The sequence below is a fragment of the Anas platyrhynchos genome, chromosome 11, assembly GCF_047663525.1.
Source record: "Anas platyrhynchos isolate ZD024472 breed Pekin duck chromosome 11, IASCAAS_PekinDuck_T2T, whole genome shotgun sequence".
Classification (NCBI taxonomy): Eukaryota; Metazoa; Chordata; class Aves; order Anseriformes; family Anatidae; genus Anas; species Anas platyrhynchos.
Window position 1 is genome coordinate 18796603 of NC_092597.1, and position 71104 is coordinate 18867706.

The 71104-nt window shown below is 46.0% G+C and overlaps 1 protein-coding gene and 2 long non-coding RNA genes across 3 annotated transcripts; 2 read left to right on the forward strand and 1 right to left on the reverse strand.

Moving 5' to 3' along the window:
* Nucleotides 1-4201: 4201 nt before the first annotated feature.
* LOC110351238 (uncharacterized) lies at nt 4202-22046 on the forward strand. The gene is made up of 2 exons (XR_005268469.2): nt 4202-4668; nt 14129-22046. It is a non-coding gene; the product is annotated as an uncharacterized lncRNA (long non-coding RNA).
* FAM174B (family with sequence similarity 174 member B) lies at nt 12831-28752 on the reverse strand. Its single transcript, XM_013091762.5, has 3 exons — nt 28244-28752; nt 20052-20183; nt 12831-13482 (listed from the first exon to the last, which is right to left on the reverse strand). The coding sequence occupies exons 1-3, from the start codon at nt 28735-28737 to the stop codon at nt 13479-13481; spliced, it is 630 nt and encodes a 209-aa protein (XP_012947216.4). The 5' UTR covers nt 28738-28752; the 3' UTR covers nt 12831-13478.
* A 56-nt stretch (nt 28753-28808) lies between these two features.
* Nucleotides 28809-38857, forward strand: LOC140003451 (uncharacterized). The gene is made up of 3 exons (XR_011812160.1): nt 28809-29243; nt 34685-34793; nt 36123-38857. It is a non-coding gene; the product is annotated as an uncharacterized lncRNA (long non-coding RNA).
* The last annotated feature ends 32247 nt before the right edge of the window (nt 38858-71104 follow it).

Genomic DNA, 71104 nt, shown 5'->3' on the forward strand with positions numbered 1-71104 from the left:
GGAAAAACTAAACCGGTATCTCAGGCAGGGGGGCAGGTTAATCCCCAGCAGGGTCCGTTTGCTCGGGTGGGTTTTTAACAAAACAACTGGGCTAGACTTTGCAGGTGTTAACATAAAATATAAGTCTTTGAGGTAGGCACTGAGATGTCCCTGCTCTGGGACTTTCCTCCTGCAGGTGACCCTGCTCTTTGCATGGGATATCCCATTGCATACAGGCTGCAGGCAGAGTTACGAGCCCCACCAGGTGGTTTCCGTGGCCGTGTTGTGTTAACACAAACGCCTGCAGAATGCGCAGGGCAGAGGAGACTCAGCCCAGCACTCACCGAACATTTTGCAAAGAGGATTAGGAGCTGTGGGGGGATGATTGTTATCATTAACGACATCGGGAGGGAGGCGAGCGGGAACTCGGCATTCGGTACTTTGACAAAAGCCACAGGGTCCAGATTTGCACTCGAGCTCTGCAAAACGTTCTGCGCTGAGGCTTAGAGAGAAAGCAAGGTAAAATGTTTATTATACTAATAATTCTTTAGTTAATGTCAAGACAGGTGAAGAGGGTGCCTAACGCTTGCTCCCCTGCTAATGCTTTGCCAATTCCACACGCCAAAAAGACTGATGAGAAGATGCAGGTTGCACAGAGGAAGCAGCAGGCTCTGTACTGCTGAACAGAAAGGGCTAAAACTGCACAAAGCTGCCGCCGAAGTGTTTGTGCAGTTAGCACATATCCTCCTCAGCCTGGAATGCAGTGCTCAGCCTCTCCGGCAGCAAAGGCACCCGGGAGGACATGAGCAGGCAGCTCTGGGTGCTCGAGAGCCTCCTCGTGTGCCTCCGAGGGTCTCAGCCGCAGCTCCTGGGTCTGAGCCCGTGCCCAGGTCTCATTTGAAGGCTGTAAGATGTGGAGGTATAAGAGGTGCAAGGAGGTGCCCACTGAAACATGCACATTAACTAGAGGATGACCTTATATGAAACATAAAGAACCAACAAAGAGGCAAGCAAGCTGAATTTGGGGTCTTTCCAAACCCTTTTATGACCAGGTTTGGGTCTCTGGGTGCGTGGGAGCTGGCTCAGGCCATCTCCATCCCCACCCCGCACCCTCCGGGCTGGTTCCCCAATCTCAGGGGCGCTCACAGGGCTTGACGACTCCGACTTCAGCCTGCAGTTCTGAACCTGGAAATGTAGGTCACTAATCTTCGGCGTGACCCAGATTCACAGCTCCAAGCAAGCCCCCTTTGCTGGTGCTGATGTTTCCTAGCTTCAGGTTGAATCGAGAATACACACAGGCGGATGGGTGCCCTGCTTTGCTGGGCTCTTTGGGGAGGGAGGGCACGGCCGTGCACAGGCAGGTGCTGCACGGAGAAGGATAGATAACAAAAGGAATTTTAACATTTCTGCTATCTTTCTATTCTTTCTATCTTTCTAGTATGTTGAACAGGGTGGGGAAAGAAAAAAAAAAAACCCTCTGGCAGGTGCTTTTCGTGAATAAAGGAATATGCAGTGTTTCATATGCTTTATCCTTTTTTTTTTTTTTTTATCAAAGTGCCAATTCCACTGATCCCTTCAGTCTTTATCTTCGCTCCATCCATCATGTTACCTCAATACCCAGAATATCTTTAGTCTTGAGAAAATATGAATAATAGCAGCTGGATTTTGCCCATAGGGAAAAGGGAAAAGCCTTCACACGCCTGCTATGTTCCCCAGGCTTGGGAGGACATTTAAAAACACTGCTAGACAATTGATAAGTAACCCCTTCTAGAAGCAAAACAAGAGCAAAAAGATAAAATAAGAGGAATAAGAGGAATAAGGTGAAAATATGGGGAAAAAAGGAAAGGGAAATTTTTGTATGGACAAGATATGGGAAAGCCACCACTCCTGGTGACACTTCCCATCACCAGATTGCAGGGGCTGCCCAGGGGGAGCTGTATTTTTGGCTGTTTTCCTCTCATTATCAGCTGGTGAGGGACAGGTCAGGCACCTCGGTTTGATTCAGGACCAGCACCCATCGTGCAGGACTGATCCAGCACCGAGGGCCAGGCTCAGACCTGGCTGCAGAACCCGGCTGGGCACCACGCACCTCTTCTGCTCCATCACACCTTGTTTAATTTTGGGTACCATGCCTCATGTATGAATGTAGGTCATCGCTTACACTGTGTCTCGGTGAACTGTGAATCTCAGCCGAGCCTCTTGTCTTACGTGTGAGAGGATTTTCTCACCTCCCATCGCTCCAGGCTGCTGCTGCTTTGAGTTCCTCCACTGCAGCGAGCCTGTGCTCCCAGCAAGTGTCAGCAAAACTCACAGCAGCAGTGACTGTGGGCTGCGGACATCCCCAGGGAGAAAGGGGAGTCACAAACCTTGTGTCAGCACCCCCATGGCATCTCCCATCCGCCATCCCTGATGCCATTTGAGCACCTCTTTAGTGGGTCTCCCTTTGGTGCACTGGGGTGACAAGAAAATCGATGTCTTGTGTACACAAGGCATCAATATTCTTAAAATCAGTGGAATAACTGCACACGGTATTGGTGGAGATCCAATCTTTCTGGCCTTTTATTACAGCAGGAGGGCAAAAAAGAAGCAAAACAAAGCATCCATGTAGCGAGAACAAAACAAGGGCTCAATGCCCAGGCGCTGGCATCGCAGTAAATCCGCTCCTGCCTCCCCTGGCCTCCAGCAGCACCTCGGCTAAGCCAGATGAATTTTTGGCAGGAACCCTTCCTCCTCCCTTCGCTAGCGGTCAGCACACACTTCGCTGAAGCCTAATGCAGGCTGCTCGACACGGGGCTAGAAACCCCCTGGGTGCTCAGAAGTGCCACGCCACATTTCCCAGCGCCTAATGATGAGAGCTGGCCAACAAAACACGACAAAGAGCTGGCTGGATCCATAGGGTGAGGATATTTAATGTATTGCCCGCGCTAAATGCCTAGCGGCAGGGTCTGAGCTGACCTCTGCAATGGCCAGAGCTGCAGAAATGAGCTTGTTCCCTCCACTTTCCTGCCTCCATCCCAACGGGATGCCTAGGATGTGCTTTGCTCAGTTTTAAATAAGGGTAGTGCAAAGCAGGGCTCTTGGTCTCTGACCTCGCATTTTTTGGAGGGGTTGGAGAAATGGGGTGAAAAATTTCAGTGCTGCAAAGCCCCACCTGCTAAAACCTCATTATTTGTATTCTGTGTGTATTCTGCGTGTACTCTGCATTTTCTCTGTTTGCACACATTTATATTAGGCTTTAATAGGCTTCACTGAAGTATTTTCAGGTTCTACAGGAAAACAAAATGCCAAAGGAAGCCTAAAATGCTGGGTTCCTAATGTTCTTGTTCAGATTTCAGCTTTTTAGATAGCACATCAAAAAGGAACATAATGAAGCTGCTATTATTACTAATGTCTTCCACATTATCTGAGTTGCAGGGAACAATTAAATGACATAAATGACGCGCTGCTACACTTGGGTACACCGCCAAACTGCGGCTCGATTCACCTTCTCTCCTCTCCTTCTGCTCTTCCCGTCAGCAGGCAAGGCACAGCCAGTTTGCTCGGCTTCCTGTGAAATTCAAATCAAAGAAAACTCCAAATGTTCCAAGCTCCTTTCAGAAAAATAAAATAAAACGAGTGCCAAAAACGACAGCTTCCAGAGGCTTTTGCCCCTTAGCAGCAGCAGCCCCTTGATGCCTCCGGTGCAGGGCAAACTGCACAGCATCTCCCTGGGCTAGGAAGGACTCACCCCGCACCCAGCTGCCTGCCGGCTGCAGAAGAGCCCAGTAGGTCGCCTCAGTTCTCTGTCCCAGCCTTTGTGAGCCACACTCTTCAATCACCTCCCCCTTACCAAGATAGCCCTCGCTCCACACCCCCCGCTTGCCAGACTTCTATCAAAAAGAGCCGTGTGTGGTTCCCGAGCTTCCGACCCAAGGTTTTGCAGCCCTCTGGATTGGCACTGGATGGTGCTGTCCTGCTCTGTGAGGCACTGGTTATGTGCTCCATGAGGACTTTGTGGGGCTTGGGCTGCACGGCTTGGCACAAGCAGCAGGCTCAGCCTTGCCGAAAGCTGTGCAGCACGCAGGGATGCTGAGCCCAAACACACAGTGAAATGTCCAGGTAATGCTGCCCTGGCACCAGGATTAGCAAGTGGCACTCGTGTTGTGGCTGGAACAGCCAGGAGAAAGCATCTGCTTGAGCTAGGAAAGACACACAATGCCTCTGAAGCTGTCAAATGGTTTTTGCCATGTATTGTGAAGTTCTAGACGTGCTATTTCAAAAAAAAAACATGTTCTACCTGCACACCAGGGCAAGCAGTGTGAGCATGGGCATAGCTTCAGCAGCCTTGCACTTAAAGGGTCTGTGATTTGGTGAATCTGCAAAACTTGGAAACCCTCAGCCTGCAACCCCATCTTTGTGCAAGCTGCCAGCGCTGTTTTGGGTCTATAACCTTGTGTCTTCTTCACTGAGCTTCCTCCTCCACCTGCCTCTGAACGAGGAGGACTGGGGTGGGAGGAGGGTCCTGAGCAAGGAAAGCAGCTGGCAGGCGTTGGGTTGATGCTGCTCAGAAAATTATAAAGGGCACAAGTGGAGTAATCACTGCAGGTGGTGTGAGGTGGTTGGGAGATGTTTTGGTGGTAAAGAGCTTGTGGGGCTCAGAGAAACAGCACTCACAGTGAGGATGGATCTCCAGGGGCTTCATAGAGACAGGTAAGGTAAAAAAAGAGCTTATAGTTGTTTTTTTCTAAGTGCCTGGATAGTGGGGAATGTCTGACAGATTCAGCTTTGGTATGATAATGGGTGAGTGGTTTGTGCCTTCCAGTGCCAGCAGAGCAGGATGTGAGGGGGCAACAGGAGCTCTGTGCCTGGTCTTTGGTTTTGTATCTGCTGTCAGGGGCATCAGTGTTCCCTTTGAACTCCCTAAGTTTGAAATACTTGGGTATTGTGTGGCTGAGTGCAGTGATGGCAATTTAGGGAGTGAGCACAGGGTGTGTTGGGCCAGTCTTCATGTGGATATGGACCTGCATTACCTTGTTATGGGTGTTATTGCAAGTGGAGCAGGGAATTGATATGTCTTGAGCGCTGTGCTCTGTATTTGACATCTAACATGTTTTTTTGAGCTGTCTTGTGTGCGTGTGGGCATTCAGTCTCACAAAAGGCTCTTGCCTGTTTGCTTTCTCGCTAATGAGATATTCTCACTCATTTCTTTGTTACGCCAGCTCTAATTTCAAACTCTTTGACATGAGCAACCATTTTTCTATGAAAGGCTGAGATCATGTGGCAGGATTATAAATTTACTCCTGAAATGTCCCATTAATAAATGATAAAGTGTTTATAAATATGCAAAATAGATTATTAGTCAATTCTACAAAATCTTGGCTACAGGAGCATAAAAGTGTGCCCTGCAGCTTGTATATCTATTATAAAAAAGAAAGAAACTGTAAAGAAATTCAGGCTTCCTTTTTAACTTCTAAGCAGCGAGTGCTGAATAATTTACTTCTGATAGCGATTATGTTAAAAGCAAATCATTTGTTTCCTTGAACAGTAGCAAACAATGTGCTGTAAATATGTGATTTTAAAAATATTACATATACACAGAGGGACAAAGCAAGCTGTACGTTTGAACAGCTCATTAAATAGCAGCTCTTCAGCACAAGCCTCACCCAGGTCCATAGGTACCCTGGGCAGTACTATCATTTTATTTAAGCTTAGCAGGCTTCGGAAATGTTAATCCTGCATAAATAGACTTGACTTTTAACTACAGGAGCTCAGGCTGGAGGGTTGGTTTAAGTCCGTTTTGATTTTGCTCATTATTGAGGCAAAGAGTGATCCAGGAGCGTGTGTTGGTGACGTGGCTGTGCAATGCAGGCCAGAAACATGGAGGGCACAGGTTGTGATGAGTCTGGGCCTCTTGGCTTAGCACAGCCTCTGCACCCCGGGCCTGCCAGCTCTGTACCCAAATCCTGTGGCAGTTTGGGGCTGGGTTATTAAATGGCTGGCCTACGTCGTGGGTTGGATGTTTGCTGTCTCCTGTTGTACAGGCCAGGCTTGCGGATTTTGTTGGCTGCTGGGTTTGTGCCCTTGGGCTAGCCCTGGGCCTTAGATGGTCCTGAGGGCCTCAGGAGCTTTCCCGTTGCACCCCAGCCTTGTCATTTGGTTGTTGCAGCTGGATTTTGGCTTCCTACTCCAAAAGAACCAGCCTGGTCTCTCTTTTGCTGTTGCTTTATCCAGTAGGGCCTTGCTAGCATGGTCTGATCCCCTCCTCCCCTGAAAAAATCTACCAGATCAAGAATTGAAAAGGAGAAATTGCTGAAGTAGCCTATTTTTCCTATGTACCTGAGAAACTACTTAACACCCCCGGGATCTGCACCTCAGAAGTCCTTAAGCAAGGAGAGGGATGGAGCTGGGTGATTTCAGACGCTGTCCAGAAGGCACTGCTGAGACAGCTGCTGACAGCCAGACAGAAATGAAGTGGGGAAATGTCAAATGTTCTTGACCTGAGCTAAACCTTTATGAATTGAGGGCAGGAGAAGAGAAAAGTGTCTGTAAAGAGCTTCTTTTCAGCTAAATATATTTGTACCAGGGCAGAGGTAGTCTGGAAACTGATGGCAGCAGGGGAGGGGAACAGCTTGAGGGTGAAAGCTTTAGAAGTGATGCCTCAAGGAACTGAAGACGATTTGAAGCATTTTATTTATCTCAGCTTATCAGCAGCACTGTGATTATTCTGGGCTGGCATCAGGGCTGATGAGGAACAGCTACATCAACCCAGGCCCCCTCGTATCTCTTCTAACAGACTCAGGGCAGCAAAAACACACATTACCTGGCGAGAAACACAGCCCTGAAATTCCCAGCTGAGCACATAATGTGAGCAGGGCCAGCAAGTCTGGAGGAGAGAGTCCCACTTCTGCCCTCTTATAGCCCAGAGCGAGTTGCTCTCCCATCTGTATGTAAATGGCAATGCTGCCCCAGTTGTTTCACTGGTTTTCGGCTGTGGTGGAGTCCCCAGAGATGCTCTGTGCTGCCTGATGCAGGTCAGAGCAGGCGGATGGACTGGCTCATTTGGCTTCTGGAATTTATAAAGGGGGAAATGGTGCTGAGCAGGTACCTGCTGAACTGTGGCTAGGCCAGAATAACAATGTGGACCTCGCCTTGAATTATTTAGGAAGAGCCAGTGTAAGAAACCCAGAGGAGCTGGGATGAGCTTTAAGTAGATGATATGCATTACCCTTCATATAACAGCTTTAAAATGAATCGTACTGGCTGGAATGCTGCAGTAGGTTATCTAATCTTTATCCCTCCTCATCTTTCAAATCCACAATCCCCCTTCTGCATGCTGCAGAGCTCAAACTCTGGCCAGGGGAACCTTGTTCTTGCTTCACATGCACACCCACAGGATCCCTCCATCACAGGGAAGGATGGAGTAAGCGGAAGGGAATGCTCAGGGCAGCCTTTGAAGGCTGGTGTTTCAGGCTGAGGGCTGTTCCAGACTAGAGGTTAAGCATGCAGGTAGAAGCTGGGGAGCAAAGGCTCCTGCTCCAGGGCTGGGAGCTTGCCCTGCTTTGCAAGCTGCCCATGCACCACCTCCAGCACCCTTGCCCAAGCCCCAGGACCTGCCTTCTCACAGCCAAAGCACGTTCACCCCAGTGCTGTCTAAAGGCTCTCTGCACCAAAGGCTGTGGGCACTCAGCAAGCAGAGGAACAAGTGAACACTATCCCTTATGAGAAGGAAGCAGGAGGGGAGCGAAAAGCCTCAAAACCAACTTTATGCCTCATAAGACATCAAGAAATACATCTGGATTTTTAAGGCTGTTTGCTTTTTAGCTATAAAAGCAATGGTCACTCCTTCCATACTGTTTCCTTAATTGGAAGAGTTGTTTTTCATGAGATGGAAGTGCTGCTTTGAATTAAACTCAGCTCATTGAACATGCCCTGAGCAAACAGTCGCTAGAAAAGCAACCCAAGTAGGAACTTGGTTGGTTGAGCTCAGAGGAGCGAATGTCTGCTAGAAACCAGAGCTAGTTTCTGGTCTCTTAGAAATTGGTAATTGCCAGGTGATAGGGAGATGAACTGTCTTCAGCGATGTTTTTGTGCAGCCTAGTTACAGACTACTTGGTCTTAAGCAATTAGAGCTATTCCTGTTTCCTTCTCTAATAGAGCTCATTGTCAGGCATAATTCAGCTCGTCTCAGAGCTAAGCTAATGTCTCTTTGATAGCACTTGCCAAACATCACTGACAATTTTGTAGTTATCGGTATCAAGGCATCCAAAGATCACTGCCACTAACAGACATGAGAGAGGCAACCCCTCCCTTTTCCAGAGTTAAAGCACGTATTTGACAGATTTATTTGGTTAACCTCTCACTGCCCTTACTAGCAACCCCTGTCTACAGCAAAAGCTTGTAGGAAGGTGGCAACAGCCACGTACACAAGAGGGAAGGTCATGTTATATCCTGGCCCATGCAGACTCTTGTAGAAATCAAAGAAATAACCCTGCAATATGACTCATTAAAAAAAGTAGTATCTGAGGACTTGTCTGAGATGATCTTTGTTGTGCAAGGACTTAAGTTACAGCTCCCAGTTTCTCCTGCCTCAGAATTCAGAGGGGTTAAAATCAGTCCTCCCTTTCTTCCCAGAGCCCCAGCTGCAATCGTCTTCATCAAGCTCCAGCTTTTCAGCTCTTATCTAATAAATTATACCAGAATTTTGGTCATTTGCTCATCTTCCACTTGAGTTCTCATCAGAAAGGCAAGCACACACAGACTGCAGCTGCTGCTTTTCAGTCCGTGGTATCTTCACTGCTGCAGCCTCCCCTAAGGAAGGGCTCTGGTCCTATTCAGCCACAGCTGGCTTAGGTTGGTGCTGTCTTGGTGGGTCTTGAACTTCCTACGAAGACCCGCGATGCTGTACAACAGCTGGCTCGTGGCTGAGGCCCAACTGCATTTTGAGATGTTCAATTTAGCTTTGCTTTGGCAGTACGTAACTGAGAAGGCACTGGCTGGACAGCTGCTGCCCTTTGTCTGCTGAAAAGGCGCTGACTTACTCTCTCTTCTCAAAAGAGACACGAGGACACCACGGCAGGAGCACTCATGGGGGAGAGGAGAGAGGCAGAGCTGACTGATGCAGGGGGCACTGGATCAGTCTGTCCTGTCTCATGTCACCTAAAACAGGGCAGGAGAAAAATGGTCTTCAGAGGACTCAGGCATAGCGCTGTGAGTGTAACACCCCTGCCGTTCCTCACTTTGCCCTAATCATTCCCTAGCTCTTCAGCTTACCATGCCCTGAGAGCCCCAAGGCAGGGCTGTTTCAGAGCCTGGGAACTCAGGCACGTGATGGAGCTGGAGGAACTCTGCTCACTGCTGTGGTTAGGTCTGGCCACCCCAGCGAGGTGACACTCAGTTCACTCTGCCTGGCTTGTGGTCTGGGACAGCAGGGCTGCGGTTTGTGGGCTAGATGGCCCTTAATTTGGCTGTAACTGGCAGTATGGATAGGCGTCCTAGTGCAGAGGCTTTGTCTTTTGAATCTCGTGTGTCAGCCTAGCTTACTGATGAGGACTTTGCAGGACTGAACATACATGTAGTTCTCTTCCATGCTACCAAAACCAATTTCTCTTGTCATGGCCTGGTTCAGGGTCACTGGCCTCTCAGCTCTTCGCAACAAGGCATCATGCATCCCTTAAAATCACCAAACAAGCCCTTTCCTATTCCCCCCCTGAAAGTAACACACAGCACAAGGAGGGTTTTCAAGAACATGTTTAATGATGGCAGTTTCTACTGAAACGTGAGATGTCCATTCAAACTTGTCCTACCATTTTTCTTATAAAAAAAAAAGCTTTGGTCACAATGACAAATTATCTTATACATATTTTAAAACAAAGTTCAAGCGATTACACAAAACACATGGTCCTGATAACTCCTCACACAAAACCTGCAGCAGCAGAAACTCATTGAACAAAAGAAATACAATCTTAACAACTACAACATGCTGCCCTGCAGAGATTATACCATGTACAGTGATTTAGAGGGAACAGTTAACAAAGTGTTCAAATGCATTAGCTCTTGTGTGTTCATTAGACTTCCACAAGTCATTTTGGGCTTATGATAAGCATTGACCTCTGCACAAGTCAGTGTGCTGAACAAGTGCTTGCAGCCATCTCTACACCATCGAGGGGGGGGGGAAAAAACCACAAACCTACTTGTGCACTTCTGCCTTAATTCTGCAGGCAAGCATGGCATGCAACTTCTGGCTTCTCAAATGTAACCTGCACTGCCAGGGCTGCTGGAGTAAAGAAGCTGCAGTTCTGCACAGGGCTTTTCTCCACAGCACAGCATGCACAAAGAGGAAAGCTTCTAATTTGCGTGCTCTGTTTGCCTCTGCTACTAGTCAGTGGATTTTGTAAGCAGCGAGCGAGCTGCAGGCAGACATCTATAATAATGTTTCTCTTTTCATTTTCTGTAACAAAAAAAATGCCTTTAAAAATGCTCTTGAACAAAGAAAGCTTGGCTAAGCAACACAAAATAGCAGCAAATACTAAGACATTACAATCACAATCAGATTAAATCTGCAGTGTAAAATACACAAACGTTAAGGTAAAACATTCATGTAGTGGTTAATGGCTAATTCTTCTCTGATGAACTCCTAGACCTACCCGAACAAAACAGTCCAAATTATTAAAATTATGTTTTAAACGAATTCCTAGCATTAAAAAAATATTCATATATATACTATTAGATGAGTCACATCAAGTGCTCTTAAAATCTTAACTAAATATAACTATAGAATATTTAACTAGACACTTTAAATCACATACAGCAACTTCTGTAGAGGTAAACATTGCCTCACATTTGCAACAGCAACTGAGTATCAAACAAAGCATTCAGGTTATGTTCATGACCATGAGCAACCGGTGAGGCTGGCCTTTTATTTCCACCAGGCAGCTGCTGCTTCCTCCCAAGCACTCAATAGCTCATGGCACAGGGGTTGGGACCCCCGAGGAGCCAGCTGGGCAGCTCCATCCCCCAGCATCTTACGTACTTGATCCCCATCCACCAGCAAGACTCGGCCCCGTTACAGAATAAGGGATTTTCAGCCACAAGCAAGCAGAGCAGATGTTCTTTGCCAGAGTAACTCAGCAAATGACCTAAAGTTGGTGGAAAATCTCATTTTAAGAACTGGCTTACCCTTGGAAGTACCCTTCCGTGCATCTTTACCTCTCAGTTCTCTCCTAGGTAACTTGGTCTTGCCTCTCATGCTAAGAGGATTTATTCCCTCTCTCCCCACCTCTTCTGGAATGCCTGGTGCTCAGCTGGATGCCTTTGGCAGAACCATGGGCATGAACATGTTGCTGTGGTGTCTGCTCAGGCAGCACAGCCACCTGGCTCCATCACCTGCAAATGCAACCAGGAGCTTCTAACCCAGCCTTTCTCTCAGCATCGCCACTTCTTTGACTTCAAAAGGGCTGTCTTGGATCAGTTCCTGATCCTCAAAGTATTTTAGTCCTGAAGGAATGCAATATTTCCTACAGAATCATCCAGCCTAAATCTGAAACCTGTCTTACCAAGGTGGGGAAAAGATCCCCGGCTTTCATCTCAACCTGCAGCATCGTTCAACCTACTGGTCCCTGCAACTTCCACCAGCCAGGAGACAACTTGCTCAGCCCCAGCATCAGTTCTTCCACTCCCACCGTAGTAGCTGACATGTTAAATATTGCTTAGTAACAGTAACGTGGAATGACTCAAATTCATTCCATGAATGAAAATAACAAAGCATTTTTATATTGCCTTGATGACTAACGTTAACACAACAGTCTGCTGTGGGATTTTTCCATCCCGGCTGAGAGGGCTGTTTGCGAAGCCTTTGCTGAGTCACAGTTAGGGAAAGCAAGCGATGGCATGGGAGCTGCTCTGAGGAAAGCACAAGGCTGCTGGGGAAAAAAAAAATTCCCTTCACCTCCTTTTACTGACTGCAGGGCCCAAGGGAACCATGCAGAACTAGCGTAGGTTGTGGTATCATGACGAAGCAGTTTAGTGTTCTCAGCGATACTCGGATTGCGAAAAAAGGAGAAAAAAAAAAGCGACTCACTGCAGTCTCCTTGAAGGGTTGTAACTGGAGGAGGAGGTGGTCAAGCAAACAGCGGGACAATCCTAAAACAATTAGAAAATGCACAGTCCTGACAAAAAGTTTCAGCCAGCTTCAAGCCCAAAGGAAGAAGGTGTTAAGGGGTGCAGCAAACAGTAAACATGCCAAAGAGGAGCCTGAGCTGCATCTGTGGTTACTTTAAAGGAAAACCGCAAAGTAAAGAAACTAAACCAGTTAGGTCTGCCCTTTCTGACAGCCTGAAAAGTACACATTCCTGCGGTTTCCTAAACCCAATCCATCCAGATGCAGCTATCTAATTCTCGTAATGCCATCCCACAGCTCTGACCTCTGCAGCATGAAGCATAGCAGGGAGTAATGGCTAAAAATGCGTCCTTGAGTTTAATGGGATTTGTCAAGCAGGTGGTAGGGGAAAACTTCCAGTTTGATACAGATTAAGATCACTTACACAAAGCTTCCATGAAGAATAAGTAGTGTTCTTTCTGCAATCTAATCGTTTCACACGAGGACTTACTTTGCTTAGAAAAAAAGTAATATAGATGATTGGTAGACAAGTTACAGTAAGCACAGGACACGGAGCAGTACAAAACGCCTTTAGTCCCTGTGGAAGGGCAGAAAATTACAAAAATATATCTTCTTTAATCCAAGACTGTTGTGGTTTAGGGCATGCCTGATTCTTCCTATTTCCCTGTGGTCTCATTTATTGAAGTTGGTCTGGTCAGAGCTCCTTGGGACAATGAGACTGTCACTATGAAAGCTTAGTGCAATAGTTTTTGCTCTAAAAAAAAAAAAAAATCAGTAGCAAGTCAAAAAAAATGTTCTGCATAAGTCAACCTTTCACCCCCTTCCCCCCAAAACCCTACACTAAACATAGTGTGGTATTTCAGCATGGATTACTTGCATTTTTATCACCTCAAGTCATAAGACACTTCTGTAAGGCCCAGAAAAAACATCCTTCCTAATTTTTGAACATGTGATCTGTTTTACCGTGACCAAAGTTTAACAGCGACTGCAGTACTGAATTGGGATTTTAGAAAATAAGTCCTTGGGGGCAGCTTGATTCAATCTTCCTTTTCTTCTTTCTTCTGCAAAATTTCATTAGACCGTAATGAGCTGCAAGTCAGTACGTGGGGCTGCACCTTGTCATGCTTTAGTGACACAGCAGTCCTCTGAAGCAAGAGACAGATGAGTTTGCAAGGAGGAACTCCAGTCATTCCAACATAGTAGTTGAGAAACCAGGAAACCAAAGGGCGATGTTTTGGTCAGAAGATCCATAGCCTGCTGTACGAACAGCACCTCGAGGAGGTGAGGCTTGGTTTGGTTTTAACGCTGCAGAGATGAAAGCCTCCCCTTTCACAGTTATGGCTTCAGCAGGTCCCTCGAGAGCAGGATGACATCTGGCAGGGCACCAGTGCTCCACACAACTGCTCTACCTGGAAAGCAGGAAGAATTAGTACAGTTGCAGAAGATTGGCAATTAAATAGCTGACAGAGATGAGAACTGATGTGCACAGTGGGGGGAAAAAAAAACAAAGTCACAAAGGTAGTGTTATTTGCTCTGATTGCTATCAGTTCCCTCCAGCAGCTGATTTCCATGGTGACACTGGACACAGAGATGAGGTTATTGCTATGCCAGGAGAAGCTAGACCAAGCAAAGAAAAAAGTAGTTAAATCAGACACAGCCCAGACACTGAAAGGTCCTGTGGCCAGCCCCTGAACAGAATAGAGAAGGGAGTGTGTACACAACAGGAGGGCACTGCAGGGCCAGAACATCTCAGATCCCACACCAATGCAACCCCTTGCTAACCAAGGCATGTGGACTGTCTTCTTTGCAATGGCTTCTCTTCCTCACACCCCTTGATTGTTTCAGAATTTAAAAAGTCATACTAGGAACTTAGTATACTCTATTGAATGTGGCAAATGTCTTTGCATAGGACTGCACTGCCTGGGTATAGCCTGAACTAGCCACCAGGACATGGTGTGCTCTGTAGCAACCAGTATGGCAGAATGAAGAAAGAAACTGCCCTTCAAAAAATGACACAAACTGCTTTTTGACCACATCTTTTCTCCCCTGCTGCAGATCCCCAGGAAATCATAAACAGCAACACCAAAGCGTTGGCAATTTGCTGTATTTATAGCGAGTGGCTGACTGAGTTAGTGATTTGCACCCCCTTCAGATGAGGATAAATGATACCCCTCCATTTGTACACAACCTGTCACTGCTGGGAGGAAAAAAATTAAGCTGCTACAAACCCCAGCGCAATTCACCTAGCATCATCCAGAAAGGCCTGCGGCTTCCACTTGCCAAAAATCCATTACAGCTGCTCCCTTAGGAGCATACACCTTGCTTTAACAAGCAGACAATGCCCTGCTCCATTCAGAGCTGCACACACAGTTAGGATCTGGAGAGGCCGTAGTCAAAGCGAAGACGCCAATATTGTAGCTCGTATTTCACGGAGAGTCTCCCAACAGACTCCAGCACATCAAAAGCTGAGCCCTGCGACTGTGATGAAGATGTAGTCACAGGGTTCAGTGCTATCAGTGCCTGAAAAAGGGGAATCCAAAATGCATTGCACCAGCCCTTAGATGTGGTACTTCTTTACTCTCCGATGTTCTGCAAGCTCTCAAAAGCCCTTTATTCCAATGATGGCTGAGTAAATGTTATTGTCCTCTTCCCTCTGCCTGCTACCACTCCTTCCCCATAAATCTCTTGGCTTTCAGGAGATCTGTGGAAGATACATTCCTAAAATGCTTCTGTGTTTTGCTGGTGGTGCTGCTGCTGGAAGGCAGCATGATAATCCATGTGGAAAACAAGCTGAGGAATTTCACTGAGCTGACAGGAAGGACAGAGGCCTCAATCTGCCCCAAGAAAAACTTGTGGCTTTCTTTCAGTGCTTATTTCGGAGTCTGACATCTGGGTTGGGAAAATTCCAGCTCTGGTATTTAAATTCCGAGCTTCTTCCTCAACTCTGGGCTCTCACGTGGCGCAGCTCACCCTGGACTCAGTGCTCTGCAGGGACGGTTGTGAAATTGGCCCAACGAGTGTGGTGAGAGCAGGATGCCCTGCTCCAACCAGCCCTGCCTCAGCAGGGAGAGGAGATGCTGGGAGCCCAGGTTACTGAGGTGCTTTCAAAGCCTCTCATGTACAAGGCACCACAGAATTTATTCAGTGCTTGGCTTTCATTTTCTATTGAAACTGACAAGAAATCCCCCAATGAGCTACAGCAGAGTTAATAAGCTTAATAAGCTAACAATTGTCGTTACCTTTTCAGAAACTGCTTTTTTCTTTTTGCAACTGTTTTAATTTCTTTTTCTTGTAGTATGTGGAGCACTCTGCCTGTACTGTGATGGGGGACGGATGCTAGCACCAGCTTGCTGGGGGTGTTTGCCTTTACTTTGCTTCCCAAGTACCACGCAGTGCCAGCTATCTGATCAGTCAGTGGCTTAGCACCAGCAGGCAGCAGACCATGAAACCTGAGCGACTTTCAGGACTTTCAGGAAGGTGAGGGAGAGGTGCTGAAGTAGAAAACAGGAGAGGAAAGTTTTAAAATCGAGATCTATTGGTGGGATAACAAGAAGCACACTTGGAGGATGGGATTTAGCTTTCCATCTAACTCATCTTCCAAGATGTGCAGCAAGTGTGATCCCATCATAAGATGAGACAATACCTGACAGCTGGGCAGTGGTGGCCAGTTCACATTGTCCAAAATCAATCGGACAGGGACATCGTCCAAAAATCAGTCAGACAAGGATACCTTTTGTCCTTAGGCAGCAAAGGCTGAATTGGTGATCAAGAAACAAACAGTCCATATTCAATTTACTCTCTCTTAGTATAGCTCTATAATAATTTTAGAATAATTCCTCAACTTTTTATCCTAATGCCTCTTCCAAAACCAGAACAAATACATAGAAAACCATCCTCCATATTGAAAAACTGTTCACACAAAGCTTTTCAAGGTGTTAATATCTTAGTGATTTGGCACCTTTGCTCTGTGACAATCTCTGATTTACACCTTCAGCCTCCTGTCACACACAGGTTGTGCTCTCGGGATTAGAGAAGCCATTGACAGAACCGTTTCCCTGAGACTGCGGTGAGATTGCAGAAGGGGCATCTAACCCGGCACACACAAGCTCCTGTGTTTGCCAGAGGCAGGCAGAGGGTGTCTTTTGCATCCCCAGAAAGGGCTGTGTTTGGTTAAGCTTTTGAAGTGACTCATTAGCCAGCTTCAGGGAGGGAAGTGGTTATTCCTAAGTGCTCCACAAACCCAGGGGGGTGGGATCTAGTGGGAGCCCAAAGCCTCAAAGTCTCCCAAAATAAATGTGACAACCTTCATCCAGCAGCCCACTTCATGCTGCTTGCTGTTCTTTGCTGCCTCACGTAAGGCTGGAAACAAATACATGCAAGGAAAGAAAATTAACTGCACGAGAACAATTGGAGAGGTGTATGTGCGGCTTCTCCCCCGGTGCTGCCAGACGCCAACTGCCTTTTAATTAGTGCTGTTTGCATCGTGTGGGGGAGACGGCGCAGAATCTTAATTACTCCCCCAAACACAGATCCAAACGTCAGTGCAGACCTTTCAACAAGGTGGGGGGACCCCAGAAAAAACAGCCCAGAGTCTACCTGCGTAATCCTCAGCAAAGACTTGTGCTACAAACACAAAGCTCTCTCCGAGCTGTGTGTCAGTCAGCAGTGTGCTAATACTGGGGTAACTTAATATTTGTACAGGAGGCACCTGGTGGCATGGTACTCTGAGGTCAGCTCTTCAGACTTCCAGCTCTTTCAGATATATTATTTTTCTTGCCATGCTGGTGGCAGTCCTGTGGATCTGAAGGCACGTAGCTGTCTCACAGCCCATGTGAGTAACACTTAAGCTGAATAATGCTCGGAGTTATCACAGCCAATATGGCCCTACTGCATCAGGTGCTGGCAAATTCATTCCCTTTCCGCTGAACTCTCAGGTTTTCTCAAAAGTCTGTACTTTAAAAATACTTTTGGTGCTTTTTTAGCAGAAAGCACTGAGCAAAGTCAATTGCAAGTCACAACTTTCTGGGGAATGGATGATTTTTCCCATGGTTTCACAGCTTTAAATCAACAATGAACAGCTCAAAAGACTGCAGCTAATTTCATATGATATTCTGGAGCCAGGGAGACTGAAAATTATAGGTCTATATAGTGACTACAGAAAGTTGGCTTCTGCTCTAGGTATGACAGCACATATGTTACAGGATTGAATGAAACGTAGTCCAGCCAACGGGCTTATCTTTCACTACCAGTGTGTCACAAAGAAATAATTAAAAAAAAAAAAATCAGAATGACAGCTCTTGGTCAGCCATGGCACTGCACCAGTGGATCCTTACCTTACACAGGGCTGCACGAGGTCTGCCCTCTCTGAAAGCAACCCCAGTATCACCAAAGCACTGTATACGAAGCAGCACCTTGCCAAAATCCCCACGCCAAGAGTTGGTAACACAGGCCAGAAGTCTGTTGTACCACTGACGAAGTGAGCTCTGCTGCTGGGAGGCTGATTGAATAAACCCAAACAGCCGCCACCACTGGTACTGACTGCTGGCAGGGAGGCACCTTCATCTGAATACAAAACTGAACGCATAAAAAAGAGACCACGCTATTTTCTAGCCTGTGGGTACCTGCCACGAGGCACCTGTCACTCCCCTGTCCTCTTCACAACTGCTTCCAGGTTGCTGCAGCTCATTACACGCTGCTTTAGTTCAGCTAACAAGCTGAAACAGCAGTATCATCCTATTCCTTATGCATCAGCCCTGGTGACACCCCTGCGAGCTCACCTGATGTGTCTGCATTTTTTTTTCTTTGAGATAATAGGAAGCAGTTTTCCTGATGCAGCAATTAGCAAAGGCTCCCTTAAAACTGTAGGCTCTTGCTGAACATCCAAATCCACCCTATCGCTCTAGTCATGTGGCCACCTGTGTGCATTTACAACTCCTATCAACCACAGAGAAATAAGGATACCTTCCTTGCTCTGTCTTGCTGGCAACTGCCTCCAGCTGCAAAAAAACAAAGGAAGCCTTAGGTGGCACAGGGTAGCTATTTTTCTTCAAGGGGTTGAAGGGAACCCAATCTCTACCATGTCTCCTGTTAATTCACCAACGTACTGAGGGCACAAGTGAGATGCTTGCTTCCCATCTCAACACAAGTGCCTACAAAGAACCTCTTGACTGGTTTACTGGGGATGTCGGTGGTCAAACTCAGCAATTCAAATTTGCAAAGAAGAGCCTTTACTGGTGACAGGAGCCATTTAGAGATGCACTCTCTGAGAGGCACAAAGGGAGCAGGTAGCTTGATACTCTTTACAGCAAATGTATCCTCAAAGAAGCTTTCCCTTGCTTAGTTCTGCAAAGGGGATGTCTGTAAAATAATATTCCCCTCTACACTGGGGTAGCTCTGTTTGAGCTAAAAATTCTATGCCTATTAAAGCAAGGACTTCAGAAAAAGTGGAATTTAATAGCTGTTGTAGGGTGGCGGAAAGGAGGAACTCCCACAGATGAAGAGAGGACAAGCTGGCTAAAAATCAACCCCCCCCTATTGTTTCTGAACAGAGCATCACACAAGGTGAAAAGCCATTTGTACAGCTAAGGAACCCACAAGGACTGAATAGCTTTTTGGGAGAGCATCAGTACAGCAGGTGCTCCAGGGGAGCAGTCAGATAATATGACTTCAGCTCTCATGAGTCAGACGTTTTCCAGCAAGCTCTCCTTTGTTCATCCAGTATTTTACTATTGGACACCTTATCCTGAAGCAGTGCCATGACTGATAGCCTTCTGTTCTCTGTCTTTGGAAAATCCCTCTGATCTCACTTGTTCATAGAGAAAGCACTGAGTTATTTCCACTTAGCTAAGAGGAAGAGGAGCAGGAGAAACAGGCTGGTAAAGTAGGTCATGGTGAGACAGATGTCTTCAGGTTTAACAAAGCCCAGGCCCAACAAGCTGCCTTGAAATGGCACAACCTGAAATCATTAGTGTAAATACAGGGCAGCTAGAGGGAACGGCAACAGGTAGGCAAGGACTGACAGGCACCTTCTAATTCAGGAATTGATTATTTACACAAAGTGGCACAACTCACACCCTTCATTGTTTCACAGCTTCCAACTTTTTTTATGGAAATAATGCAGTTATTTTGAAGATGACCAGCAGAACATGTGCCAGGATGTGTTTTAGATGCTGGCGTGTAAGTGCTTAGAGAATACATTGTTATTCCCCCTTTCCAAACTTAAGAGATGGGCAACATGAGTAAAGCCTGTAAGCTCTCCAGTTAGGACTTGTCAAGATCTGCATTTTTATAATTAGAAGAGCTTATTTCAGCCAAAGAGAGACAGATTTTGAGAGTAGGCCATATTTGGATGAGAATGCAACTCGAGTGCTATAGATGGTTTGATGCAAATAAAAATAAGAGGTGCAGATACCCTCGTGCCATAAATCAATGTGCAGCATCTCCATGTGCTGAATGGTTGCTATAAATCTCCGGCCCAGAATAGGTACCCAAAACTTTGGGTTGTCACACCACTTCTGTCTTAAAAGAGCAAACACATTTAGGGAAAGTTCTCCCCAGCTTACTGCAATGGCAGCACCTGGCAAAGCAGCCCCTGACAGTGAGTCCTCCACCTAGAGCGTGTGTAGGCACTGAGGAATGATTGCCAACAATTGCCTGAGAGGGGAAGTTCAGTCTTTTAAACCCTGTTAGCTATTTGGGGCACGTGTATCCTATTGTGCCCCTCTGCAAAGCAAAGAAGAGGGCACAGAGAGCCTAGGGGTAGTGATACGGTTATTGTACGAGTGGGAGAGTACAGAGCAGATGTGTGCTGAGAAATCAGGCACTGGAGCTGTAAAGGAGAGTGGTGAGGCTTGGGCAAAGTGAAAGGGAGACTGCGACTGCCTCATCTCTGTCGAGCAGGCCCAGCAGAGAAGAAAGAGCTGTCTGTCCTAATAAGAGCTCAGTGAGCAAGCCTAACTGGACAAGCTCGCAGCAGTACCTGTATTTCACATCAAACACTGTTGAGTCTTCGTCCTCATCGTCTTCTTCATTCAGAGGAGCCATTTCTACCCGCTCAGCTGGAGTGGTGATTATGTCATACTTCCTGGTCTTCTTAATCCTCTTGCCAGACCTGAAACACAAAAGATGGGGAGGGAAGGATCACGTTTATACAGCATTCCCTAAAAAAGCTAAACCTGTCCCCTACAGACACGACCCACCGACAAGTCACTGCTTCAGACCTCCCCAGACACAAAGGCTGTGGAGCCAGCCTGTGTCCCCTCCTGCTGCCTTTCCAGGGCCCCAATTTGTGCCTGTCAGCGTACAGAACAGTTTCTTGTCAAGTGCAATCCAGATCAACGTCAGTCTTTTAGCTGCTGACAATCCGGAGATCCTTTGGCATCCAGGGCCGGCGCAGAGCAGCAGCCCACCGCGTCCTCCTGCTGCCATGCTCAGGAAGCGAGAGACAGCCTTAATCAGCAGCAGCAGCCACTGGTTTGGTGAGCACATCTAAATGAGAACACTCAGGTTAAACCCTACTGAGACGAGGGAATGTTCTAGGCAGGATTATAAGGCGCAAAGGGGTGGTGATATTTGGGTACAGACAGCCTGCTCTTTTCCTTTCTTGATATTGAGCCAAGCTCGAGGCTCCCACAGCAAAAACCTTTAGCCCTGTCTGAGAAGTTCCGTGCTCAGCGCTGTGCAAGCGCTATGAAAAATAATCAGCTCTGATTTGAAGCTAACTGTACCCATCACCTCGCCTCCTGTACACAACAGCCTTATGCTCCTTTGGAAATGGAGATACTCAGGTGCCTGCGTGTCTCAGGGTTTTGTGAGCTCTAATACTTACTTTAAATTAACAAACACTCAGTGCGTGCCTCTTCCACCAGTTCTCCGCCTCTGACTTGAATTGTGCGAGTCCTTTTTCCTTCACCTCCTCCTTTAATGCACATTAGGAGGGTCACACTGCTTATGCAGGGATCCAGTTTCATGATTATACATTTAAGAAGGTGTCGATGTGTACAGCTAGTCTTTGGGGAGGAAAGAGGATGTTTTTGGTTCACAAGCTGCAGAATTCCCCTTTAACCTTTATAAAACAGAACTGGCAACTGCCAAGCATGGAAAGGGCGCTGCTGCAGGTACAAGCAAGCAGCCCCTAATTTCAGGTAATCACAACTACAGAGCAGACAGCACGTCATGAGCGCACTTTCACTGTCAAGAAGTCTTGCCCTGGCACGTCAAGCAAGGCGCGTTGGATTCAGCGCTGCCGCTTTTGCACCAAGAACAGATGCCTTGGAATGAGTTAGCAGCAAGAAGCAAGATGCAGGAATTACAAAAAGACTGGAGACCCGTTTGCATCTGGTCCTACGTCCGCCAGAGCTGACCACAATGTCCTCTTCTTGCCTTATGGTAAAGGAAGTTTAAATCTGTGAGTGCCAAGAGCTTTGATATGAGTCTCACTGCCTCTGCCTTTGGCTGCAAGTCCAAGGCTGAACAAACTGGTCCCAGCCCGTGGGACGGAGCACTTTGCATTTCCTCCCTGTTCCGAAGATGATAGTTGCATTAAAAGCATGAAGACAGACGTCCCCTGTCACCTGATCTTTACAGCAATCTGTGCTGTGGCATCACGGAGCACAGGGTGGTTTGTGCCATTACCGCTGTTGTTGAAACAAGCAATTTTATATCCAGTACAGTAGGACTCTTAACCTAAACACTTGAAAATCCTTTTGAAAACACTTGTCTGTATTATTCGGCTTCTCAGCCAAGACCTAGCAGCAAAATGCTGCAAGCAGGTCTCATCTTACAAGTAATGCGTTGCTTTTACAAGAAACATTTACTCATGCTGTGAAGCATAAACAAAGACTAAAACCAACCGGTGTCTACCTGTCAGAACAAACAAAGCACAGTTTCAGTGTTTTGCCTTGTATCGACGGTCTGCAGTGGGTTTCCGTTGGTTCCCCTATTTAAGAGCCTACCTGCAACAGGCTGAGAGACATCCTTCCTCGTTCCCTTCGTTAGCAAAAACACCTTTATTCTACAGAGTTCATCTTACAACCTTTGTACTGCGGCGTTTGAGGCGATTACTGCAGAATTGCTATCTTTGGAAATGGCAAGCTGGAGCCCTTCAGCCTCCAGCAATTAATTAGTCTATTTGGGCTACGTTTTAAAGAGGACCTGGAGCAGAACTCGCTGCGCAGTGATCTATTAATCCCCCACAGCCCTCACTTAACCGTAGCACTCACTTAGAAAAGGGAAGAAGCTTGTTTGGCTGTTTTTTGGCTAAGCTGCTACAATCGCTTCCTCGCGACAGGCAGGGCAAAAGGGTTTTTCCTTGCCTTTTCTCCCTCCATTAGCTCTACACCGTTCTACCTAGCTAATTTATCATTAATCCGCACTTTTTAGCGGTCGGTCTTCTCTCAGTTGCTCACTGGAACAACTCCCCTAGGCTTCATAAATACCGGAATAATTACCCAAGCTTACTTTAAAGGAAGGCCTCGGGAGCATCCCCATCTGCATGCCAAATCCTGCCACCAACCCATCACGTGTTAAAGCTGACAACCCTCAGCAGGAGCCCTTTAATCATCGGCGACGGCAAGGCAAGAGGCCCAGCACCTCATCCAGCGGCGGGGATCAGGCAGTGGCTTATCTGCAGCAGGCAGCAGAGTCAGCAGAGCGCAGGAAGCCCGGCGTGCAGATGGCTGGGGAACCGCCAGACCTCTCGGGTGGGAGCAGCCAGCATGAGGCCTTGCGGGTATCAAGAGAATCCACGTCCCAGCCACGTCTGTTTGGTGGCATGAGATTTTTTTAGGCAAAGAAGTAGTGCTGGAAGCTGTGGTCAGAGCATGCCTTTTGCATAATGACCAGCTGAAATGCCCCGACTGATTGAGCCTGGATAGGAACGACAGTGGGTACTGCAGCGTGAAAACTGTCTTCTACTTAAAACATGGGGAGAAGTTAGCTGTAGCCAGCTAAATGCTGCTCCCACCAAGACCAACAGACCATGGACTTACCAAGCACAAAGCTTAATGGGGAGGGAATGACAGATAACTGGTAGGACTTGAGGTGGGGGCTTGCTTCCAGGTGTCCCCGAGCTGTCATCCCCGTGCATTCGCACTGCCCCCGGGCCTCCAGCATCTGCCTTGTACGAGCTGTATGCCCCCTCCGTGCAGTGACAGGAGGGCTGGCGGGCAAGGATGGGCTGGGGCAGAACATTGACTGTGTGCCTCTGTATCTTGTCTCGGGGCTGTTTTGGTCAAGCAGCAGTCACATGCAGACCTCCAGCCTCCTTTCCAAGCCATCATACGCTAGGGTAAGCGCCCAAGCCAATTCACTGGTTTGTTATGTAATTTGTGCCTCTAATCTATTTCAGTCGACGACCCCGATATTCAGAGATAATGCTTTTCCTGACACACAGAGAGAGGTCTCTGTGCTCCTCATCTGGCCTTACGCTTCCTGCCAACAGCTGCAGAGGTACAGGACTGCTCCTGGGGAAAACGCAGCCACCCCTCCTTACAGGATGTTTATTGGAAGTCTAATTAAGCCAGCTACAACCTTCCTCCTAGAATTGCAGCAGTGCTGTATTGGGAATGGAACTGGGGCCAGTTTATTTGCTGTAAATGGGCTCCCTTAGCAGTTTAAAAAAAAATATATATATATATATATATGGAAATACAAACCTGGGGAAACTCCAGGCTCATTACGGGCTGATGAATGGGGTCGGCAGTATTTCATTACTTTGATCTGTCTGGGTACCTCTGCTCTCTGGGTGGTGCTGCACATACTGAAGTTAAACCGTGAAGGTTAAGTCCTCACATGCCTTCAGGATACACGTTTTGCCATAGCAAGCTGAAGACACTGAGTTTTCTAGCAAAATCCTTAAGGTGGAATATATGTGGCCCCAAAAGCAAAGGCACCCACTTGCTTAACTGCACAGCCAGTAAGAAGAATCTTAAAGCTGCTGGGAATAACTTCAGGAACATCGAAATGAGATATTGTTGTGGTTCGATGAAGCAACGATGCCTTAAAGTACTCAAAATACAGCCACTCGCATCAGGTGGTCAGTGCTTGTGAACTAGCCTTGTTTTACAGGACAGAGCTACCGAAACTGCGTGATCCACCTAAACTCTTTAAGCCCCTGAATCCTCAAACAAGAAACAGAACTCATTCTGCTGCAGCTGCTCATATCAGAGCTGCAAGGAGCCCAAGACAGTATTAAGTAGAAGCCCTTCTTCCTTCCTTCTGCCAATTTGCTGTCATGCTTAGATCAAGTCCTTCTGGAGACAGGACCCCTGACACCCAGGACAAGTGTCCCATTTGACATTCTTCTCTCTGTGGCCCTCACTGAGCTCCACGCAGCTTAAACGAAGTTTTCAGTGTGGGGTCACGAGTCTGTGTTTGGGATTTTCTTTTTTCTTGCATTTACAGTCATTTTAATGGTGGTAATTCTTTCCTGTCCCTGACAGAGGTCTCTTCTTTGCTGGAGTACTCTAACTGCTTATAATACAATTAGTTTTCAATCAGTCAAACTCGTCGGGGTTAAGCCTTGGACAGCCCAGAGCAATTGCCCAGCTTTTAGAACAACGGGTCTTGTATCCTCCGATCATATGCCTGAACCCCTCTCCTGGATCTCTGTAATTTACACCAGTTTTACAATTACTGGAAAACCCAGCTCAAAGTGGTGTGTGCAGAAGGAATCCAAATGAAACAAGGAGCAACACAACAAAACGTACAGGTAGCTTTTCTCTAAAATTACAGGTAAGTAGCAGCCATTTCAAACACGGGTTTTGTTCATTCAAGGGCAGGTCGAGACACACAGCAAACACTATCACAGACGGTTTTCTGTAATAAAGCTTTGGGTCGCTTTCAGCTGGCACATTTGAGCAGACCTAACTTCTCCAGTTTCCCAGAAGGCGTGTGGTCGGCAGCACATGCGGCCACATCTGAAAAATTATGTTTCCTGGGAGCTGATCCCAAGAATTGCATTACAATGAAATGAACTGCGCTGCACCAGGGTAGAAAAATATGGCAGACTATGGGGTTGGAAAGCCAAGAATCAAAAACACACATCAAAGAGTCCAATTTAACCGCAGGAACTACTCATAAGCTGTTTCAATAAACTGTGTTTCTTGGTAATGCAACTTGCTCAACTCGATTTGATGCAGGATAACGTGAAATTTGGTCTGTTGTTGAAACGGTTTGGGTCGGAGAGCATGCAGCACCAAGGGATGTAGGAGGAATGTCCTGAACTGATTTTGCAAAAAAGAGAGTAATGTATAATTACTGTAGCTAATTAGGCCCTGCCACATACAGACAAGTAGCTGCCCTTTCTGGTCCCTTGTAGCCACAGACAGAGAGGAAATTCAGATCATTTTGGGTAATACCACATTCTGAGTCATAGGACCATCAGATGGATTGAGGGCATAACGCTCCCAAGTGGAGTGACCACAAATCCCTGAAACATCATCGTAACAGAGCTGAAAAGCTATAGAAATAAACCTGTCCCTGTGCTAACAACAACAAACAGTAAGTAATATACACACAAATATATAAAAATGAAATGTATAAAAAGCAAATCCAATACCAGTGACAAATATCTGGCCACTCAATAGTTCATTTCATCTCTACAATCCATATCTAAAAGGATAATTCACTTCCATCAATCCAAAGCAATTTCACAGTGAAGGTTTCATCAAAGATTGGATTCTAGCATAATCTCTTTAATAGGAATCCATGACACTTCAAAAAAAAAAAGAAAAAAAGCAATGTTTTTGACTAAGTACGAACAAAGCTCTGATTCTGAGGGAGAAAAGCTTTACATGTACTGAGGGTAAATCCTTTATCTCTTCTGCAACAGAATCTCCTCCAATCTGTTTTGTCAGCTACAAGTGTGACATGGTACAAACATACCTGTTGGTATTTTTGTCTCATTTCCCAACTGGGATAATTGTTTACAAACAAATGCTCTGACAGATAAAGAAATGTTCTCTGAAGCCGAAAGCTTCATTTCTTGCAGGTTGTACTACAGATATAGGAGATCTCAGAGGGATTTTCTTATAAACGTATCTAAAATGCTACATTAATTCTGACAAGTCGTATAACAATGACTTTGGCGTAGGATCTATCATTCCCAAGGTGACTTTAATATGGAGCTACTTTTGCTGATTATGGTATATGAAAGGTCTTTAAAGGCTATCAGTTTGCATTCTTTGGCTAGAAATAATCAGGTTTATGCCAGGTCCTTGATACAAGGACCTTTACATCCAGAAGAAACTGAGGCAAAGGGTAGAAAGTCTCCAAAATCTGAAAGAACTGAGGCTAGAAATATGCTTTTCATTCTGCACTTTCTTATAGACTTGCTAATTCTAATGTTTGTCTGTGACAACTGGATGAGTCTGGAAAGTGGCTGATACCGATTAAAATAATTCTCTTCAATATTTTACTTGCTTCTCCTGAACCGCCTCGCTTTAATGAGCAAATTTACTTGCATAGTCTTTTGCCAGCTACTGAAATACATAAAAGGAATTTAGTTAAATGTCAATTTCTTTAGAAAAATATCAGTTCTCATCGTTTCAGTCTCTAAGTCTGCATTTTATAATGCTACTGTTATGAGCACTGCCATTCCTAACACGGAATTAATTCAGGAACAGAAGCAGCAGAGAATTCAGCTGCAGCCACCAGGTAAATACAAAGGAGGTGCTGGAGAACAGCACAAGGAAGAATTTGCAAACTCCACTTGTTCAACCGCTTCTGTCACCTGCAACGTGGCGCACACCTCCTCCCAGCCCTGCTTCCTGGAGAGCGAGCTGCTCCAACTTCCCAGGCTCTTTCCTGCTGCCCACACCTAAAAGTCAGATCACTGTTAACTTCTCCAAGTGTGCAATCTTCCACGGCAAAGTTAGGCACAAACAGGCAACAACTTTGTTTGTAAACTGCAAAACGGGAACAGCTTTTAGCACAGCATGGGGACTCTCACCACTACCCTGAGATAAATAATAATTAACACTAACGGTGCCAAATGGAGCTTTAATATACGTTTTTCTTCTGCTTCAGCAACAAGCCAACAGGAAGACGGGTTTTTTGAAGTAATTGAGTTTAATTTGTTCATGTTCCTCGCAGCGGGAGGTGTTCCACAAGTTTCAAGGGCTGCCAGCATAACTCAGGCACACACCAGCACCAACCCACTTGAGCAGAGCAGCTCAATTGTGCTGCTCTGGTTACGCCACGCTCAGAGGACGAGATATGAGCACCAAGCAGATGCAAACCTCTGCCAGGCTTCAAGCTGCTCGCCCGCACTTCTCTCAGCTCTGCAAGCTGCTGGGAATTTTCTCCCCTTTTGCAGTGCGAGTGGGAGCTGGCATCCATCAGCGACCTACCCAGCTGAACACCAGAGTTTGGCTACAGAGCGCTGAGCATCGTTCCAAAGTGCTTTTATCTTCTGAATCATCTACTTTTGGTTACGTTGGACCTCCTCAAACCAAGTCTATCTGATTAAGCTTAACTTTAAGGGGAAAAAAAGGCTGTCTTCTATATCCAGCGTGGGTTCAAGACCAGCAACACCTGCTTTACCCCATCTGTGTGCACAAAATGCAGTGGCTGAGGCTGGAAGCCACCCTCCTGGTCACTTGTGTCACCCCTGCCCAAGCAGGGTCACCATGATCACCTCCAGGAATGGGGACTCCGCAGGCTCCCTGGTTGCTCCTCCAGCCAGCAGCCACTTTCGCAAGCGGGGAAATGTTTCCTTAGGTTCGGGTGGAATTTCCTGTGTTTATGCTTGCGCTCGGTCTGTGTCCTGTCCGATCTGCGGGCACCACTGGGATCAGCCTGGTTATTTCTCCTCCATTCCAGGTATTTAAACACCAAAAAAAAACCAACTTCTGCTTGTCTAAGCTACACAACCCCAGCGCTCGGCCTCTCCTCCTGCCATCCCTCACCTGCTGCGGGGTCCTAGCCTGAAAACCCCTCACTCCTGCCACATTATTTCACTTATTCCACAGCAGAGCAGCAGCACTTGCAGGGAAACTCATAACTTTTGAGGACCGGGGAGGCATTTGGACGACCGCAGCACCTCGGCAGAGGCGTGAGCCTCCCTTTTTAGCCCCGACCAGCCTTTTGGCGAGCTCGTTGCCCACCGCACAAAGCCTGGGGGAGGGCAGCGGGATCCAGGGGTCCCGGGGAGGCACCTGCCGGCCCTACCTGAAGACGCGGAGCAGGAGGCAGGCGATGAGGGCGGCGGTGAGGCCGCAGGCCCCGATGACGGCGGCTTTCAGCGCCGAGAGGTCGCGGAGCAGCGCGGGCACGGGGCTGAGCAGGGCCCCGCTGTGGTTACCGGCGGCAGCGGGGGGCTCGGCGGGCACACGGCTGCCGTTCACCGGCCCTGCTCCTGCTCTTCCTGCTGCTGCTGCTGGAGGCTCTTGGCTGCCTCGGGAGACCGGAGGCAGCAGGAGGAGGAGGAGGAGAGGGAGGGAGGCCGAGAGCAGCAGCGGCAGCCCCGCGGTGCGCATCCTGCCCGGCTCCGGCCGCCGCAGCGCCGAGCCCCGGAAGGTTTCGGCGGCCCCGGCCCCGGCCCTGCCTCCCCGACAGGCACCGCCTCCAGTGCGGGGAGGCGCCGGGTCCTGCCCGGCCTCCCCCGGCCTCAGGTGGTCGCAGGCTCCCGTTAGCGGCCTCTCCAGTGTCCCCGTGTCCCCCATGTCCTCCCCCGGCTGCCTCTGTGCCCCCCAAACCCACACACCTTGTGTCCCCCCCACCCCAGGGGGTCCTGTGCATGAGGAGGGGGCCCAAAGCACCCCCTGCCCATAGGCACCCAGCGATGCTTTGGGGTCAGCTCCTGAGGAGCCCACCTGCCTTGCCTCTCAGTTACCACAGTTGTGCATGAACACACCGTTTTTTCCTCAACATCTCCTTCCTGAGCTGCCCTACATCCACAAATCCTTTCAAGCTCCAAACTGAACAAAAGTCCCAAGTAAGGACTCGCACAGGCCTTTCTCTCTTAATGTAGGGAAAAGCAGCAGGAAGCGGAGAGGAGGGCTGCTGAGAAGAAAGGCTGACAGCCTTCCTCCTGCAGCTGTGGAGGGGAGGATGAGGCAGGAACGGGAAGGATAAAAGCACTGACTGCCAGCTGGGAGCTAAGCAGAAGGGCTGAGCTTTGTGAGCAGCGTTACACTGACTGATGGACATCATGCCCAGCCTGCTTTATGTAAGTCAAGCTGCTTCTCTACCCAGTTCTTTAAAGGGTGCTAGAGGTGGTTGCCAGTCAGTGAATATCTGTCTGGTTAAAGGGTGTGCTAATCCATGCTGACTGCGTTATAAATACAGACTTGGGTCTTGTTACTTGTCCATCGAGGAGGTCACGGTGCTCATATTTCCCCAGCAGTCAATGTAGTTGTTGACTTAAACCAGCAGAGCAGAGGTGATGTTAAATACCAGTCCCTTGGTGTACAATGAGGTGTTTTGAGAGTCCATGCGTGGCTGCTCCCCAAAAATCAAACCTGTGACAATCCCCTGGGTGCCTGGGGCTGCTGCCCAGGAAGTTTGCAGGTGGGATTTGTCTCTGCAACTGCTCTTACTCTTTCAAATGGGTCATAATTCACAGCAGCTGGGAAGCCTTCTCAAAAGCTAGAGTAAACTTGAAAAACATTTTGTTTGAAAACCTGCCTGTTTTCTATATGTGCCACCAGTGTTTAGGGAAAGGGGTTCAATTATCTTGTTTCACTCTCTTTTCCCCTAGAGATATCCATCTAAGAAACAGATTGGTCTCATTTTATTTTTGAATGCCTATTAAAGCAGTGGGGTAACACCAGGGATGAATGTGGCCCAACGGGTTCCTTAAGAACTCATCTGCTCCTTATTCCAATACTATTTCCTTGCCAATAACAACTGTTTTTGATTACAACATGCAACATCTGTCCAAATATAAAATGAAGTGATCACAGAGTTCAAGCTGTGATCCATTTAAACGGGCATTCTCATGGAATGAACCTCCTTGTGCTGCTGATTCAGCATTTTATATCTGTTTAACCAGAAGAATTACTGGAACAGATTTACTTTTTTTTTTTCTTCTTTAAGCAACAAAAATACGCTAATCGCCTAGACTTTAGTTCTGGATTAATTCATGTAGCAATATTTGACATCTTTAAAATTACAGTAGTCCTTTTGTACAGGTTTATGGAAATCATAGTCATGGCTGTGCAAATCATTCCAGGTGTGCTGAGCATGTGAATGGTGCCATTAAGCAAGATAGCAGGAATCATCAGGGGAGGTCATGCTAGCATACTTATAAGATATAATTTAGTTTTGCTCCCCATGTTTTGTATTAAAGTAGCATGAGTTTCACCACTGCAAAATAATTGTATCTGGGGAGAAAGGCATGTTGCCGCTGAAATGAAGTGAAACACAGAAAGGAGAGAAGAAAAAGATTTCTCTTTTATTAACTTCTGCCTGTACTTCAGGGTTAACATGGCTGGGTATAATCTATATGAATGTGTTACTAAACTTTGACAAAGATTACAAAGAAGTGGTTCTGCTGGCAATATCCCACAGGAAAGGTAGCAGTAAAATAATGCATGGTTCATAGACGTTCCCAGCCAATTGGGGTCCTGTATCAAGTGCCACCCACTCTATGATAAAGGCATCCTGTGTTTTTCGCAGGAAATTCCTTGGGATGAGGAAATTTTTATGTGTACAATGTGGAGAAAGTCCTCTACACTGTCTGAATTGGTCATTGTTCCAGCTTTATTTCATTGCCTACTTTTGTGTAGTTTCCCAGTTTCCAACATGGGGCCCCAGTTTATTTCTGTTCAGTTTTTTTTTTTAAAAAAAAAAAAAAAAGTCCAGCTGGGCAGGAGGTCAAATTGGTGATGCAGACTCTTTCCCAAACATTGGTGTGAGTGCTGCTCACATGATTTATTATTTGTAAACACTGACCCTGTTGTTGGCCCTGCCTGTTCTGAGACGTTTGCCAGCTGCTGCCTTGCCTCTATCAGATTTCGCTTCGTCTTGCACTGCCATTCCTCTTACGTCTCAGTGTTTTGCCATAGGATAAAGAAAAAGGTGTAGGGGCTTCTAAAGTGAGAATCACCCCTAGCTGGTCACAGAGCTTCAAATATGCCATATATGCATCTACCACGCCATTCCTTGGGTATGTGAAATCAGAGCTTTGCATTGCCACGTACCAGGTACCTGTCTAGTCAAAAATACTCTTTATGCTCACAAATTAATATCCATAATCACAGTGTGTGAATTCACACTCAGGATTTTGCCTTAAGTGCCCAACTGTAAAAAACAGATGATGTACCGTATTGATCCTTAGGTCCTTACCTTTTGTGTTTCTTGGGCAAGGAGGGATGAACCGCAAGGATTCCTACTAAGCTTGCACAGAGGTGACTACTGCCAGCTTTGTAGTGGGGTGATGCAGGATGGGTGGGCAGCCCAAAATCATTTTTGAGTGTAAAAAATGGGCATTTGTGGACCTACATTTTTCTTGTGATCATCTTCTCTTAGCGTGGCTGCTCTGGTGCAGGACTGGCAAAGGAGCTCTGCAAGCTCTGTAACACAAGTCAGTTTGTTTTAGATCCATTTTTTAATAGAAGCAGCCTTATTCCTGAAATATTCTGTAAATTTGCAACAGGATTTGCTGTATTGTATGAGTGCATCGGACTAATTTCCTCTAAAATGCTCAGCCTGAAACATCTGTTACTTGACTAGTGTAAACCAGGCAGTGGTGGTTGCTAGATCTGGCGCTCTTGTTTGACTTTTATTGCTACTTTGGCTTTTTTTGATGTTCCTCTGGCAGATATTTCAATCTACTAAGATTTAGGCTGAAAGCCAGCACAGAGAATTAATATTTATTGTCACTACAGAGTTCCTCTATTTGACAAGGTGCAATTGTATCAGTATGTGTGGTGTCACAGATATTCCAAACAGTCTAGAAATGATAAAGCTCAGGATTCTTCAGGCTTGTTTCTGATCCCCCTAAGAAGTAGGTTTATGCTGTTGGATTTTATTATTTTTTTTTGGTGCTCAGACAAGAAGCAGCACAGCAGGAGGAAGCAAAGAAAGGTGTTACCCATGTACAAAGTGCAATTACTTCCATTTGTATCTTTGCTCTGTCATCTGCCTTCTAAGGATCTTCTTTCTGCCCTCGGTAATTTGGTTCTGAAGATAATTGGCTTTAACAATATACTCTGTGACAGTGATTAATGATTTGGATATTTTTTTTTTATTGCATTCCTTGCATCCAGTTAAATTCTGATCAGCAATGTCTAGACGTATGTGGGGGTAGAGGCATGCCTGTGTTTAGAAATTGGACCTACCAAGTGGGAGCCCCGTAAGTTGCCTCTCTGTACCTCCTGCATGAACCCCACATGTCTCCCCCACTGGAAGGAGTGGAGGAGTGTCAGAGAAATACAGATGTGTCCAAACATCGAGTGTTTCATGAGGCTGGTGCTGAGATTATTCTTCAGTGGTGCCTGGAGCCACATCAGGAGCTCTCTGAATGAGACAAATCTTTCTCTTGACTAAGTGTTTAACAGAAGGCTCGCCTGTACTGCTTTGAGGGGTTCAGCAGGTGCCTGGAAGTGTCTGTGACTTGCTGTGAGGAGGTGCTCAGATGGAGCAGAGCTTCTGGATAGTGCCCTGCAGCATTAGCTGTGTGGCTCACCAAGTAAACTGTAGAGAAAGTCCCCTGCACAGAGATAACGTAGCATGGGTGGGTGTGAAGTACCCAGTAATTCTGCTGCTCCATTTGGCAAAAGGAGGCAAAGGGTTGCCTTCTTCCATGGCTGCCCTTAAACAGTGTACTTGGAGCCTGGAGGCCCTACGTTTTTTCCCTTGATTTTCCTTCCTGCAATGTGATGGGACATCCTATTCTGCCACATTGTGTGTGATGCTGAGGTACTACTATTCAATTACAATTTAATTTCATTTTGTTCTTTAATTAGGACAGACTGGGACTCGTTCCCAGCTGTTCAACAGAAATCTCACACAGCTGATTGTTAGGAAAATAGTATCACCATTTCTTTATGAGCTACACAAGGTATCTCGTGTAGTCTCTTCCCCTTCAGATGTCGAAAGGCCAAACCGGTGGAAAATAGCTTGACTTGCTTGAGAACAAGGCAGAAAGCCCCAGGAGGAAGTGTATCTCCTGAGGACTTCCCAGCATCTCAGCTAACTTTAGACACCGTAAACTGATCCAGCTGTCCTTGCTGCCTTAATTTGTCAGGCGATTTATTGCTCTTCAGAGCCAGAAGAGGGAAAGTTTTACCCCAAAAGTGAAAATACTAAACCAGGGTCAAGAATCAGTATCTTGGAAATGAATCACAAAACTATGACACAGAGGGCAAAGGACCCTCATTTCAACAACAGTAATACAGTAGGATCTTGCCTTTTTTAAAAAGCTTTGCAATAACCTTCAGCCATTCAAAAGAATGACTTCCAGAATAACATTATACTTGCTCTTCAGATTATCATCGAAACAAGTAAATAGGATGTTAGAGCAGAGGAAGCTTGGAAGCTTTTTTTTTTTACAGTCCTACCCCTAAAAATGCCAGTGGGAAGCAAGACATCCAAAATCCCTTTCAAATGGCAGTATCCAAAGGAAATATTTGCAGATTGTTGCCATATAAATAATCTATAAATATTGCTCATGAATAGTAAATTAACTTTGCAATTCTAGCTCCATGTTCTCAAGATAATGAAGACTTTGTTTTGAGTAAATGTATTTGTAGTGAGGAGTCATTAACATGACAGCTTTGGAAAACGTCATTTGTTTCATGTGGCTTCAGCTTTTTGTTTTGTTTTAGTCTTTTTTTTTTTTTTTTTTGCCTCACGGATGCTTTACTGATATTTTTTCATGTCATTTGCCTAATTTGGGAATCATTCCTGGTTTCTAGTCTGGAATGTGAGATTTCGCAACTCTGTTCTTCAATGACATCATGTGGTTTGTTCTCAACAGAGCAGTAATAAATATGAGCAAGGGGAGTTTACCAGCCCTCCTGCAACATGCATTCTAGTGGAGCAGTCATCTTTCTGAGATTCACACTAATTTATGGGTTTTAGATTTTGCCTAGTATGTCATGTTTTCCATGTAAATAGGACAGAGGGTCCCACCTGGATAACAAGAAAACTTTATCTTTCTTTCATCTCCCCCTTAGCAGTGGTTAATGCGAAGGCTTGCGCTCCCGAGAGCTTTGGTAGAAGAGCAAGACTTGGAGAAGTAGAGGGGAAATTCAGACAGTGAAAAAACACAGAAAGTATTTGGTTTCCTTTCTGATGAGATCTTGCTTTCTATCCCGTTACAAACATGACCCTCAAGGAGAAGGCTTTGCTGATTGCAGGGCTGGGAGCTGGTTTAGCTTTTCCCCCTGCTGAGCTTTCTTCCAGTTTACACCTGTTCAGTGCCATTAGAAATCTGAGCTCTCACTGGCAATTGTGCTTTTGGTAGAAGAGCCTGGTGCTGGCTAAATAGAGCTACTAAGAGTGTTTCTATATACAACTGCTTCTGGGAATGACAGATTTCTATATTTATGGATTCCTATTACAAGAACATCCCCGTTTGTGGGGAGCGCTCTTTATGCATTGCTTAGCAGTGTACATGAAACTCAGGCTGCCCTTTTCTTTGTGCTTTCTGATGGCCTCCAGGCAGCACCCAGATGTATTTTTAGCATGCAGAATGGGGGAGAAATTGCAAGAAATTGTGCAGAGAAGAAATAAGCAAAGAAGTTGAATCTGGCTAAATCGTTGGATTTAGGCGAGTTGGATTTGCAGGAATGAATACATGTTTCTGTGCACGAAATGAAATGTATACAAAATGAGGCAAACTCTACCTTCCCAACGATTTTCTGCAGAAGTAATCTGCATTCAGAACAAAGACCAGAGTTCCAGTAAGGAAGGAAATAGAGTGTAATTTCTAAAGGATCAGTGCTGTACGAGCACACCTATTCTCATTCCTCAAAACTAAAAACCCAGGCTGCTAGCAGAGGTGTAAATTCAAGGAGTGACCAGGTCAAGTATGATCAGAGAGTCTTAGAGCTTGTGTGTCAGAAAAGAGGGCGCATGGTAATTGTAAAGGTTAAATCCTTTTTCCGGTGACTATCAATAGATAACCTCAACCAGCAGAGCAGGAAAACTGCAGTGCCTCATCTATCAATGGTGATCGGAGGGCTAGTGTGAAGTCCTACTGCTAATTAAAGACCGGTGATCTAGAGCAAGCAGTGTCTTCAGATATGCTCGGACAAGTCCGACTCCTTTGCACATTCCCAGTTAGCACGTCATATTAGACTGTTATTTCTATAACCCTGTAAAACATTTATGGCTTTTTACAGACACTTAAAAGCCAGTGTTACTGCTGCAAAAGGCTTGCAATTTCAGTCTAGGATAAGCAGCAGATTTCTTTTAAATAAAGGTTGGTGCAGTCATTAAGCTGGGGTACAGAGATTATCTCCTGGACAAGTTCCTACAACGTCGGTAATGCACGCGATATCAGAGCGTAGCAGTTAATCTGAAAAAAACAGGGAGAGGAAGGACACCAGTACACCACAAATCTTTGTTTAGTTTGGATAACAATAATCAAAGAACACAAAAGCCGATTATGACTTTGCCTCCCACTGCTTCGCTGGCTGTTGATGCAGTAAGTCCTGGCTGGCCTGCTAAAGTGCAGTCAGAGGGAAACTGGCAAATTATTCAAGTCATTTTGTAGATAATTTGCAGATCGCGTCGTTAGAGTGTTTTTCTTCATCTTAGCCACATAAAATAAACTCATTGGGGTGGTGGCTGTTAATCTTGCAGCCTCAGATGGCTTTGGAGGTTTATTGATGTTGTTATAATGACTGCCAAGTAGCAGGACGCCACACAGAATTACAAGTGACCTGGACGGGAAACAGAACAAAACAGCCCTACCTGTACCATCTCTTGGTCCAGCTGAGCTGGTGTCACCCTCAGACATGGCATTTATTTTGTCATTGAAGTAGATAAGACAGACCAGGTCAAAGTGGTATTTCTGTGAGGGATTTCTATATGTATGCTGTAATAGTGTTTCTCGCTCTTCAATATCTACTTACATATATATGTGTCTTTAGAGTTCTGCACAGCTGTAAGAAGCAGAGAATCCATCTAAGCCTCTGTAGGATGCTCCACTAACACATCTTCACCATTACCACCGTGAAAGCAGCTCAGGGATATCTGCACACCATTTGTCACACAGCCATCCTCCTGGAGTGTGGAGCTGATCTTCAGAAAGCCTGGTGCTCGTGGAGTTGCTCTGTGCCTTGCCTGTCCCGTGGTGGAGCATCTCACCTTGACGTGCACCTTTGGACACATTACACACTTCACCACTTCACCCATTTGTGAAATGGAGTGACCCCACGGATCCTGGGTGCTCTTTTGTAAAAGTGCTAGGGGAGAGCAAGTTGATGATACCAACATCTTGCCAAAACATCTGCTTGTCGGAATGGCAAGGAATCCTAACACCCAATTAAGCAGGTATGGGATGAGACAAACTGCTCCTGGCCGTACTGAAGCATTCCCCTTTAAACAACAGTAGGCTTTAATTCTGGTTCAGCAGAGCCGTGCTTGTGACTGTCATCCCAGCACTGGCCTTTCCCTGCTGTGCTGGTGTTCCCCTGGAGCGACAGCCATCTCGTGCTGCCTAGAATAACTCTGGGTGGAGCAGCTTCCCTGGCTGGAGTCTGGAAGCTGTTAGATTAAACCCTCTGACATCTAGTTACAGACTCAGGAATCAGTGGACAGCATCTTATAGATGTGCAAGTGGCATCCACTCTCTGGGGAAGGCAGGGAAACATCTATTAACATCTGGAGCTGGACTGCAAAATCCCCAGAGTGAACCAGACCTAATATTTTCTGGCAAGACACATACCAGAAGGGAGACGTCCTGAAAGGTGTGCTGACAGAGGAAAATGGATGAGCTCTTGCTTCAGTTCGTTCCTTTCCAAAAAGGCCTCAGCGCTGTGGTTTGTTAGTGCAGTTTTTGTTTGGCTGGTTTTGCTGTAATTTACAGGAAGGGATTTCTCTGTTTTCACTTTAGAAATTGGAAATCTTATCTTTGTTTGGCTGGAGGGTCTCTAAGGATGAGTGGAGACATAGCAGGATTATGACCTTGGTAGATCAAAAGATAAGATAAGTGATCAGGAAAGGAAGGATTAATTCTTAAATTGCTAGAAACTCACTGTTGCTTCTTATCTCTTTAATTCAAATATTGGAAAGATACCTGGGGTGAGAATCTGGATGTTTGTAAGACTCATGTATCTCATCACTTCAAAAAGGAAAAAAGTCATACCTACTTTTCTCTCTGAAAAAGTGAAGAGCAAAGAAGAAAGGCAAAATGCCTGATAGTTCTCAAATAACATTTTTCCAACTAATTTTCAAGCCTCCATTACACACGAAGAGTAGGTGTAAAATATATGTTTCCCTTACAGAGCACATTTAAATCAACTAAATAAATGTAGCTTTTTGCCACACAAATTGTCACTTCGGTTAGCCTTTGTGAGCTGTAGTTTCTTCCCTTGTTTTTGCTGTCTGAAACACCGTTTAAAATATTTTCAGCATCAGCCCAAATACAGCTGACGATTTTTGGAAGTAAGCACTTCAAATACGGTTGCTTCTAAAGAGTTTGCCTGGCATCGAACATCTGCCGTCAGTGCTGTTATCAGCACCGTGCCACAAACCCTTCCTCACCTGCGCGGTACTAATGGGTTTATTGCGGTGGAGATGAAAGGTGTCTGGCCTTTAAGCCTTGCCTGCACCTCCCCCTTTTCTTCCCCCAGTCCAAAAACGCAAGAAGGAGTACAGTGTTTGTGAAGTAGGAGTCTAACAGCACTGCTTGGAGCCACATGTAACCCACAGTCCTCTCCAGGGAGGCTAATTCTCCACGGTCCCAGCTGTGAGGACTGGCTGATCTCACCTCTGCTCCAGCTCCTGTGCTGTGCCTCTAAATGCTGAGCACCAAGACTTCCACAGGCACGTGTCCTGAGCCAGATGTCATCTGCCAGTGAACATTAGACTTCATCTAAATCAAGTTCCATAATATCTCAGTCTTAAGCTTTGCACATAGCTCTACTCTGCGAATCCAGACTGGTTATTAGAGCATTAACCCCGCACGCTGCCCCGGGAGTGGCGTGCCCATTCTTTAGAAGAAGGTCTGATTAAAAATATCAGCTCATCTGAATTCAGCTTGGAAAAATGTCCACCTTAATGTAGTGCTTCCTGCAAGCAGAATGCAAAGGCTTTTACTGGAGGAAACCTTCTCCAAATCCCTGGGCAGGGGGTAATAATGTCTGCTTGTGTAGTGTATTTGAAAGTGTTCCTTCAAAGCTGTCACTACCTGAATAACACCATAATGACCTTTATTTTACAGAACAATAAAGCCATGCTAGGAAGCAGTGTAGGCCAGCGGAGTAAGGCTCAGCACCACAGTATGTTCTGCATGCAGATCTGGGTGTATCACTTCGGCTGAGCAATGTGAGTGGTAAATTGGAAAGTACTTCTAGGTCACAGAGAAATGAAACCATGCAGGCAGTTGCTCCCTGCTTCTCAGACAAACAGGGTAGAGGGCATTAGCTATTGCCAGACAGGGAGCGAGTGGACCTACAGAAAAGATCATTGCTCTATTCCCATGTAGTACAAATGCTTTAGCATTGGGTGTTCTGGGGCTACCTACGGCAATCTGGCACTGAGGTGTCTTGTCCCGGGTCCCCAGCTGCAATGCTCTGTCCTACTGTTCCTCCAGAATATCCTTCTCTTGTTGCTGGCATCAAAGGGACCGGTACCACAGCCTGGCAGGGTAGCACGTACAGAAGAGTTGCTCTAGACTAGCTAAATTTGCCCTGTTTCTCTAAGGCTTACAGATAAATGACCACATGCAGTTGACAGCATCTCTAAAACTCACCAGTTCCTAGTCCCATTCTCCCTCAGCCAGGAGGTGCTGGGCCCAGAGGGTTAAGGGAACTACAGGCCACTGCAGATCCTGGTTCCTAAACCCTATCTGGGGGAGACGCTGATCTCTAGAATCCTTCCTTAAGCAGAGGTTGTAGATTTACATCCAGCCCCAAACACTTAATGGAAAGACAGTAGATGTTTTCTCTTGTGAATTTTCATTTGCCAGCAGAGGAGCGAGTGTAGATTTCAGAGAAATAAGAGAGATTTAGTTATGCTTCCCTGAATAATCTACTCATGTCAACAGAGGTTGCTAATAGAGGCTCTGCCTGGGCATTTGGATGGAAATTAATGCATCGAGGAGACAAAGCCTTGTGCAGTTTGCAGACATGACACTAGCTCAGTGAACGGAAATGATACATCGGGTTTTATTATAGAAGCTTCTTGGTAGACATGTTTATTAAATGCCTTGCCTGCCAAAAGCACTAAAGGACTTCTCTGTTATTTTCTTTGTGGCTTGCTGTAACACATATCTCTAGGGCTTCAGATGAAGTGTGTCCCCATACGCTGCACCTTTTTATGTATTTTTTTCGCCCCTTGGCACGATCTTAATGAGCATCGCCTTTAAAGCCTATAGGCATCAAGAGATACAAGATTTCCAAACTGCCTGGCTCTGAGATTCATTGCACTGAGATATTTTCAGTCTGAGCTTCCAGTCTATCCAGATTCCTCTGCATTATCTTTCTGGTTTCCCTAGTGTTTGTGATCCCTTTCAACTTCATGTCACTTTTGTGAATGCCTGTCATCCTTTTGTTCAATCCTTCTTTAAAGTCATCAATAAAAATGTCAGAAAAGACCAAAGACCTGATCTCTCTGATGCCCTAATAAACATAATTCTATAACACAATAACTCCCTGTTTAGTATTCTTTTTTGTCTGCAGCTACTCAGCTGTGATTCAGTCCATGGACTATTGCATTCAGATCATCCAAAGAGCTAAATTTTATGATATGGTATCAAATGCTTTACCAAATCCAAACATGCTCACAGACTTTTAAGATCAGAAAAAAAGCATGAGAGCATCAAATCTGCTCTTTTCAATCCTTGGTTGAGCATGCTAATGTGTATCACTTCTAGTGTGACTTGAGTTGAAGACCTCATGAGATGGGAAATCAAATACTTTGCTTCATTAATCACACGTATTGCTTTTTTTGTTTTAAAAACTTATTGTTAAATTTAATCAGGCTTTACCTTCCAGACATTGTTTTTGTCTTTTTTTTTTTTTTTTTTCTAGATTAAAGATCGTCTGGTATCCAACTGTTCCTAGCTATGCTATTGATATTTCATGCAGTGATCTTCCGGTTTTGTTTTTTCTTTTCCTTACTAACTTTGCTCTTGATTCTTCAAATCCTTCTTTTCATACACACCTGGAGAAATCAATCAGTCTCTGTGATGAGGAGGATCTGCTTTCATAGGGCAATTTGCAGACTTTGAACTGAAGTCTCTAATTCTTCCTATAAACAGATAAATCAACTCTGTCAAGACTCCTTTTTCTGCAATTGTTACTATTGCCTGTGTGTTCCCTCATTCATTTTAATATTTTTCTCTACATACAGAACCCATTTTTGATCATCTAAAAGCTCAGGTAACATTCAACACAATGAAACACGTAAACAATGGTCCCGATTTCCTACTCACTCAAATGTGGTCAAATGCAGAGTAATGCCTTTGAAGTCAGCGATGGAAAACAGATATAAATGTCAGGGGAGACAGACACCATTGCTTTTAATATCTCCGGAGCAGGCCATGCAGAAATAGCATCCCAAACAATATCTATGCTCAGCTGTTCAGCCCGTGCCTCCAGTCATTCTCTGCGTACCTCAGAACCCATCTCCCAGCTGACAAGAAACCCAACTAATCCAAAAATGGAATTACCTAATTTTCTTCTCCATTATCTGAGGCTCATAATAGAAATGTGAAATGACCTGCTGTATTTCAACAGTGAAACCAAAGATGCTAGTTGACTCTCAGGTCTCAATTCTCACTACATCATATTTCCATTTGCAAAGGTCAGGGTCAAACCTGGTGGTGTATTTATTTATTTATTTATTTTTATGTTCAGGAAAAGCTCTGTAGATATTAAACGGAATTCTTTTGGAGTTAGAGATGATGGGGAGCAGGGGAGGAAGGAAAGAGCTGCAGGATTTATTTAGTGGAGAAGCTTGTATTTCAGGGTATAATCAGCACCATTCAGGGCAGCTCTGCTGCCTTACACCATCTGAAGACTGGGAGCGCTCTGTGTCTGTGCTCCATCGTATCACCCCATAAATTGTGGCCAGGATGACCAAGTCTTCACTTTGTTCCTTCCTTCCAGCCAACGAGGGCTGCGTCGTTCCCTTCTCAGTGAGGAGGACAGTGACTCACCTGCCACAGTGAGGGCTCAGGGATTCCCCAGAGCCATCGTGGAGGACAGGCAGGCAGCTCTCTCCTTGCTCTTACACTTGTGATGGATGGCAATCCCACAGGCAGGAACTGAGAGGAGGTAGAGTTATATAAACATTTTCTTGCTCAACATACCTCTAAGCCCAAATATACGGGTCTCAGGGTCTGGGTTTAAGCCTGAGAGCTGTAAGGATGGATCCGTAAGCTTTCTTAAGCTTGTAAATCCACCCATCATCCTGAGAAATCAACTGATGTAGTAACACAGTCCTGTGAAGACACACTTGATTGCTCAGGGTCCAAAATGAACTCCAGCACAGCCCGCAGAGGTTGGCCCTCTGTGAGCAAAGCTGGCAGCACCGGGGCAGCCAGTGGAGCGGGGATAATTCCTCTCCTGGACCTGAGCAGCGGCTGCACGTGCCCGGGAGCTGCCTGCGAGCCCTGCGTTCGGTTTCCTGGCATCCAGGTTGCCAAGGAAGCAAAGTCACGGGCTCTCCTCCACCACCATCTGCGTTGTTCTGTAACGCGCCCGGTGTGCCAGGGAGGTTTCTCCCCCAGGCCTTGATTTAGATGCTCGCCGGTGTGTTTGACTTGTGTGGTAGTGAAACGCCACAGAGTTAAATAATTACAAAGCGGAGAAGGTTGAAAGCTCTTAGCTGTGAGCCCAGTGCCAGGAAATCATTTTGCTTTGCGTTTTGGACATGACAGTGTCAGAAAGGCCTCTGTTTGATGCCTGAACACCAGTGCTAGGCACTGCATCCTTGTGCACGGGCCTAGCCGAGGGTCAGGCCGTGAGCTCAGGCCACGGTGTGTTTGCCAGGGCTCATGTTGCCCTGCAGCAGCTTTTTGTAAAGCTTCCCAACTGAGTGCTTCCCATGCGTGACACTGCTTTGTTGGCATTTCGGTGCTGGAGGGCAGTGGGCCTGCCTGCAGCGTGGTGAGGAGAGCATTAAGGACGTCCTTTCTTCCCTGGACATCCTTCCAGTGGAGGCTGCAGTGGGACACAGGCTTCTCCGGGGGAAATGAAACCAGAGAGATGAAAGGAAGCAGCTTCTGTGGAGTGATGGAGGTCAGTGAGCCAGGCAGGAACACCGGTCCATGTTGCGCATCGTGAAGGTGCTGTATAGCACCGGGGGTGTTCTGGAAAGAGAGGCCAAGCCCTCGCTGGCAGAGTTACATCCAGAGAGCTGCAGTGATGAATGGGAAGTGATTCCTGTAGCAAACCTGCTACTGTGATGGAAAAAAAGAGGGGATAAAATAGTCTTTTTAAATTCCTTTTTTCCTTTGCGTCATGGTGCAGTAAATAACCAGTATTGACATGACCTGAGGACAGACAGGCTCCAGTTCTCAGTGAAGAAGAGGTTAAATCCAGGCAATTTGGTATCTTTCTTTTCCCAGACATACAAAGAGGGACTCCAAGTACAGGAACATTTTGCAGACCTTTGGGGGTAAGAGAAAAGAAATTTTTGTCCTCGTTGAAAGTATCATTGCAGTGCAGTGCAGGTGGACTAGAAAGAACCCTAGAGCTGCAAGAACAATGCCGGTCTGCCTCGGAGATTGGTGTTGCTGCAGCTTTCTCTCCTGCTATATTTCAAGAGGTTTTTACTAACTCTTGGGTCCTCTTAAAACAGATTGTCTGATTCTTGGCAGTATATTTTGAGCGCCCAATTTGTTTCATGGCACAGAAGCATTTGCGGACCATGATGTTTCTATGTCAACACGTGCTTGAGGAGGCAATTTTGTCAGCAGAAGTGGCAGGTGTTAGAATCCAGATCAGAGCTCTCTCCACATCATTATTTTTAGTAAAGGACTTTTTTTTTAATAAGACATGTTGATATGTTTTCTCTATGTGGGATTAAAAGCACTTTAGGCTCATGCACAGAATTTTGCTTTATAAATCTGTGGGAGTGCAGATTTTCTCCACTCTTGTCCACTCTGGTTATATTGCCTTTGTGAAATGGGAATAATAAACCTTGTCTGCCTCCTGAAGGGGCAGGGAATTAACTCTTTGAAGTTTGTAAGACCATATAAATGCCTTGCTATTATTAAAGTTACTGCTACTCAGGGCTATTACACAGCTGCCACATTTCACTTCAGGAGAGTTTGCCTTGAACTGGTAGGTAAAGCAAACACAGTATATCAGGGTGTTACGTTGAAAAAAAGCTTTGGGATCTGTTAGGTTGAAAGGCACTATATAAATATGAGTTATTTGTAAAATTGGATTTTATAACCCTATCATTCTCCTCTGGTGTACCTCTTAATCTCAGGGCTTCGGTATTCTTTATGAGCATTTAACAAGACCTATATTAAGCCTCAAGTCTCTTCAGCGCACATATTTTACATTTATATCATTTTACAGCTCGAATCAGTGCAGTGGGGACAGATTCATTTTTTTTGCCCAGCTCACACAGGAAGCCAGCAATGGACCTGCCTAACCTGCCTTGTTAATTAGTGATTCGCCGTGACCTGCTGCACAAAAAATGGTGCGAGAACTGCCGCAGCTTTAGGAAGAGGTGGCCCCTCCAACCTGTAATGGTCCTGGAACATGCTCTGCCTCTTCCTGTCCTTGCAGCTTTTCTAGGAATAATTGAAGCCTGACTGTCTCATTTAGCAAGTGTAGGCTCCTGCTAAGTGGTTTTGGGTTACAGGTGCACGGGCCGGTCTCTCAGCCTGGTTTCTCAGTGTTTGATCCATGTACTGTTCCCATGCCTTTCATAAATACAGGGACAAGAATAAAAAATGAAAGCCTGTGAGTATCTGTTAATGCAGATATGGAGACACAATGAGTAAATCACACAGACTGGGGAACTGAGGTGATAAGCTGGTGTTTCAGGCAATTCTCTGTTCAGCCTGCTGGACTCTCTTGATTGCCAGATGTAGGATTTAGGCCCAGATCAGCATTTCTTGAAGAAAGATGCCGAGGACTTCATTGTTCCTAGTCTTTACGTTTCTGACCTGGGAACCTTTTGAACCTGCCTTGAATTTCAATCAGTGGAGCAAAAACATTTTTCATAACCTTTGCTTCAGTGTTTCTGCTTGGGGACACAAGTATCAAGCACCAAACCTTGATCTGTGATACCTCCCCCTTGCAGAATGGAAAAGCAGCTGTTTCAGGCTGGGTCTGGCAACTTGTTCTGAGCTTCCAAAGCTGTAGAGCCACACCAGGGCACTGCCACTCTCTGGCTTCTTCTCAGGCAAAGGCTCTTCTCATGGTGTGCTCGAGACAATATCTATGGGGAGTCAGCAGTACTGATCGAGCTGTGCTTGGATCCCTCAGCCCTGGCCTGAAGGGGCCTTATCCATGGCCAAAGAGCTTCTGGGCATGAACAGGCTGATGAGCCTTCTCTGCAAGAACTGCTGGTGCTTTTGAATTCATAACCTGTGTAGCAGAAGACTGAAGGCACAGCATTTCACCCTGCCGTAGGGAGCAGTGGGCACATTCGCACCGGGGTATGTGTGGACACATGTGCTCTGTGGGTTGGGACCGGGACAGCTAACGTGGGTATCCAAAGCCTTCTGGGTCCCTTCATTAGTTTCTTCGCCAAGTATATATTGATTCCAGGCACACTGAGCACAGCCCCTAAAATGCATTTGTTGCTTTATATTTTCAGAGTACTCAACAAGCATTAGCTAATTAATCTTTCTAGTGTGGCCTGTAAAATAGGTAAATATTATTCTTGCTCCTAAGCCAGAGAAGTGAAAACAAGAAGATGCAGCAGCTCCATCAAGCCTGGAAAATTTTGCTAAGGCCAGAAGCAGTGAAGAATTCCGACTGTTGATGGCAGTCATCATCTGTGCTGCCACAGGCATATGTACGTGCGGCGTCCTTTTCTAGAAGAATTAGCGGTAGAGACCTCATTTGTCATCGTGGTGATATGCCGGGATGCAGCATGAATTCTAATTCCTAGCCCTGCAATCCACATGGACTTCGCCAAGCGTGGAGCTGCCAGAAGGGACAGCGTGGAATGTGATCCCCGTGCTCAGCATCACTTTATGTTAGATGCTCAGCTGCGTTTCCAGGTGCCACAAGAGTTAGAAAATGAAATACTGTGAGACAGCCTCTTCTTTTACAGCCACTTCATTTACAGCTGCCGAGTAAATTGGATTTTGAAGAGGCATCTGCATTTAGGATGTTTCTTTCCATCAAACCACCAAACTTCCCAGAACCAGCGAGCCTAATAAGCAGCCTTCCCACTGGTACCCTGGGCAGGTTTGCATGTTATCATCTGAAATCTGTTTGGAGGGAAGGTGAACTGTGGAGGCATGAGGGTACCCTGGAACTAGAAAACAAAGGAGCTTAAGAAGGTTCCCATTGCTGTTCTCAGTCTGAGCTAAAATTTCTCTATAGAAAATATGTAGCTGCCAGCACTGTGGGTGGAAATTATTTGCCTTTCTTTTGCATGCTTGCATTTTGAATAACACAAGTCCCAATAAGAAAAAAAAAAAAATACAGCCTAAGAGCTTGACATCATTTTGCCCAGTTTGATGATCAAAAGTTCTTTTATTCTTTCCGCTGCTCCTGTTGTTTGACATGGAGAAGACTTCAGTAAACAGAGAGTGGGGCTGCTCGGGCAGCTGCAGAGAAGAGGATTAAGCTCCAGGAGTGAGGCACAGATGATACCTGGAGGTGATGCGTTTTGTACTGAACATTTCATTAGCTCCCACAAAGCTGCCTGGCTGACGCCTGTTCATTAGCCACATACATCCCAAACCAATTGCCCATGTAGCTCTGCAAGAGATCCCATTGCTTTATCCCACCAGCGCCGCATACAAAGCAGGAGAGCTCCAGATTTCAAGCTAGCCCCTCAGTAGGAGATACAATTAGGGAGGCTGGTCCATCAATATTTCACCACATCTCTGCTCCACAAGGGAAGTGGCTGTGGGATGTTTCTCTGTAGCTCTTGTGCTGCTCAAACTTATCTCCTTGACAACTCTTCAGTTTAAACAAAGGTTATTTTGGAACAGGAGCTGTCAAAAGACAGCAAGTCCAAGGAAGTTTTCTTGCTAAAATATGTTGGCTCAGCAGCACCATCTTCTGTTCTGCCCTTTAAACAGCCTTAGAAGTCACACTTTAAAAATGAGAGTGTGTGTCTTGGCTTGCTCGGGGCAAAAAAAGAGTTTGAATAAGATTGAGTCAATGTTTTCCACGCTGGGAGCCTAAGCCATAAAGCAGACACGGGGGGAGCAGATGCGGCTCTGCAGAGCGGGGCTGGCAGCAGGGAGCTGCACCGTGTGAAAGCACTGGGGCAAAGCACTGGCAGCAGAGTGGTTCCCCAGCCCCTCACTTGGGTGGTGGAGCTTGCAGGAGCCCTGATTGCTCAAATTCTGTCCCCTCATTCCTGTGGTGGCTCTGGGGGAGCAGGAGCTCGTTGCCTGCTCTGGGAAAGCTGTTGTGAAAGTTATGAGCCCATCTCTTCCCAGATGCCTAGCGGTGACAATTTGCTAGGTTAGAGGGGAAGACGTTTCTCCTTGCCAGAAAAGTTTCTGGGCACATTGCTCTGTGGTGGTGCACAAATGCCAGGTGTCACCACGGCCCAGCAAGCCAAGAGAGACCCCGGGAAATGAGAGAAAGAAGGGAGATGGTAGAGGGGAGGTCGGGCTGCACCAGCGGCCTCGGAGGAGCCACGCCAGGCTGGTGAGGTCTCACACAGGAGCCAGCAGTCAGGAACGAGGTGAGGAGCTGCTGCTTGTCCCAGCAATTCACAGCACGTTGGGATCCAAGCAGAGATTCGTGGCACGGATGTTAGATTCAGTTTCAGGTGTTTCTTCTGTCTCCTTCTGGCTGCCTGCTGCCTCTGTCCCTCTGTCTGAGCAGGCGGCTCACCTCTTCCACCTCCAAACGGAGCTCTGCCCTTCCCTCTTCAGCCCAATACCCCATTTTTGTCCAAAATCTAACTTTGTGACTGGGGCTGAGGCAGCGACAAACATTTCCTTCATTGCTTCAGCCAACCTCTCTGGCAGTCTTAGGCACAAAATGTCTCTCCCCGTAAATTTCGAACAGCCTTTAGTGTGGGCCCCCCAGCGCTCACCCAGGGGAGGCATGCCGGAGCGCTTGAGGAAGCTTTGAAATGAAAGATGCTTTGTGCAGAGCCAGCCCTGTTTTGTAGGAGGACTCCGGGGCAGTCAGGAGGTCCCATCGGTGTGGTCCAGGAATTTAAAAGCTCTGTTGGCTTTGGCTTTGCAATATCGAGCTTGGTATTGCACCATATTCGTGTGTAAGTATGCAACTGCCTACGTGTGTCACTCCAGCATGTGTGTGTGAGAGGGAGAGGGGATATCCATATTTTACTGCTACTTTAGAGTATTGTTGCAGGCCATAAGTAATTAATATCTGAGCAGCTCAGATCCTTGCATGGCAATCATCACACGAGAGAAAACTGTTCTTATGAAAAATACAACAAAGCCCCTAAATCTAAAACACAACAGCTTTCTTGTAAAGAGACACTCTGTGGCAGGAATCTGCAACACAGCAATCAGCCTCTTTTTAATATACAAACCAGAGTAATGTAAGAAATACTTGGAAAGCAGCCACAGCTTTCACAGCAGCTGCTGCTACATTTTTGTCAGGATTAAGTTCATTTCAATTATAGAAAGGCTTGTGATCACCTGCTAGGAGGTTTTCGGCAGTTCAGGAGGCCGAGGGAGTGTATACAGCTATATTTAAATACCAAATGCGTAGCGTGCGCCAGCAACATACCACTTGCAGAGCACTCTTCAGACATTCCCTAATTAAGTGTTTAAGTATAGTTTCCTTTTTGCTGTATGGCTTGATGGGAGTGGATTTTTTTTTAAGGTTCACATAAATCCTAATTTAATTTTGGAGAAAATGAAAGGGAACTGAGGAGACTGAATGAAGCAGACACCGTGGCACGCATCCCTTTGTTACCGCTGCATTGCTCAGACTGTGCCAGAAGAGGGCTAACCACTGTAGCTTTTGGTGCAGCTTCAACCCTCTGCTTCCTACAGAGAAGCACGTGAAGTGCAGAAAACTCCCAGGGAGAAGAAGAAGGCTGGGACCTGTTTTAAAGAAGTGGTCTGTGGTAGGAGGATGCATGGTTTCACACGGCTCTTCTGCCAGCCACTGACCCCAGTGGGCTCTTCTCTGATGTAACTGAGCCCAAGAGGCCATGGCATGTAGGTCACCGCTACTGCTCCCACCCTGCCATGCCCCCTCTGGTTGTCACCAGAGCCCACGGGCACTGGGAAGGTGACAAAGCTGCTGGTGAGATGTGGCCTCCATGTGTGTGTGCCCACAGCTTGCGCTCGCCCTGCCCCTGGGTGCTTTGACTCGTGTGGCTCCTTTCTCTCCTGACGTGGGGGGATCGCCAGCACTCAAATGCCACACACTGATGCCATTCTGCACAGCGGAGACATTTGCTTGTCGCCTCCGATCAGCACCATGACACCTTTGTGGAGAACGTGCAGCAGCAAAAAGGGACAGAGAGTGTCGTGGCCAGAGGACAGAGGCAGCTCGAGCTAAGGGAAGCCTTTCAGGGTAACAACAGCGAGTAAAGGGCTTGGCAGCTGTGGGAAGTGGCTTCTAAGGAGGAGGTCTGGCACTTCATCTTCTGGTAGCGTGTCTGGCAGGCAAGACGCAGCTATCGTTTGACCTGGGGGATGATGTGATTTGATTGTCCTCTTAGAAATAAATTAGGAAGTGGCTAATGCCAATTTTTAAGTGTCAGAACAACACAAGCTTCCTAGCATTTTCCAAAGTGCTGCCAGAAGGTTGTTCTCAAAGGAATTAATTTTGTCTAATTAAATATCTCCATAGAGCTCTCTAAATATCAAACCAAAACATCAACACGCAGCACTTTGCAGACTAATAGGAATCACACTGGAGCCTGGCATTGTGAGCTGATGGATTGACAGATGGAGCTGATGGTCATGATGGAGGAGTGAGAACATACACGCCCCTTTCCACCTCTGCCCCAAACAACTCACTTCATCCCGTCTCAGTTCACCCGGCTGTAAAATGCCTCGAAAATACTTCCTATGGCATGGATTTCCCCAGAGGGAAGCTGATTGTGGTCACGGAGCAGTGAAGAAAAGGCTTTGAGTGAGTCACGAGCTTTGTGGTTTTGGATGAGGTTCTGATGAGCAGGGGCAGGAACCCTGGTGGGAAGGGGAGGATTATGTCTCTCTCTGCACTACAGCAAGGTGTCACTCACTGCTTGTAAGCCCAGAGCATTTGGGTCTGCCAGTGAGCTCCCAAGGCTGACTCCCAAATCTCTCAGTTTCACTGCATGTTGCAGACCACAGCACTGAGCTGCAGCCTGGAGCCAGAGGCATCCAGAGTCCTGCCCTGTTCACACAAAACACCAGGCATTTTTGCTTTCAGACAGATAGTTACTGCCACAGTCTCCTTTTGAAGTTCCTAGGAAGTAGACACCTTTTTTAGAGTCCCCAAGATGTTGTTGTCAGCTTCTTTTTACTGAAAAAGAATGCACTGTTTATGTGCATTGACGTGTGTTTGCAGGCCAGACTTTTGACACTTGGAAAATAGAGTTTTTGGAAATATTTCTTAAATTCACACCTTCCATTTTATAAAACCCCTTATCATCCTCACAAATCAGATTAAATGAAAAGAAGTGAAAAAGAGCAAAGTCCTCAAAAAGTATAAACAAGCAGTTGAAATTTCAGGTGCAGCCAATCTCTGCTGCTTGGTGCTTGTTACGATACAGCTGTTAGGTGCAGGCTCAATTATTTCTCAGACTGTTCCGAGAAGTCCACTGACTTTACCTGTAACGAGCATTTACCCTATTTATAGGAGACGCTCCTACATAGTGCAGGTGCTGGGTGAGATTCAACGTGGACTCCTGCACACCTAAGGCTTCTGGAAAGTCCTCCCTGAGCCAGCTGCTGCAGTTTGCAGTGCAAACGTGGTGCTGTAGCATCACAGCACTGGAGCATCTGCCTGCCAGATCTCACCCTGCTAAAAGCTGTCAGGATAGCGATTACGTTGCAGCAGACAATAAAATGATTCTAGGGCTTTGGGGGGGGGGGGGCTTTTTTAGTGAAGTGACAGGTGCTCAGATGAATTGTTGGTATGCCAGATGATTTCTATTGACAGGGATAATCTTGCCATGATAGAAAAAATAATCAAGAAATGAGCTTTTGTTTTGTAAAGCCACTACAAATAATAAAGGGGATGAGAACAAAATGACGATGCTCCATATCCATTTATAATTTTGAATTTATGACATCTCAAGGTACCAGTGGCCTGATCCCCACGAATGGCAGCTTTTAGCCACAAGTCTCTCAGGGGTGGAGAGGGGCTAAAGACGATTTTTAACAGGAGGGGGAGCTCTCTCTGCACCAACTGCTGGGGAAGCACTGCTTGCTTCAGGCAGGGTGTCGGGGAAAAAGCGGGGCTCACCATTTTGTTCCTTTGTGTGTTTGCAACAATTTCACGGGCTGTTTAACTGCAGTGACTTAGCTTTATATATATATATATGTATATATAAATGCTATACAAATCTAATGAGAAGCTGTAGGATTTGTTCTTTTGACTTAGGTTTGTGTATTTACATATTAAGGCCTTCTTTTCTGAAAACAAGGACTTAGAAATTTGGGGCAATTTCCTTTCTCAAAGCAAGGTTTCTCAGCACTGCGCACCATAACCTGTTCAGGCTGCTCTGGAACAGCCTGATTTCTCCCCTGCAGCAATATTGCTTCTTACTTTCAGTCCCTTTTGACCTAAAACACAACACCATCCTCCCAAACGCACACAGGTGCCTCAGCAAAGCCCCCAACGCGAGAGGGGCATGAACCAAACGAGAACCAAATGGATTCCTTCTTCCTCTGGCAGCTTTTACTGAATTTCTAGATTATTATTATCACTATTATTACTCCCTAATGTCCAGGGGTTTGCAGGGGGCCCCGAGCAGGGCCGGGGCCGTGCGGCCGGCAGGTGGCAGCCGCTCGTTGCCAGCGGCTCCGGGGCCGGGGCTGGGGCCGTGGCCGGGCCTCGGGGCTCGGGGCCGGGGCAGGGCTCGAGGCAAGGCCGGGGCTTGGGCCTGCCCCGCCGCTGCCTCACTAAGGCAGATTTTTCGGTTTATTTGCTCGCAGATCTTGCGCTGTTTTCGCTCTGTCTGCACGAATATCGGGTGTGGTTTAATTCTCCCGGCTGGTGAAGCACTGAGCAAGGGCTGCGCTCAGCTGTGGGCCCCGCAGCACCAGAAGGACATGGAGGCCCTGGAGTGTGTCCAAAAGCTGGGGAAGGGCACAAGTCCTGGGGGGAGCGGCTGAGGAAACTGGGGGGTTTGGGTTGGAGAAGAGGAGGCTCAGGGCAGACCTCACTGCTCTGTGCAACCACCTGAAAGGAGGCTGTGGGGAGCTGGGGTCGGCCTCTCCTCACAGATAACTCATGACAGGGCTGAGGGAATGGCCTCAAGCTGTGCCAGGGGAGGTTCAGGCTGGAAATGAGGAGACATTTCTTCATGGAAAGAGCAGTCAGGCTTTGGGATGAGTTGCCCAGGGAGGTGGAGCAGTCACCGTCCCTGGGGGTGTTCAAGGAGAGGCTGGACGTGGTGCTTGGGTACACGGTTTGGTGACATTGGTGGTAGGTTGATAGTTGGAGCAGATGATCTTGGAAGTCTTTTACAACCTTAATGATTCTATGACTATGATTAGCAGCCCTTTCATTTAACTTCCCAATCGCGCCTTTTTTTTTTTTTTTTTCTCCCCTCTAGAAAAGTCCTCTCTTAACTCGTACTGGAGAATTACTTTCCGATTTCCTGCAGTGGACAAAGCAGTGCTGGCACAGGCATGTTTCCTCTTTGCATGCTGTGTTGGGTTTGGTTGGGTTACTGCTGTGTCCTGTAGCTCTATATACACCATCCCTGGGGGTGTTCAGGGAGAGGTTGGACATGGTGCTTAGGGACATGGTTTAGTGGTGATATTGGTGGTAGGGGTCAGTCAGACCAGCTGATCTTGGACGTCTTTTTCAACCCTAATGATTCTATGATTCTAGGTATTTGATATTTTGCCTTATTGTGGCAGGCAGTAAGCAGGAATTGCAGCCAGACAAGCAGTTCTGTTTTTCTCTTCTGCAAGGGCTAGATCTTTGGATCAGAACAGGAGGGATTTAGGTCTGCTGGTGTCAATCTGATTAAGAATACAAAACAGTTTTCATTATTTCATTTTTTGTTACTATTGTTTCTTCTCTGTTGGGATATTTTCAGGCATTAGGAAATTGTGCAACCTAGATGACTTTAACACATAATTAAACAACTCATGATTGCAACAACCTTTGGAATCGTCTTGTGACTGCCTGCTAAAACACTTTTACTCACTGAAGATAGAATATTTCTGTACTTAAACAAGAAATACTGTGATAGAAAGCTCTAAGATGTATGCTTAGTGTGATGAACAGATAAAAGAAACCACAAGGTTTGTTTTGTTTCTTAGCCTAGGAGAGCCATGTTCAGCTCTCAGCTTTGACCACACAAATTCCGACCAGAGTAGTGGCATTTTAAGTCTAATTTAATCTCTGTGTATTTCAGTTACTTCCATGAGGCACCCAGAGGATCTCAGCATTTCACCCTGACAACAGGACTGAGATGTGGACCCACCTGTGCAAACCTTCCTGGGCTGATGAGGGATCTAGGGATGGAACAGAACGGCCCCAGACCCACCGTGAAGAAGGAAATGGTGCCAGGACCACATATTCACCAGTTCTTAGCAAACCCCTCCCTGGAGAGGTCAGTACAACCACTTCAAGTCCAGTTTCTAAACATGCATGTGCAAAACCTGCGTTTACATACAAAGGTGAGATGGTCAGGAGACACCAAAAGTATTCTCACAGACCAGGCTCCAAACATATGTCGGGTATCACTGCACCAAGTGGCTGCCTTTCTCTTTAATGGTAGCTTTAACAGAAGCTGGAACAGCAGGGATTACCATTGATTCAACTCTCACAGCTGGTGAGTGGGCTCATCAGGTACATATTTAACAGGAATAAATTCTAGTGCTGAGCCGCGCCATAGCATTAAGTCCCCCAGAAACCCGGTGTTCTCAGAGCAGTGTTTTAATCTTTAGCCTACCCTTGGTATTTACATTTATTTATTTATGAAAAATGTTGCATTTACCCAGTATAATGTGTCAGTGCAATGTGCCCAGGGTGGAAGGGCTGTGCGGAGCAGAGGCAGCCCCGGTGCCACCGCTGCTGGCGTTTATCGGTACAGCTGTGCCAACAGACGGACACAGGGCGAAGGCTGAGGTGGCAACATCCAAGCCGGCCTGCTGAGGGACCTCCCCATCTTCTAATGTCATGGGATGAAGAGCACCAGCCGAAATACCAAAGCTACCCCCTTCCAAGTGCTCTCGGGGCTGCTAGACGGGCATTACATGTGCTCTGGAAGGCAGAATGCATATTCCAGCGTATTTCCCCCCATTTACACATAAAGCAGACAACTGGGACGTTGTTTCCCCATGAGCAGGAAGTAAAGCCCAATTTCCTGCAAATCTGTATCCTACGTTACTGGATTCCTCTGCAATAATCCCAGCTCCCTCCCCACACCTCACCCCCACGCCAGGCAGGCGGTACATGCGGTGATTAAGCGTGCACTAATTGGTGATGAGAGAGCACGTGCAGGCCGGGGGGGCAGCAGGACGGCAGATGGGCATGCTCGCAGCCTCCCCACCCACAGCTCGAGGGTGTGGAGGTTGGGGGGAAGGGGTTTGGGGAAGACGGGCAGAAACTTCTGTTGGGTTCCTGCACCCTTCAGATGGGGTTGGGGTTGGAACTCAAAGCGTTGTAGGGAGGCACTGCCAGATGGTGCGGCACAGCGTCTCCGTGGGAAAGCAGGATGGCAGGGCTGAGCTGAGCTGAGCCGCTTGCTGTCTCATGTGATTCCGTAAAATCTTCACCTTCTGCATCTCCCAAACGTCCTCCCCAAGGCTGCAGCTGCAGGTGTCGGCACAGCAAACAAGCTCCTGGTGACTGCAGGCTGCAGCAGTCTCCATTTTGGGCCTTTTCTGGGCTGACACAGAAACACAGGCTGGAGATAGAAAATGTATAAATACAGAAACCAGAAATGGGGAAATTTGAGTGAAGGAGCTGTGAGGATCCCTCCTAAAGTTCCTCTTGCAGTTTCTGGATGTCTTTGTGCCCCCTAGGTGGTCATGGTTTACTCTGGCATTAAGGAAATACAGAGCAAGCTGTGGGCACTTTCTCCTCCCCTGCTGATATTGCAGGCTTAGGAGAGAGCTGAAAGAGGAGCTGTGGCACCGCAGGGCTGCCTGGCTGCTTATTATGAAGAGCCAGCCTGAAGCTGCAGCTAGACAAAGATCTCACACGGGTGCTGATGCCAGGGGCAGCCCTGCCATCCTCCAGCACCCTCATGCTGCTGGGTGTCTGCGCAGCCCTGCCTGGGGCCAGCACCTGACCTGGCTGAAAACCCTTGGTGTCATTGCCCCCCAGAGCTGTCCCCTGGCCCAGCACCCCGCGTGGCCACACAAACACCAGTGCCAGCTCCCTCACAGCAGCCTCGTGGGTCTGCACCCAATTAAAATGACTATTAACTGTGGCTCTTATTAGTAAGATTGACAACAGCAACTTTTAATCACGCGCTTGGCTTGCGGAAGAGGTGGAGGAGGGAAAGGCTCACTTCTCCATTTACCACGGGTAGGCTTTTGAAAAAGCAACTGAAAAAATTCCCCGTGAGTAATTTGCGTTGAGTGCAGTGCAGCTGGATTTTAGAATTCAAGATTTAGGCATGGGAGAAGTAAAATACATTTTAGCTCCCCACTTTCTCTTCCCAGCCAGATGAATTTTAGCAAGGATCAGGTTTAGTTGCGATAGTTTTCCGTACTGGTTCTTGTATTCCTGCCAGAACTGTATTTTTACATCCCATTTACAATGGCGGGGGGGGAAGTGGAAGTGCTGACATGGCTTCACCCCCACAGCATCGCTGCTGCAGACAGACAGGGATCTGGCCTTGGCGGCTTACCCAGGGGCTCTGCAGAAAGCCTCTTTGGAAGTAACTGACTGCTCTAAAAATAAGCCCAGGGAGAGCAAGCTGCTTCGCACCGAGCGGGTGGCAGAATTTCTCTGCTCTGCTGGAGCCCCAGGGTACTGCCCAGGGCCTCCCCACCGTGGGACAGGGTTAATGGCTCGAGGTGTGGTGGGAACTGCTGGCTGTGATTTAGTAACGCCTTTATCTTTTACGTGAGGCACATGAAAGAGAAAGGAAAAACCAGCTAAGCCTGAATAGCCCGGCTTGGCCGAGGGTGGGGTGGATCAGAGCGCAAACACCCAATTCCTCTGATCTGCGCCGTGTCCTTCTGTCCCTCTGCTGATCCCCGGGAGCCTCTGGCTGTGCTCTCTGAGGCCTCCCGTTGAGCTGCTCGTTGTGCCACAAACCGCACGGCGAGCTGTTGGCGGAGCAAACCCGCTGCAGGTGTGGGCTGCAACCGTTCTGCTCGGCAAAGGGCGCCCACGGTGCCCAGATCCAGCACGGGTGGCACTGCAGAAAGCAAGCCCGCATTTAACAACAAGTGGAAAGCCTTCCTTCAGCTGGGGGCAACAGCATTATCTTGATTTTTGAAGAAACCGAGTCCAGACCTGACCTTTGAGCAGAGCTGAACCTGGTTGTTTGCGGCTGGGGAAATTGCAGAAATCAGGAAGTGCTGAGGCTTGCTGAAGCAGAAGCTCTTGCTCAAACCGCAACACCTAAAGGGGAATTTAAGGGAGCCTGGGGCTTTTTACAAGAATTTGCTCTTTTTACATCATGCGGGAGGTGTGAGAGGGCCCCAGAACGCTGGAAACGCAAGGGATGGCATTCTTCATGTGGGAGGCAGAGCCTCACGGGAGAGCATTGTGGGCTCCCCAAGAGCTGGGAAAATGAATTCAAAATATGTATTTAAATGGATTCTTACAGTTTGGAAGAGTGCGGGGGTTACTTGAAAAGCAGTCCATGACCACGAGATGCTTTAAACTCAAAGCACATTAAGGTGAAAGCCTGCAGGTGGCTGTGCCCCCAGGTAGCACCAAGGCCCTGGCACGTGCGGCACATCCCCTGTAGCGACGTGCAGCCTGGCCTCAGGAGATGTGGTTATCGAGGGGAGGTCACTGCCTGCAATTACCCTTTCCCCTGTGACAAGTGTCCACCATGTGGAAATCCAGATTAGCAAAGTTAAAAAAATAAAATAAAGCCGTGACACATCTGCATTCAGCTCCCCTGTGTGTGGTTACCGGACCCACACCCTTTGGCTTGTTTTCCCTCAGACAACAGCTTCAGGAGCCCAGCAGAAAGCGCCAGCAGCTCCCTCCAGCCAGTTTCTCCCAAGCAGAGGCTGCTACGGGGACAGGTTCACGTGGCTACTGGCTTGTTCCAGCCTTGGATGCCTGCATGTAGGTCTCTTCTGAACCCAAAATGTGCTTTCGCCTGCAATGCACATTTGTGGTTCTTCCAGGAGGACTTTGTTAGCAGCATTATGCACCGCTGAAGGGTTTCATTTCATTTCTCTGTACAGCTTCTAAAAGGCTTCTTGGAAACCAGAGATCTTTGCATTTTACTTGAGTTGGCTTATCTGCCAGAGGCTGTTTCAAGTTACTCTTTCCAAGCCATATTAAATGAATCCTGAGGTAAGAAGGAGGCAGCAACAACAAGTGCTCTCTATCCTTGTTTAGAAGTCACCGCTTCTAATTATGTTCTCTCCTTATAAGCATTAATATCAAGGACTACAAAATGAGGTCAACCTCTATTAAATGTAATGACTTTCCCTGTGGAGTTTGCGATGAAAGCAGCTTCACAGCAAAGGTTTCCATTTAGGGGGGGAGTTTCTCTTACAAGAGTCCCCTAACTCTGCGCAGCAGCTTCATTTTTCACGTGTTGGTTGTAACAAAGTGCAAAGAGTTGGATTGAGACTTTAATCAGTGAAAAACAGAGAGGAGAAAAATTAAAACATGAAGACTAGGAGCAGCAGCAGACCAGAATACTGGGTGCTGCAGGTCTGGCAAACAGCACCTTAAACTGCAGGCAGCTCCAGAGGGAGCAGAAAGACCACCTGCATCCTTGAACAAAACAGGGCCCTCATGAGCTGCAGCTGCATGCAGTGAGAGGAAAAAAAAAAAAAAAAAAAAAAAAGTTATAGCACGAGAAGCAGGTTTGCTTTGTTTCCCTATATATAGCAGGGAATTCCCTGTGGTTGGTTCCCTATAGGTGCCCCCAGCAAGCAGGCAGTGTGCTCTGTTCCTTGTGAAATGAAACTTGCCATGGATACAGGAGCTAATTTTGAAATGCGGAAAGAGTTCTGGCTGCCTGACAGCGCCGTGACCCTCCTGGTAGGCAAGTGCTGCCCTGTTCCAGGGGTAAGTCAGACGTTGGAAGTCTGCAGATATTCGTGCAGCAACAGTGTGCTAGCTGAAATGGAGTGTGCAGTGCTGTTACAGCTATTTGCATGGCTGTTGGGTTTGGCGTTTTAAGGTAGGCAGACGTGCTGCTGTGTTAAGGAATCAGCCTCTTTTTCACTGGAAACTGGAGGTAAAGGTGGCCGTGAGTTTTAAAAGTAGCTGTTGCCCCTGATGAAAGCCTCACCACTGGTGAAGTAAGCCTGCTCTCTCTGTAAAGGCATCTTTCCTTCCTGCAGCCTTGCAGGCAGGTTTCCCGGGCAGGCAGTTGTTAAAACACTCTGCCTGCCAAGAACGAAGGGGGTTATTTTGGCTTCGGCTCCTGCCCGCTGTTAAATGCACCGTGCTCAGGTCGCCATCTCCGAGGCTGTGCTGAAAGCAGCTTTCCAGTGTCCACCCCCTGCCTCTGCCTGCTCGGCCCCCCTGCTGCCGTTCGGCTCTCTGCTTTACATTTCGGCTTGTTGAAATATCATGCCAGCGCCATCCGCCTTTATTAACACCCCGGCGTGCCGCTGACGCACTGCAGACCAGCCTTCCCCCCAGAAAGGAGATTCTCGCCCTTTAAGAAAAAGCCCGCAGTAATTTTCCATCGCCCTGCTCGCTCTTGCCTACGTGGCAAGAATTGTTTGCGGAGGCCGGAGCGGCGCGGGCGAGGCGCGAGCACTGATCCTGCCGCTGTTGCCTGGGTGCCGGCAGCCTCCCGGGAGCACCTTTGTTCCCCAGCCGGGATTGGGATTCTGTCCTCGTGCTGTGGGCAGGCACCAAGCGCTGCCTTTCTGTAGCAGCTTTTGCAGAATTGGGGTTTCAAAGCATCACGAGCCTCCCCAAAACTTAATATGTTTGTAGTTTTCACTTGTGGTGACTCCTCTGACTTTGCAGAAGGAAACGTTTTATGAAAATGAGGTCCTGTTGTTTGTTTGCCGTTGCAATAGTGGCTTCTTCAAGGCAGCATGTTGAATCATAGAGAAATAATGCCAGCAAAACCTTCTAACCCCTCTCCCTCCCTCCCCCCCGTGCACTTCTGTTGTTTCCATTTAATAAACGAAATGGATATTTGCTGTTTTGCAGCCTGCTAAACAGATTTGCTGGACAGCCTCTGGAGTGCTGCTAGGCAAGTCCCTGCTGCAGTCTGGGGCGGGCTGTGGGAAATGCTTGAAATATTTGAAATGCTGCTGGCAAAATCTGCAGCAGCATGGAGGGCTGGGGTTGCATGCTTTCTCTGCCTGCTGACGTGAGGCTCCAAGTAGAGCACGCAGCGTTAGTGCAACAGGCATTGTCGTGATGGCTTAGGGATAATTTGGTGTGAGGACTGAGCCTTCCATTAATAGCTCAGCTCTGTGCCTCCATTAGCTGCCTGTGTTGGCAAGGTCTCTCCCTACACCAGCAGCCAGAGCCACACTGTTGAGCAAGCAAGCCTTCCCCATTAGTTAACGCTCCCATTTTCTTTCTGCAGCACCTCCAGCTGCCCTCGGGAGCTGGCCCCAGGAATATTTCCCTACTTTCAGCCTGTTTTCTTCCTCCTCTTCAGCCCTGCAGCCATCCAGAAGCACAGCCAGCTAACCTCGCTGTTTGGGTACCTCCACAGCCCTCCCTGCATCCCCTGGGGGAAGGAAGATGGGAGCTGGGCATGTTTATCAGCGTGCTATCTCCAACCTGGAACATGTTTGTCCTTCATCAGTGACATCTGTCTTGTATGCAGGGATTGACCGAGCAGATTGAGGGTCAGGACAGTGAGTTTCCATATCCCTAGGTCAAACTTTCCCATATGAGTAACTTGATGGTTAGAAACAGCACCTTATCCTTCTGTGCTGCTTGGCTCCCTTTGCTCAGTTAACTTTTTGACACCTCTCATCTGTCTTTAGATTATGAAAAGCATTAACTACTGCCTTTTAGCACTTCTATAAAACCTCGGTATCCAACAAAAGACGTGTTTGGCTTTTGTAAAGCAATTGTTAATAGCAGCTCTTTTCATTGTATTTTCAGCCGTGAAAAGCAGGAGGTCTGAACTCTTGAATGAATTTTCCAAGAAGGCGAGCTAATGCAGGAGGGCCCCTTTCTGAAGCAGGTTTGGCCCTGTTCTGCCTGCTCCCATGCACCGCCAACCTCTGCTGGACTTTGCTCTGGATTTGCTCGGCACAATGAAATGCGGAGGAGCAGGTCTGCCAGGAGCAGGGTTCGCCTGTTGTTGGAGCAGTTAGGAATGTGGGTGAGTCACTGCTTTGTCTGAGGAATGAAACCTTAGATCCTGGTTTCTTAAGACTTTGTTTGCTTTCAGAACTGTAGTGATTCTCAAAGTAACTCACGCTCCTGGGGCTTCTCTGCATCTGAGTCGTAACATCAGCCTTCGTATTTTGTATTTCCTTACCTGACATAAAGGGAATACCCATTTCTTCATGTGCTCAGAAGTCCATAGGATCCAGTAAGCTGACAAGGTCAGAGCATGCAAAACCACTCGGCTCTGCCCACCCTTCTGGGAAGCAGAGCCTGGGTGCTGTCAGTCCTGGGTGCTAACTTCTGTCCCCAGCAGTCAGGGCTCGTTTTCTGTACAGCCACTGCAGCAAAAACTGTTCAGGATTCTTCTACAGCAATGTCACTAATTCAAATAGGGGCAATTTCCACATACAAAATTAGAATGGTATTTGAGGGTGATTTGTTTCAGAAAGGCAAGAAAAGCAAAGGAGGAGAAAATGTGTAGGAAAGAGGCACAACAAAACAGCAGTTTTCCAACTTTTCTAGCTTTCAACTATTTAATTAAGCTTAGGGACCTATGGCCATCTTGTAAATGAAATATTTGATTTCAAAGGTTTTAAATACCTCAGAAGATACCATTACCTTTGAAAATAAGGCTCTTACTTTATGTGGATGCTTCTGTATGAATTTAGGCTCTTAATTTTTGTTTGCAAATTGAAAAAAGGTGATATTAAAAAGATTCTTCATACATAACTTGTGTCATTTTTCTTTATGGAAATTTGACATCTAAAGCTGACCATTCTTATTTATATATTAGGTACTTAATCTATTTTTTTGTTGTTGTTGGTTTGTTTTTTATAGTTTATGATTCTAGTCTACCAATTATTCCCAAATACTCAGGATTTATATTTATTCAAGAGCAAGCATGGACTCATGTGACTGTAATTATATCAAAATGAATACAGGTCCTTTTGTTGCAAAATATTGTAGGGCTACAGTTATGGTTTGAATGCATGACAAGCTCTGAGCACTGAGATTACAAGAAAAACTATCTGCAAAATCCTACAGATTAAGGTCATGCATGAGATATTTAATTCTCCCTCCTGTGAGGTTTGATTGCAAGATAGAGTCAGCTCCCACTGACTTCTTGAAATGAGATAGCTTGAAAAATTGACCAGATTCTGTCAAATTTGCTTTGCTGCTAGAAGGGCTGGAGGTGTTGAAGAAATAAGAAACTGTGAGGAAAGGAAGAAGCTGGGACTAGGAGGGTCAAAATCCCTGCTGCCAAGCAGCTTGAAAGTGAGGAAAATCACCAAGATGCCTCTTTTTTTTTTTTTCTTTTTTTTTTTTCTTCTTTTTCTGTTCCTCTCCCCCAAAGAACTTGATCCACTATAGAATTAACTATATAAGAAGGTGCAGCTCTTCTTTCTCTTTGTTACTGTGCTTGTGGCAGTGGTTTTGAGAACAGGACTGAGGCTCCATAGTGCCAGAATCTGCATCCTTGCAAGTAAGAGGTGTGATGTGAGAACAGGAAACATGAAGAGCCAAATATGGGTGGTGGGGGAAGCACCTTGGTCCTGTGGAAATTCAGTTGGAGTCTTCTCCACCAGAGGCAGAGATACCATCGGTCCACAGCTGCATGGAGGAAGGTGGCAGCAGCTGTTTAATAGTGCAGCATGTGCTTTTCTCCCCCAGTTTGCTGTTATCTACATTTGGCCAACATTTGGATGTTTCCCTCCAGTCCATGCAGCAGAGGGTAGCACTGGGCTCATAAACTTAGAGAAAGTATTTTTACTTTTGGCATGTAAATATAACACCTTTGAAAGGTGCCAAATTAATATCCCTCTAGCTTGTAGATTTTGCGTGGTGGCCCAAAGAGGAGATTGGCAGTGCACCACGTGCTGCTGTGCTTGCTTGCCTCCTCTTACATCTTGAGACAAGATGCCACAAAGCCCTGGCTTGCTGTAAGGTAAAATTGGGATTCCTCCCTGTGGGCAAGCCAGTCCCTAAGGTACTGAACGCTCCTGCTCATCTCTGAATCTGCCAGGAGCTGAATTTCTCTCTCTCTCTTTAAAAAAAAAAGAAAAAAAGAAGTGACCATGTATTTTCTGTTTGAAGCTGCTCTAAGATCACCAGTTCTTGTTCTGATAAGCCATAGAAGTCATTCCCACTGGGTGACTTTCAAGTAACTGATTTTGGTGTACAAATGGGACGTATCCTTTTGGAGAGCAAGCCACCATGTCGTTATCAGTTAAATATCAATCAGCTGCACACATTCCCTCTTGGAAATAACCTGTGGCCATAACAGTTTCATCCTGCTGGAGACATTATTAGTCTCTCCCATTCTTCATGATGCCTGTAACTAGGGCATCACTGCTGCCTGACTGCGTGTCCCGGGGGAGCCTGGTGGTGTTTGTGCAAATGTGATTGGGCTGCGAAAGGGGTGGAGAAATGCAGTTCTCTGCACAGGATATATTTAGTGAATGCAGCTGTGGGAGGCAACAGGAACAAGAGAGCTCTTGTACTGCCAGGGCTCTGACAGCTCACAAGCCTAAATCTGCTATTTGCTTTGCAATACCCCTTCCCCCCCCCCCATCGTGTTTATTTGAATGTAGATTTGCACTTTAATGTAGTCAGAAATCTTCCCAGAGCTTAGAAATGAGATGTCATGGTGCCAACCCTGCAAGCTCCGTCCCTGTGCACTGTACCCTTTCCTGGGCTGGGCAAGGAGGAAGATTTGACCTCATTTTCTCCATGAGAGAGGCTGGTGTTGTAGGAATAGGTCTGTTCTGTACGCTGTAGCTCTCGCTTGGGCTGGAAGCAGCCCTGCAGCACTAGGATGGCCTCTCCAGGAGCCTGCTTTCCATACCTTAGAGCACTTCATCGTGCCATATAAACACTGCTAGTCTTCCTGGCTTCCCTGACAGTCTGATCCGATATTCTTTTGTACGTCATGGAATACAAAGAGAGCACAAAAATAGGTCTGCCGACCTGGCGGGTCAAGTGGGAGCCTGCTGCTGTTGCTTGGTGTTGTGTTCAAGCTTGCCCCTGGAAGAAAGGGCTGAGGCTGGGAATTCTCCCTGCATCCTATTTCCCCACCTCATTCAGCAGCTCGCAGCAAGCCATGAGCCACTTTGCTTCAGGCATTAAATTTATGACAGTCTGCAGAATAGAAAAATAACATTTTTTTTTTCTAATGCAGTTAAGGGGTGAGAAAATAAGATGGTTGCAGGGAGGTCTCTAGCATGTCTCTGTGCCTGGGCACAGCCTGGGGATTATGAAAACACATATGTCTGGGGGAAACGGCTTGTGTTATTGCTCTCCTAGTTTGTTTTTTTTTGAGTGTACAGAGGTGTTTTTATGCCCGGGGAGGCTGCATAGGAAAAGCACAGCGTCCACCATGGGACAACACAGGTCTGAAAACGCAGCCAGCCTTTACCAGGACTGGGCCGTGCACAAGCTCTGGATGCTGCTGTCCCAGCTCTGCAGTCTCTGCCCTACTCTGATACATCCCGGGGGACGTCTCCAGCGCTCAGTCTGTACCCTGGAGGTATTTAACAAAATTTAGACAAAAATCCGTCTGTGAAGAGCCGGGCGGGACGCTGGGGGTCCCTCACCTCACCGAGCCCGCGCTTGAGAGGCTCGAGTTCCGCAGCAGCGAAGCGGTTAACCCCAGGACTAATTGGCTCCGAGAGCTCCAGTTTTTTTTTTACAACAGATTACTGGCAGGCCGGGGGGAGCAGCTCCCTTCCCCCATCATCACAAAAACACGCACTGCAGTGAGAAATCGAACACCGCACGGCGGTGCCGCGGCGCGGGGCTTGGCGGCCGAGCGCCTGCCTTCGCCTTCAGTGCCGGGGAGGAGGGGAGGGCGCTGGGCACGGGCCGCGGATTTATCGGCTCTGCAGCCCCGTGGTTGGAAATGCTGGGGCGAGGGACGATTTGGGGTGTCCGGGAGAGGTTTCGGAGTCTCTCCCGACAGCCTGAGCCCGCTGCAGGAGGGTGTGGAAGGCTGTTCCCCCCCCCCCCCATACACACCCCAGGAGCAAAGAGGCTGCGTGGGTCGCATGAGGGATTTGTGGAGGGTTCTGCCAGCATCTGCAGCCCCCCAGGGATTGAGTGTAAAGAGACAAAAGTGATAGAAAAACGAAGGAGAAAAAAAAAAAAGAAAAAAAGGGTTAGTGGCTTCCTGAGGGGATGCCGAGTGCCTTTCCAGGCGTCTGTCGGCAGAGCCGCCATTTTGTGAAGCGGCAGTGGTGCAGCAGGAGGAGCCATGTTGTGGCTGCGGGAGCTGGTCGTCATCTTGCTTTTAAACAAGAGATTCACTCCTCCTTCACCCTCCTTCAGTCCAGAGGCTTTCAGTTTTAAACTTCAGATAATGAAAAAGAAGAAGAAAAAAAAAAAGAAAAAAAAAAAAAGTGGTTAGAGTACAGAATACTCCCCGGGGGGAATCCGTGTGCAACTGAAACTGAGCCTCTCCAGGAGGCTGCAAAAACTGTAATGTTCTGAAAATGTCACCAAGTTCATAGTTACAACAGCCAGAGTGACGCGGCATCTGTGCACCCCGTATGGTGGGGCCACAGCAGACTTGTCCAGGGAAAATGAAGTATTTTAGTTGAAGCTGAGGTGTGTTTTTAAGCAGAGTATTGGGCTGTAGTAGGAGAGGATAGCTGATGCATACAAAATACTGGTGGTTTTTGTCATGGCTTCCAGGTATTAAGTTTTGATCTAAAAGACTAGATCTAGTGCTGCAGAACTGCTCATTTGATCAAGAGAATAAATATACTGATTTTGCAAGGAATGCAGCCAGACTGAATCTCTCAGTATACAATCCTTAGAGCAAAAACAGCATTTCTGTCACGAGTCCTCAGTGTTGGAGTTTACTTTCTCCAGTCCTGCATCTTTCCCTTTCAAAGCGCATTATATGGCTTGTTTGTTTAATGAGGCTCTGGGAGAGGGAGCATTAATGCTGGCATTTGGGAAAACAAGAGAGATTGTTGCATTTGATTTTTGGTTTTGTGTCATTGTTTTCTGGTTTCAGAGTCTGGAAAAGCTGCTCATTTATTTTTCATGCAGCTGTATTTTTATCTTGGCTTCCTAAGGAGGCAGGGCTTATGAAACTGCTGTTGGAGGCCTTCAGCTTTTGATCCGATGCTTGGTTTCCAACAAATTTCAGGTCAGTTTGGGGGAAGCTGTGGGTTATAGAGACAAACGAGTGCTTCCATTGAAGAAGTACAAAATGAGTGCAAAGTTTCACTCCTGTGCTGCTCTTGCTGACCAGGCTGTCAGCATCGATGTGCCGGTTGTCAGGTCAGTGATGCATAGCCCAGAAATACCTCAGCCCATGCCACATTTCACCCAGACCTGCTCAGGAGATGGGGTGGAGAGCTGGGGCTGCCAGGGAGGGGAAAGGACCCAAATACAGCACCACGGTTTCAGAAAGCATTAGTCACAAAGAAAACCGGGATTCTGACAGATTTCTGCGTGTTAACTGCAGTTCAGTTTTTCAAGGTATCCGATCCCCTCTCTGGCTCTGAAGGAGTGTCTCCTTTCAGGCTAGTCATCCGTGAAGAATTCTCTGAGGCAGTGGTTCCTTCATATCAGAAAAAACAATGGAAAGAGGCCTTTTTGCCACCTCAAGGTCATTATTTTCTTGATTACCCTTTTATACTCTGCTGGGTATACATTAAATCCACAGGTCAAGCATACCCTGAATGCAGTGTGCACCGATTGCCAGCAATGAATACAGTATGGAGCTCTAGTACAAAGTTCATATACATCTTTGGTTTGTTTTTGTAAGACTCTGCATTTTAATAATAATATAAAGCATGAAATAGTATTCATCTGTAAAAATTACTTTTCCAGCACATAGTAATATGCCTTTCTGAACCTCTCAGTTAGGTTGCATTTTTTCCTGAGCTTAATTACATTTTAACATCAATTGAGTAGACTTTCTGCTTTTAAATAATTGATCTTCAACTTCATTTTTGGTTCCAATTCTCATTATCTTTGTGTATATATATATAAATAAAGATAATCCTTTATTAATCTTTTACACAGAACAGATTTCATTCATGCAGCAAAAGTACCATCCCTGAATATTCTTTATCAGCACCTGATATGCTAGCCAGCAGCGCAATATTTTAATAATTGGAGTTTAAGAAAAAAGTCAGTTATTAAACTTAATATTTCAGTTTTGCTTGTGTTACAATTCTGAATTATTCAAGCATTTGACTTTATTTCCTACACATATGAATGAACTCATGTTCCCCATACATTTTCTCCCCAAAGTGTTGTGGAGTCTTGTTTATCTTATGTACTAGGTCAGAGTGTTCAAACTGTTTAATACCAGTAACGTGAGAGGCTTGTGTTACAAGAAAACTGTAGATAGTTTCCTAATTAAATGCATTTTATTTGGACCAATTCGCTTCTACTTAACAGGCTGACATTTGGTCTCTGGATAATCAATATTCGGTTTCACGAGAAGGTTTTAGAGGTATGTTAGAGGAGCTGAATAAAAGGTGAAACAGCTAGCATAATTTAGTTTTTAGTATTCCTTTTTCCATTATTAATAAAAATAGGTAAGAAAAATAAACGCTGAGGAGAACACAAAGAATAATGATGCAGTTGTACGGACATGTGCGAAAGGACAGGCTTACTCTTACTCAAAATTCAGATTTCATTCCTAAATCCACTTCATATGCTTCCAGATCCTTAGGACAACATTCCATTTAGACACACCAAGAAAAACCTGGAGTGATTTTACTGACCTTAATGACTCAGAGCTGAATTAAAGGCACAGATGCATAACTCAAGGCCTGTACGTTTGGAGTATCTTAGCTTTTATTACTAAATTAAGTGTTTCTAAAATGAGACATGGCTTCTAGAGTGACTTAATAACTTCTTGTTGAATCTACAGTTAAATCTTGAAGAAAATAAGTGATCTTCTGGGCATGTAGAGCCTGATCCAGGTCTTCTGCTGAGTGAAATCACAATGAAAGTTGTGATCAGGTTTTTCAGAAAGTGACCAACCACTGTGGATATCTGACCCAAGATATTTGCGTTCATGCTTGTGCCCTAATTATGCAAAAAGCCATTGGCCCCATTCTGCAGCAGTATTTTACTGACGGTGTTTTCTTGGGCTTATCATGCTGTATCACCAATTAGCCTTCTCATACTCATCTTTGAATAAATATTAAAAAAAAAGAAAAACCACAACGCTGTGAATGGTTTAAGCTGAGACAAGATTATCACCATTGATGGCTCGGTCAGAGAGAGTATTTGTTTCAGCATGCAAATCTGTTGCCTGCAATAATTAAAGCTGCTAATTCTCAATGGACGACATGCCTGACATGCAAAAAACTTCTCAAATCCCCAGTCTGATGAGTGCTTCTGGCTGGGTAAAGCGCTGGCAGCAGCCAGTGTATAGTGAATCGACTTTAGGAAGAAAATAAACCTCACTGGTAACATCAGTCTGACATAAAAGCTATTTCTGGGAAGGTGACATTCTAATCCAAGCATGTCTCTGCTATAGTATCGCTACATCAAAAATTGATTTGATTCTACATCTAACAAGCATTGACAGTTATAAAGAAGTTTGTTTGGTGCTACAAATATAAGAGGTCTTCTCTTCTATGTATACAGTACATTACAGCAGGGTGATTCAGTACTTTGTCACGCTGGCTGTCTATAAAATTAAAAAAATATATGCTTGTTGTAAGATTTCAGTGAAAAGCACAGTTCTTTTTCACTGCATGTGGCAATTTGCTGAATAATGCATCATTTTGTCAACTATTATACAGCAATCAATAAAGTGCCCTATGGAGCTACCTGTACACAAGAGAAGAGAATGAGGATTGTTATGGAAACAGGCCATTACTAAATTGTTCAACTTGCCTGAAATAAAAATTCCAGTTCTGTATTTCATTTTCAGAGGCCTGGGTTGTTTCTCTCTTCATTCTAGCGTAGTTGTAATTCATCTTGTTCAATTTGAGTGAAATTTATCACGTTTGCAAGGCTAGCATGAAGTCCCAATGCCTCCAAAGCTCCAAAGAGATTTACTAAGAAAGAATGCTTGCTCTTCGTTATGTTTGTCATCTAGACTTTCCGAAGTCTCGCTTCACTAGAATCCAAATTGAGATTTAATGAAAAATAAAAATGACAGCTTATAATTGTCTTTTTCCCTTGACTTTGACGTGTAAACACATATTCGTGCTAAGTCTGTTTTCCCTTTTCTCATCATATTTCTTAAACACTTAGGCAATCACGCATTACTGGCTCACATTTGAAGAAAATAAATTTGAAGGACGGACAGATGAATGATTTTGGAAAGCGAGCTTTAAATCTGCACAGGGAATGAATCATCCTTGAGTTTCAAATTTGTTGAGTTTTAAAATATATTTCTACTTTTACTGTCTAGAATTTCTGAAATGTATTTCTCCCAGCCACATTTAAGTTCCAAGTTTTCTGAAGAGTTCGCTTACAAACTATAAAATGTTTTCACAGAATCACAGAATTTCTAGGTTGGAAGAGACCTCAAGATCATCGAGTCCAACCTCTAACCTATCACTAACAGTCCCCACTAAACCATATCCCTAAGCTCTACATCTAAACGTCTTTTGAAGACTTCCAGGGATGGTGACTCCACCACGTCCCTGGGCAGCCCATTCCAGTGCCTAACAACCCTTTCAGTAAAGAAATTCTTCCTAACATCTAACCTAAAACTCATATCATTTCTTCTATCTCTAACTCTATCATTTCTTATATCATTTGTATAGTATCTTGAAAAATAGAGAGTGATAACTTTAATTTGAAGCGTGAGGTTAGGCATGGCTCTCTTAACCTTGACAATGTTTTTTTTTTCAGACTCTGGATAAAATGATGACCATTTCCCAGCTCAGCAGAACACTTATATGACTCCACAGACCACGTATACAGCCAGAATGGTAAGAAAAAGAACACTGCTTGTAGTTTCTAACTTTTAAACATATTTCAAACCCTATCAATATGTCTAATCTTGGCATGTTTCCAGTCCTGCAAGTTTCCAAACCCACAAACTGCATTAGTACAGAGAAGTTAAAGTATGTAACTCAACTTATACAACTTGCCTTCCTTGTGGTAGCTATTGGTATTAAAGTTCCTGGGAAGGTCCATGTTGTTTTCTTGTTTGCTTTCAAACCTGATGTCACTAATAAGCAAAGTTGCATCATTTTTTTTCATGGAAAGGTTACTGTTAGCACTTCTATAAATTCTAGTGTCTGACTAGGTGCAGGCAAAATGGCCAATCAGTTTTACTTTTTTCTGACATGTCCCAGTCCTCTTATAAAAATTTTAAAAGCCAAGAAGAATAGTTTAATAGTTACCCTAAGAACTGAACTTGACAAACTAAATCATTCTATATAGGTAGCCAAGGTTAAAAAAGATGTAAAGACAGATTTGTTCTTCCAAGCTCCGGTGTCTTTATTTTAGGAGGCAGTTAAACACACTAAACCCAAATTCTCTGTTTTAATCAGTCTAGAGGTTTAAAATATCAAAATCAAAATAAGGGCTGATGTGTCATTCACACTTCTCTTACACCTCTACAACTGCCATTTAAAGCAGTTGTTAAACATTGACAAAATACAGCAAAAGTGCCTTGACTGAGATGGTTGCTATTTCTTATAGTTAAGATGGCAATAGGGGCTAACTTGAAGATGATCTGTAAAAAAGCAACAAACTTGAAATTTCAGAGCTCCTTAAAAAAGTGGTCTTAATTTCTCAAGAAAAATATATGTATATTTCTTTGTTAATATGAAGCACAATAATGAGTCCTCTCACTAGGCAAGTTACTTTTTTTTTTTTTTTTTTTTTTTTTTTTCTCCCTTATTGTATACACGAATTGATGCAAAACTGAAGTAATGAGCTGGGCAGGTTGTTCAGGAGGTCTTGGATCTAAGATCTGAGCCCAGGCCACAAGATCATGTGTGCAGAAACAATACCATTTGTTTGATGCATTGTGACCAACAAGTTAAAAATTTGCTTAGGAAAGAAGACTAAATCCTTCAAAATATATTGGTTCCATTTCTTACTTCCCTTACGACAATATACTTTTATTGATAACTTTTCTTTGAAAACATGAGTAAGAAAAGCTGGATCTTGGTTAAAATATCTTGTATTTTGGATAAACTGCAAAAGCACTGGAGTTTGGCTTAGCAGACTGAAAGATTTTTTTCTTTACCATATGCTTATGACACTGATGAGAATTTGTTTCTAATTATTCCTGGTAATAAGTCTTTTTCTTGCTGCTCACAAGGTTCATCATTCTAAATATGAGCACCATAAAAGTGCTGGCAGAATGGCCATATTAACATCATCTTGGTTTTCAGTGTTAAATCATAGAAACAAAAAGGGCGTAGGCAAAAGTTCTCTGTGTGGGGATGTGTTTGCAATTATTCATTACAGGCTGGAACAAAAGTCTGGGCTTGAATTCCAGTTCCAGACCCGGAGAAAATGAATAGCACGAGCTGATTTTTGGAATTGTTGCTATCGTTGGTGCTGTTGTTACTGATTGCCTCGTGACAGGAGCAAAAATCTTTAGCTAGGATCAATACAATATAATAATCTTTACAGTCACATAGAGAAGTTGGTTCCATGCCTGGAAGAACTTTGTCTTTATTTACATTTCTGTCTGTTGACATCACTCTGTGTCAAAGTTTAGTCAAATCAATATTAGCCGCTATGGAAAGTCCACAAAAGAAAGCAGCAGGGGCATAGCTATAGTTGCACAGCCTCTTTGTGCACGCTGCTCCGAAATCACAGGTTTTCAGAAGTGTGATAGAGGGTAATTTGTATCTGCCTGGACAATTACTGTGATTTTAATAGCGAATTATTGAGGAAGGAAACAGAAGGGAAAAAAAAAAAAAGCAGATTGTTTATTTTTTTGCTTTAGTACGTATTTCATGTTACGTACAAAAATACAAAAATAATACACAGCGATAGACTTAATTTGGGACAAAGTGACAATTTCTGTGAACACCCTGCCTGGAGGAATGGAAATGCCTACCACAAAACATCTTGCTGTATTCAAAGGACATTTGTTATCCTGTTTGCATATTCTCTGTTAAAATAATCCAAACTATTCTGTTTGGTTTGGGGCCTAGAAAATTGTTACTGATTTCTCCTGGAAAATTTTAAATTTGGTTGAAGGAAA

What these genes read in the sequence shown, in the direction of transcription:
- FAM174B (XM_013091762.5), bottom strand. Translation starts at nt 28,737, where the DNA reads ATGGGGGACACGGGGACACTGGAGAGGCCGCTAACGGGAGCCTGCGAC. An exon ending in CTCCTGCTCCGCGTCTTCAG is followed by an intron (nt 20,184 to 28,243) that starts GTAGGGCCGGCA and finishes TTTGTGTTTCAG; the next exon opens with GTCTGGCAAGAGGATTAAGA.